This window comes from Myotis lucifugus, unplaced genomic scaffold (genome assembly GCF_000147115.1).
Source record: "Myotis lucifugus unplaced genomic scaffold, Myoluc2.0 scaffold_136, whole genome shotgun sequence".
Classification (NCBI taxonomy): Eukaryota; Metazoa; Chordata; class Mammalia; order Chiroptera; family Vespertilionidae; genus Myotis; species Myotis lucifugus.
In genome coordinates this window covers 187,352-259,440 of record NW_005871184.1, presented here as the reverse complement: position 1 = coordinate 259,440, position 72,089 = coordinate 187,352, and the positions used below count along the sequence as shown (strand labels likewise).

At 42.3% G+C, this 72,089-nt stretch overlaps 1 protein-coding gene and 1 pseudogene across 1 annotated transcript; both read left to right on the top strand.

The window, feature by feature from the left end:
* Positions 1–20,221: 20,221 nt before the first annotated feature.
* PARM1 (prostate androgen-regulated mucin-like protein 1) lies at positions 20,222–58,789 on the top strand. The gene is made up of 3 exons (XM_006094415.3): positions 20,222–20,947; positions 42,637–42,715; positions 54,867–58,789. Exons 1-3 carry the CDS (start codon positions 20,236–20,238, stop codon positions 54,949–54,951), a joined length of 876 nt encoding a protein of 291 aa, XP_006094477.2. The 5' UTR covers positions 20,222–20,235; the 3' UTR covers positions 54,952–58,789.
* Positions 35,924–36,518, top strand: LOC102438529 (annotated as a pseudogene).
* Positions 58,790–72,089: the final 13,300 nt, after the last annotated feature.

Sequence of the window (72,089 nt, the reverse complement as noted above, 5' to 3'; positions counted from 1 at the left end):
CCTTTCATCTGCAAACTGGCTTCCCCTTCTTTTTTACGCACATGGGAAGATGCCCTCCCAATGGAACCATTAATTCTACCTGGTGTCTCAGTCCCAAATACAGTTTCCTGGAGGAAGGTATCTGATTGGGCCAGCTTTGAGGTCAATGGGTGAAGTGTCTGCCCCAGTCAGCTGTGGCTACAGGGCAGGACCACAATGTTTGGGTGTGACTATAGGGGCCCATTCCTTTGAAGTGACACAGAATTCTTATAACACTTTTGTGTCTACTATAAATATTCATAATTATAAATGGGAGAGTGAATGTTCTAGTAGTCCTATTTATAGACAGTAATTATATTAAGGGAAGATGTGTGTAAATTGAATCCTATTTTGAGTAGATATAAGAAGATCATGAAGTAAAATTATTTGTAGAAACCTCTTAAATTTAAAATAATAGCTACATCTAATATTCATTTTGTACATTAAAAAATAAAATATTTGAGGTGTTATTTAAGCCAGGTTATGTCAAGGTCAGGAGATAAAATTGTGCAGTTTTAAAGTCTGCTGCTCACTTAGGTTGATTACTTTTTGAAGAAACTAAACTTGACAGATTTTGTGTTGTTTTGGTGTTCTCTTGTGGTTGATCGATAAGAACAGAGTTCTGTTCTGTTTTGAAAGGGATTGCAGTCAGATACAAAGAAGCAAGTGAGCACCTACTTCCTCCAGGGATATTAAAAGATCTTTGTCCTTTCAATCGTTTGAGACATAAACAGATTGTCAGGATCCTGACTCTTGTCTGAACTGCGTTTATTTCATTAATTCTGAAAAGAATCCATTTCTATTCAATTCAGCATTTACTGGGTGCCATGCAAGGCCCTATGCTAGGCTCCATGAGTGAAGCCCGAAGGCGTAAGATGTGGTCTGTTCCCTTGGAAACGTCACGGTGGGAGGAAACAGCCATGCATGCAGTGGACACATCCACACTGCCATGGGAGAGATGACCACTATTCAGTTAACTCCGTAGCATGGAACCTTTGCACATCATGGGTACTCAGTCACTACTTGTTGAATTAATTAACTAATTGGTGCACCAAGGCAGGATGACAAAAGTACTATTGAACATGTACCAAATGTTATGAAAGTCTAAAAGAGAAAGAGTCATTCATTCATCAAATAAATACTTCTTGTCTGCCAGGCACTGTTCTAAGCATAAGCATATGGCTATTACTTCTGGCTGGAAACTTTGAGAAAATGACATGAAGGAGTTGGAATATGTACTGGACCTTACAGATCAGATTCATAGGTATACACAGGCATAAATGGGCCTGAGAGAATTCCAGGAGAAGCTAGACGTTCAGTTTGGCTGGAGATGACAGGTGTGGGGTGAGGTAAATGGCTAAGATTACAAAGGTAGTAGAAGCCAAAATCACTAAAGAAAGGGCCTTCAGTGTTGGAGGTTTGGCTTGGATTGAGTTTTGTAGACAGTGGGGAGCTACTGAAACTTTGGGAGAGGGAACTCATATAAGCAGGCCATCCTTGAGGGAGTTTTACCTGGAAACACTGTGTGGGATGGATTGGTATCAAGAGGCAAGGAGATCAGGGATGAGGCCTTCCAGGAAAGGAGTGATCATGGGAAGCTAGAGGGGGGAAATGAATGAGAACCATTGGAGTGTCAGAATTCATTGACATATAGGAAACATCATAAACATAAAACTGTTGAGACTAGAAAACAGATCAGGTGAAAATAGTAAGAAACCAAGGTTTTAGAGATGACTCTGGAGCTTTAAGCTTATCTAATCAGGAGATTGATGCCACCACTAGTGAAAATAGGGACCCACAGGGGAAGGATCAGATTGGCATGGAAAGTGAGAAGGTAAATCTACTGGACTTGAGGTAAGAGCAGAGTATCTGCATGAAAATTAGTAGCACATCCATTGACAAGGTTTTTCATTCAAGCTAGCAAAACCTGGGAGCCACAGCCATTGGTCTTGAAGGAACTGCCTTTCACTTTTATTGATATCTTTATCTATAAAACCATTTTTCCAACTGGAAGAGAAATAATTTTGCAACTATAATGTAAATAGGGTTTGGTGAGTTCCTCCAGAATACTGTTGACCTCAGCCCAACACAGATCTAGCCAGAGAAGAAACTTACATATGTAGGAACAGCACCAGAAACAGTAAGTGGACCTCAGGCTCTGTCTGTGACCCAAGGGACAGGGACATAAGACCATCCAACGAAAGCCTTGGACAATCATAAGTTGTTACCAGCTGAGTTGAGAAGACAATGAAAATCACAGCAGAGAATGGGAGTTTAGCATCAGAAGGTAGAGAGATAGCCAAAATAATGGTTGTCAATCAAGTATGGTAATTAGGATAATGAGACTAATTTTTGCCAGATGACAGGCAAAAATATTTGGCACATAAATTCCATTTTGAGGCCCTCTGGTGCTATCAATTTGCCACTAAGTATTTGACAAAGATAACAGTTAAAGCCATCAGATTAGGTGATACTGTGAAGAGCTCCTATATTTATAGACTGGGAAGAAGAACTAAAAATGGAGGATACAGAGATAAGAGAAGGTTCAAAAGGATGCACTATCATGGAAGCAAAGGGAAGACACTTCACTGCCAACCCACTGAAACTGTGGAATAATACATGTTGTTTTAAACTGTTCAGTTCTGGGGTGATTTGTTATGCAGCAATATATAACTGATAAACAAGGAGAAGGGAAATGGAATGTATGTGGGGATAAATATAAAATACTTTAACCCTTACTTTTTACATATCCTTACAAGATAATTGAGTGTTTAAGACAAAAATAATTTTATATCAAATGAAGAATAGAAATGAATGACAATTTTTATTTTTGGTGACAGAAAGCACATCAGTGGTTGTCTGTGAATAGGGCTGGGTGTAAGGAAGGGTGAATAACGAAGGGGTACAAGGAAACTTTGGGGGATTATGGATATGTTCACTCTCTTAATTGTGGTGATGGTTTCAGAGGTGTGTACTTATGTCAGATCATATTAGTTTTGTATACTTTAAATATGTGCTATTTATTGTACCTTATTTTTAAAGTCAGGAAAAGATACAAATAAAAGAAAAAGGAACAGGCAATAGAAGATTAAAGAAGGGAAATGTCAAAGTGGGTTGTAATTATTATAAAAAACTTTACAGAGGACAGAAGTCCTAGCAATAGAGTCGGGCTTTGGCAAATGCTACAAGTGGACAGAGTATCATCGAGACCAAGAAGCAGGAATTGGTATGGTGTGTGGAGGAGAAAAAAAGCTGATGCCCAGCATTGAGCACAGTATGCCTTTGGGAGACAACAGTCTTCCTCAGTCTTTTAAGGGTAATGTCTTCCTGAAAACCTCCAAATTTCTATAAATCTAAAACACAATTACTATTAATTTCAAGAGACGGTGATGCTTATTGAGCCCTGGAATTAAGCCACTTATATCAAAACACCACCAAATCCCCTTCCCAACGGACACTATCACCTCAGTGAATAACATTAGATGTCAATGCATGGCCTCCAAGGCAATTTCCCTTCATTAATTACTCTGAGATAAAGCTAAATGCCTCTGTTCAGCTCATTTATGGCTATTGAATCACATACATTTAAACCTTTACTGTCCTTTCCTTTTTCAGCCCACAAAAGACAAACTAAATCAATAAAAGCAAAGCAAATGGTGCATAAGATTGTCACTTTTATAGACTTGCAAACCAAAAATACTGGGAATACTTCACCACTGGGAAGATGACCTCATAGGGGCTCTTCCTGGCATTCAGCTACTTGGGAGATACACACCTTCCAAAACAGTTCTCATAAATGTGAATAAATGCATCAGCATAAGCCAAAGTGGATATTACATGAAACTCCTTGCAAATTCAAATTCTTGTAAACCAAAAGGGCATTCTCTGGGGTATAAGTATAATAGAAATAAGCTTAGAGGAGAGTAAACAAGACCAGGTTAAGGAAGGGTTATAGTTGTTAGAGTAAGGATTTTGGACTTAATTGGGAGGCATGTGAGATCTGGAAAAGGGGAGACATGATGAAAGATGTCTTGAAGGTTAATCTAGAAGTCATGTGCAGATAGGATTAGGCAAGGAAATAATAAGGTGGGAAGGTTGTTTAAGATGCCATCATGGGGCCGATGAGTGAGGTGTAATGAGACTGTGAGTAAAGAAAATGGCAATGCAATGCCAAACACATTTAATAATAATCATTTGCATTTACTGAGTGCTTCTTATGTGCCTGGCACTGTTCTCAGTGCTTACATATATTAGCTATGCATGTACTGTGTATTTACTGTGGGGTATATCCTATTATTATCCCTATTTAACATTTGAGAAAACTAAGGCACCAAGAGATTAAATAACTTACTCCTGGTCACAGAGCTAATGAGGAGCCGAGTCAGGGTTTGAACAGTGCACCCTGACTCCTGAATTCCATGTGTGCTCTGCACACCCTCGGGTATCCACTGTGTGCAGGCCCATGCTAGGTACTAAGAAAGCCCTTAAAGGAGTCCAGTCCAAGAGAGGTCTGGACACACTCACTTCTCTCATATCCACAGCCACTACCTTCATCCAGGACAGTGGCTTCTCTTCTCTGAAACAGCCTCTAGCAGCTTTCCAGGCTCCGGACTTCCCACCCTCCCTGTTCTTTCCCAACCAACTTCTTCTCATCCTCCACATCCAATCTGAGAGGTCACTTCCCTCAGAACGTCTGCTGGAACACCCTGACCCACATGTGCCTTAGGCCCTTCAGTGTGTTCGAGCAGTACCCATTGCTATCACTAATTATACAACATCCTAACCTCATGCTTAATCAGTGGCTCACTCCACTGAATTCTAAGCTCTGTGAGGACAATGACCTGGTTCATTATTTATACCAAGAAATCGCAGGGTACCTACTACATAGTGAGCTCTAAATATTTTTAATTGAAGGATAAAAGCGCATTGATTTTGACAGGGCATAGGAAACAAAAGTGAGAAAGACATCAAACCTTCTTCTAATACATTAAACCTAACTCGTGCCATTGGCAGCACTAAGGAAGTGTTTTGGAGAACTGTTTTGGAATTGCTCAGTTTAGATTGAGACCTAATGAATACGGTGATACAGTGCCTTCCTTCCAAGAAGAAATGTCCCGTGTGCAGCTGAAACAATAGAATAGCAGCTCATTTGGGAGGTTGGAGATTCAGAGTTGCCAGTTTCTGGAGAATTGACCACTTTTGTAAAAGAGAATTTTGCTTTCCTCCATTTTTCCTAGTATTGCTTACCTAGACTGGTGGTGGCTTTGTAACAGTAAAACATAAATCAAAATTATTACCAAGTAATTAATTTAATTACCATTAATTTTATTACCAAAAATAATCAGTAATTATCGTCATAATTATCATTATACATAGAAAGGAGAATTAATTTTCTCTATGGTTCAGAAAGTTTTCTCATATTTTTTGCTGTTGCTTGCTTAGGTCGTGAATGAAAGGATGGATTTCAGAGAGAGAAGCCTAAGCTGAAATGGTCTTGATTCAATTACGCAGCAAATAGAAATGCTATTTCTGATCTTGCAAAGAATAATTTTGGCTTTCCCATATATCATTATTTGATAAGGACTTAGTGAAAGGTGGATTTTCTGGATGAAGACTTGTGAATGCAATTACAGCCCCATAGCCAGAAGCAGTGCTTCTGCTTCAATCCACAGAGACTAACAATTGATAAGTGCTTTTAGGGTGAGATGTGAGTCTGTCATGCTAAAAGCAGCCTCGGAGCTAGAGAGAAGGTGTGTCAGTAGTCTGGCTGTCACATAGCTCCTGCCAAAGGACATGTGGGCATCTATACTAAGGCCTGAAGAATGACCCACCCATTTCCTTCTGGCTAGCTTTATGGGGAACTTAACAAAGTAGATAACTTTTGAATATATCAAATCATATATTCTACACCTTAAATATATACAATTTTATTTATTTTTGTTATTATGTAAGTTTCAGGTTTACAACATTATAATTCGATGTCTGTATATACTGCAAAGTGATTACCCCCAAAATTCTAGTTACTGTATCCATCACCATACAATTGACTCTCCTGCCCCCTTTTGCCCACTCCCAATCCTTTCCCCCTTTAGTAACCACCTATATGTTCTCTGTATCTATGATCTGTTTGGTTATTTTTTGTTTTAGATCACACATATGTGTAAAATCATATGCTATTTTTCTTTCTCTTTCTGATTTATTTCATTTAACATTATCCCCTCAAGGTCCACCCATGTTGTTGCAAATGGCAAGGTTTGATTTTTTTTATAACTGAGTAGTATTCCATTGTATATAGCATATACTACATCTTCTTTAATCATCCATCCATTGATGGACATTAGTTATTTCCATATATTGGGTGTGGTAAATAATGCTGCAATGAACATAAAAGTGCATACATCATTTCAAATGAGTGTTTTTGTATTCTTCAGATACATACACAGGTATGGAATAGCTGGGTCATAAGGTAGTTCTATTTTTTATTTGTTCAATAATCTCTATACTGTTTCCCACAGTGATTGCATCAATTACAGTCCCACCAACAGAGTATGAGGGTTTCCTCTTTTCCACATCTTCTCTAACACTTATTATTTATTGTCTTTTTTATCATAGCCATTGAACAGGTGTGAGGTGATATCTCATTGTGGTTTTGATTTTCATTTCCCTTATAATATTTTCATGTATCTGAAAATATTATATTTTCATGTATCTGTTGGCTATCTGTATGTCTTCTTTGGAAAAATATATATTTAGATCCTCTGCCCATTTTTTATTGTGTTTTGTTGTTGAACTGTATGAATTCTTTATATTTTTATATTAACCCCTATTGGATGTATGATTTGCAAATTCTTCTCTCATTCTGTGAGTTGCCTTTTTATTTTAATGATGGTTTCCCTTGCATTTGGAGTCAGATCCACAAACACATTGCTAAGACCAATGTCAAGGAGCTTAGTGCCTATGCTTTTTCTAGAAATTCTGTGGTTTCAGGTCTTATATCCAAATCTTTATTCCATTTTGAGTTGAATTTTGTGCATGATGTAAGATTGTGGTTTAGTTTCATTTTTTTGAATCCATTTTTATTTTTTTTTAAATAAAATAAAAAACTTGGATAAGGATGAGAGTGATGACAGAAGTAGGGGAAGCTCAAGGAGCTGGCTTGATGGAGAAAGATAAACCAGTTGCTAGACCTAATGACCTTTTGAGTGCAAAGCCCAAAAGGCATTGGGAGAAAGAAGACTGGGACACCGGAGATGACACAAGGCTAGATATAGAAACCTTGGAACCACATTTAAAATAAAGCCATGAGGTAGAGCTGCCTTTGCCTCAAATTAAGTATGTGTGCTTTTAGGGTGTCACTGTATAATCCCAACATTGCCAGAGAGAACATGGAACATTTTTAAGAAGTGGTCCATGAGGTATAGAATGGGCACAGTTACTTTTTGAATAATTTCTTTCTAAGTAGCAACACTCCTAAAGCTATTCTAAATTATTCTTTAAGTTGAGCTGCCAGCAGAGCCAATTTTTATACAGCCTCCATAATTCACCCAAGTTAGCTAGCATCGCCAGGTTCTGTCCTTTCAGATTGATGTGTTTAATAGCATCTGCCAGCAGTGGCTGTGGAGCGGCATTTTAATGGATCCCAAAGATTTTTATCAGATTATGCTGTTCTCCAGTAATAGCGCCAGTGGTCCCTCCCCAGTTGGTGTTGCTGACACTTCCCTTAGCTGAGGTGGCCCTGCTGCAGGCATTAAGAGATACTGAGAGTAACAGCAGTTGGAGGTTGGTTAACAAATGAAACCCTGAAGGCCAACTAGTGATTTATGTTATTTTAAGCCGAGATGCAAACTCCTTGAGTAAGAAGAGCAAGCAGCTTCTTTCTGGAGTAGGGAATGTGTTAGGAAAGAAGAGCATGAAAGAGTCCTGACTTGTAAGCAAATTAAAAATCAGAAAGCTTCTTATACAAGTGACAAATTAGGAGGTAATTAATCACATTAAATAAGGATTCGCTATGGAATTTCTTCAAACAGCTAGTTCCCCTCATCATGTAAAGTATTTGATTGAAATTCATTACCCACAACATCTTTTACATAAAGCATGGTTCCTCATATTGATTTCACTCATTATGGGGAACATTTCTGCAGAGGGGATTCACTCCCATGAAATTAAAATTTACTCTAATAACATGTAAATTGGAAATAAGATTTGTCCCCACTTAGCTTATGTTCTTCAAACCCTTGTGTGAGCTCCAAGCTTGCACACGAAAGTAGAGCCTCCTAATTACTGAGCTCCCATGCATTCTCCAGTCTCCTTCTCCTTATTCAGGGAGAGAATGGGCGCATGGTTCCCTTTTTCCATAGGATGGTCTGCCTATCTTTGACAATATGTCAGGACTTGGACCACATTCCATGAGAAAACAGAACGCAAAGTCCTTTCCTGGGGTCCCTGCTCTGCATATGGCTCCATCCACAGCCTCCAGCCTCCACCCAGTCCTACTTCTGAAAATAACCCCCCTCAGCAGAGAGGCCAAGCACAGCATTGAGGGTCTCTTGTGGGAAAAAGGGTTAATAATCAGGGAAGCTGTGTCTCAAAGAGGAGAAGCAGCCTGTTGGAGAAATTATGGCCTTGACATCCACAAAACCAGATAGAGACATCAGGGTTCCACATTCTGCCTCTGCACTTCCAGCCTGAAACACTCAAATAAAGAATAAAACTCACTTAGATGTCTATAGAGGACAAAAAGGGCTAAAGAGCAGGAATTATAATCAATCAACACCTTACTTTAGTGTGTTAGTTAATAGCCTACCAATCCCCTTCACCTACTCATTTATCCCCTTCTGTCTTAGCTTGGGCTGCTGTAACAAAATTCCACAGACTGAGTGGTTTATAAACAATGGAAATTTATTTCTCACAGTTCTGGAGACTGGGAAGTCCAAGATCAAGGCCCCAGCATGGTCTCATTCTGCTGAAGGCCAGTGCCTCTCTCTGTGCCCTCACCAGGAGGAAGTTTGCTAGGGAGTTGGGTGGAGTCTCTAATCCCATTCACAAGGGCTCTACTTTCATGCCCTAATCATCTCCAAAGGCCCTTCTTCAAATACCATCACACGGGGGATTAGGTTTCAACATATGAATTGGGTGGGGAGAGGGCACACAAGCATTCAGACCATACTAGATACAACAGACAATCTGTGTAAAGAAAAGGTGGTAGAGAAGGAACTATGACTGTGCCAATATCAGAGGTCATTATTTCGAAAGGTCAAGTACAGAGACATTAAATATCACCATAAAGGAGGGGGAAAATAAAGCCAAATTGCAGCCATCAATGAAAAGGCTACATGAAATATAAAACAAATTTCTTTCTCTTCCGGTATGCCTTCTTGCCCATCACTTAGATACCTGGATGCCTCGGTCATAGCTGGCACTCAATATGTAATGGTTGAATTGGACCTAAACAAAAGTCTAATCGAATTCTTTAAATGTAAACTACTAAGTGATGCTTAAAATTAAAAAAATAATAGTAGGATGCCATTCTAGTGAGTGTGTTCTTGCTTGTACCTCATAGCACTGATAAAGCAGGCCAGCTTGTCTAATAATGACAAGGTAGCCCTACCAGTTTGGCTTAGTGGATAGAGTGTCAGCCTGCAGACTGAAGGGTCCCAGGTTCGATTCCGGCCAAGGACACATGCCTGGGTTGTGGGCTCAATCCCCAGTAGCGGGTGTGCCTCTGATCAATGATTCTCTCTCATCATTGATGTTTCTATCTCTCTCTTCCTCTCCCTTCCTCTCTGAAATCAATAAAAATATATTTAAAAAATAAAATAAAAAATAATGACAAGGTACAGGTCCTTGGTTGTTGCTGGGTGCTATTTCCTCTGCTTCCTCAGCCTCCTGAAGCCATTCAGTCTCATGCACGTCATACGAAGACTCACGGTGAAAATTTTCCCAGAAGTTCCTGAACATCCTATATAATAAAAGGCTAATATGCAAATCGACCGAATGGCGGAACAACCGGTCTCTATGACGTGCACTGACCACCAGGGGGCAGACACTCAATGCAGGAGCTGCCCCCTGGTGGTCAGTGCACTCCCACAGGGGGAGCGCCGCTCAGCCAGAAGCCCTGACCCAGGCTCATGGCTGGTGAGCTCAGTGGCAGTGGTGGGAGCCTCTCCTGCCCCTGCGGAAGTGCTAAGGATGTCCCACTGACGGCTTAGGCCCCTTCCCCGTGGGGAGCGGGGCCTAAGCCGTCAGTCAGACATCCCCTGAGGGCTCCCAGACTGCGAGAGGGCGTAGGCCAGGCTGAGGGACCACCTCCCCCCCCAAGTGTACAAATGTCGTGCACTGGGCCTCTAGTGTTTAAATAAAGTGGAAAAATAAAAATCTTATTTAGCTTGCTTTTTTTTCCTCCTTTCTGATGCAATCTGTGGGTTTGTGAGGCAGCTCAGCTTTCATAAGCATCAACCTAGAGAATACCTCCAGATACACTGATAGGTCCAGCTGCCTATTGCTTTGTTGAATGAAGGATGTCAGGAGCACTCTATCCCTGTGGCTCATAGGTGGTGCCATAGTCTCCCCCTGATGGTGCCTAAAAAGTGCCTTTTGAAAATCATTAGCAGATTAAAGGTGCTTAGAGGTTAAAATAATATCCTAATATTTACTGAACACTTGCTTTGTGCCACATACTAAGCTTTTACATGGTCTATCATCTATACTGTAAGAAAAACTGACCAACATGCCTTAATCCCCAAAGGCATTTATTGTTTACTTAGCAGCAAGTCTGAGACAGGCATCTAAGGCGTAGGTTGGCAAAATCAACAATATCATCAAGGTGAACGCTCTTTCTTTTTTTACTTTCATGATCTTTAGTGGGTTGACTTTCATCCTTGGCTTCACAATATGACTGCCACTGTGCCAGACATCACATCTACATTAAAGACAGGGAGGAGGGTGAAAGAGTAGGCACCAAGAGAATTTCACTTTCTTCTATATTCCTCAAATAGAGAAGCAAAATCTTTTCAGAAGTCCCTTAGCTTTTATCCCATCAGTCTCAGCTATATATATAGAAAGATGATTAAGAAGGCAAGTCATTAAAATAGACTGCCTTTCATGAGTTTGAATCTAGGCTATACTACTTTCTAACTATATGTCTTGATAAATTATTTAACCTCTTTCTGCTTCAGTTTGCTTACTTTTAAAATGAGGACTAGATATAGTAATATTATCCTAGGTTGATTGTGGAGGTTGACTGAATACTTATAGAGTACCCAGAATTTGGCATTAGAAATGTGTTAACTAAAACGCTGTGAAGCAAACAGCTTTATTTATCTGATGGCATTTCATGGGCATTATCCTGTGATTAGTCAAACTGCCTACGAATTCTTCAATAAGAATGCCAGGATGGATCAGCCTGGGGGGGCCCTAAGAACGTCCTTCCAGAGGCAGATTGCCATGGAGCTGAGCACATAAACATCCACAGCTTTTTGTAGAACAAGGAGTCATGGACAGGGCACTTAGCTGAGCTGGAGACACAGTAGGGCAAGAAGTGGACAGGTGCATTTGGGCTGAGAAGGCAGTGGTACAATTATACCAGGTCTTCCTCTGCCATTTCGGCAACTCTAAGTCTAGAAAAAGGTCCTCTGAAGTAAGAGGTTCAGAATCAAAGCAGGCCAATATGATGGGCTTTCTTAAGTTCTCATAGTCCCCAGGGATTGCAGTGTATAAGAAATGACCTGATTGTGTGATTGGGGCTATAGGAGGTGGAGTGGAAGGAAGGCTATGCCTCCTCCCCTCAACCAGGCAAGAGACTGTTGCATTTTATAAACACCCATGCACAGAGTGTGTGTGTTTTCTTTTCAACCCCCCAAGAAAATTTTTGAAATTTCAGTAACTCAGTGAACAAAAAGGAGAGTCCACTGGAGCTGAATTGGGCTCCCAGGCCAGAGGGTGTGGCCAATGAGCACATGAGTATAGGGAGGAGAGAGTCACAGCCTCAGTTGGTCACTAGAAGTCACCCAAGGTGCTACCTGCACTCCCTCCCTGCTTAGGAATGCCTGAAAAAGTGAGGCCTAGGGAAGGGGAGTCTGCCCACCAAAGCTGCCAGGGAAATGTGTCCAGGTCAGTCTCCATCCTGGGTTCAGGCGGACTCAGGCCCAGCTTTGGCCTGTACTGCCCTGGTAGTTCCCTGATTCTGTCCATCTTGAGGGGTCCCTGGGAGTGGGCTGCAGGCCCTGGATGGAGCACAGGCTGGGTCACAGACACATCTTGACTCATAACAGTTTCATAGTTAGACATTCTCTTGCACTGGGCCCCATACATGTTGGAACTGGGCCCATGGAAGGGAACCTGAGATCCTGACTTTGTTATTCAGAAGTGTCCTGCTACCTGAAGGAGGTGTGCGGTCTTCTCACCCCATTCCACTACCCATTGCACTCACCCATATCCACCTTCATCCACAATGCAGTTGAAGAAAAGGTACTAGACCTCTCTAGGTGGTCTCTCTTTCTCTCCACTGCCCACCCTGAGAACCACTAATGTGGTACCTTCAGAATTTCAGGCATCTGTTGGCATCCTTGCTCAGCATAGCCTCCTCCTGAGGACAGGTAACACAGTCCTCCCAGGCTAATGATAATGAGTTGGGGTGGGCCAGGGGTGTGTGGATTTGACTGACAAAGACAGATGTTGCTTCCAGAGAAAAGAAAGAAAATGGTATATTTTTTCCCAGGAAGTGCACCATTCTTCACAAATGTTTTTTCTCTCAGCATTTGCCGCACCCACAGGAGCCTGATGAGACCACTAGTGCTTGTTTTATGGATGGAGAAACTGAGTCATACACCAGGTCTGCAGTTTCTGACTTGGCAGCTGGATCTCAGAGGACTTTTTTCTCTTTTTGGACTAGAATTGTATCTCATTTCCATCAGGAGAATATGGCTTTTCTGCTTCAAACAAGTATCTTCTTAAGCACAGTTTGATGGCTTGGGGCATACACATCTGTCTAGACATATGATAGCTTTCAAACTCCATATGGTTGGACCAGATTGATTGGTAATGGTTTTGCAGATGTTAGATGAATCTTCTGGAGTGTTGGGGCCCTAAGCAGCCCTAGCCCAACCTAAAGCAACATGAGTTTTTATAAGTGTGGGGGTCCAAACAGCGTCTTCACTCAACCTAAAGAATACTAAGACCTAGCTTGCATATATAACATTTTAAGATTATTTTTTACTCTATCTCTCTTTCTCGTAAATGCTTGCTGAAGTTAGTTCATTCAGTGCAGGGATAGTAAGTCCAGCCTCTGTGTGAGCCAACTGATTGATAGTCAGCATTTCAAGAGCTGGTGACTCTGGTCTATGTCATGTGCACAGAGAAGAAATCCCTGAGGTTTCCAAAGTAGAACTGAGCAAGCAAACATAGCAAAAGACTGTTTAGAGATCCATCCAAAATCTCATTAGCTGGTGGTTTTGATGGAACTTACCGACAAGGAAAGGGAGGATGCTCTTCTGCTATCCTGGCCCAGCATATAAGCCAGAGAACATTCCTGTTTTCCAAAGGGCAGAAAAATCCATGTTTTTACTCAATGAATATTTATTGGGTACCTTCTCTGTTCCAGGCATGAAGACACAAAAAACAACACACAGTCCCTATTATTAGGGCTCCCAGCCAGATGGGAGACAAGCATGGAGGGAAAGTATGGCTCAGTATAATGTGTGCTACAGTTAAAGTTTGTATGAAATGCCATGGCCACACAAAGGAGAAGGTCTCTGTGTGGCCACAGAGGAGTTAAGGCTCTACAGTTCTCATAATTGAGGTGGCGAGAGAGGAGTTAGGGTGGCAAGAACAGCAGATGCAAAGACAGGGTGGCAGACAGTGGGTATATTAGTATATAGACAGACAGGAACACACTGTGACTCCAATCCCTACGATTACAGGGCTCATGAGGGGGTGGGGTCAGGGGATCATTAACGGTGCTATGTGCTATGCCACAGAGCTCAGGATTTATCCATAGGACAATGGGGAGCCTGTTATAGGATTAAAGGGAGTTTGAAGGATTTAATATGGTCAGATAAGTTTTTTAAAAATCACTCTAGTTGCCTATACTAAAGAATTTATTAGTGGAAATGGAGAAAAAATTGGGGCCCAGACTTCAAAAACACCCTTGCATTTCCCAGTACAATATAGTAGAGTGGTTAAAAGGTTAGCCTGGAGCCAGACAGTTTCAGGTTCAAGGTTCAGCTATGCCATATAGTAGCTGTGTGACCTTGGGGAAGTTACTTAACTTTTCTGAGCCTATTTCATCATCTGTGAAATCAAGATAATAATGGTTATTATGATCAAATAAGATGATGCACTGGTTCTGCTCAGTAGTTAGAGTGTCAGCCTGCGGACAGAAGGGTTGAGGTTTTGATTCCCAGTCAAGAGCATGTACCTCGGTTGCAGGTTCGCCAGTCGAGGCGCATGCAAGAGGCAACCAATTAATGTGTCTCTCACATCAATGTTTTTCTATCTATCTATCTATCTATATCTATCTATCTATCTATCCATATATCATCTATCCATCTAGCTAGCTAGCTAGCTATCTGTCTTCTCCTCCTCCCTACCTTCTTCTCTCTCTAAAAATCAAGGGGAAAAATCCTCGGGTGAAGATAATAAAAAATAATAATAATAAAAATTAAAATAAGATGATGCATGTAAGGTGCTCAGCACAGTGCCCTGTATAGAGCACATAGCTCATTCCCTCTCTCTCTTTCTCTCTCTCTCTCTCACACACACACACACACACACACACACAGACACACACAGTCTATAGGGGGAATTACACAGTTACATGCCAATTTCAGCGCTGTGGAGTTACAGAACGTGCTTTGAGCACATGAGGAGTTGAGGGCAGGAGGGGCGGATTTAGCAAGAGAATCAGCAAAGGCCCTTAAGCTAACACTAGAAGGATAAATAGGAATAACTCGGGCAGAGAGAAGAGGGAGAGTTGTTTAGGCAGAAGGAATAAAGTGAAGAGCCTGGTATGTTTGAGGATCTGGTGGGGAGCAAGGCTGGAGAGGCAGACTGGGGTGGGATCACAGCGAGCCTTCTCGGCCTCAGTGAGGATTTGAAGTTTTATCCTCAATGCAGGGAGAAGCGTGCAGCCTCTTTTTCTCCCCTCAGCCCTCACCAGAGGGTGATACGGTCCAGTTGGCCCTTCAAGAAGCTCACGAGGTGGGGGCGGGGGGAGGCAGCTGTGTGGAGTAACCATTAGTAATTACTTAGCGTGTGGACCTTCCGCAGCCCTGGGGCCTCTGCCAGGCTGGCCTGGCATGATCCACTGAGACCACAGGCAACACTCGGCTGACTTGGCAGCAACAGGAGAGGCCTTGACTGCGATTTGATCGAGTTTCACTGAATTTGCCAAAGCTTTGTCACATGTTTTCTCAGGTACTTGACAAGCCAAGGACAGGAAAGGACATGTTGGGGGTGGCGGGTGGGGAGAGAGAGAACAGATGAGAGCAACACAGGTAATCAGGGTGCCTGGGACTCTGGCGCTGACCCAGGTTGTTGCTCATGAAACCCCCAGGAAAGGGTGACAGTTCAGGGCACTCACTGTCCGCCAGCATCTGTATCACAGACTCATATTCCTAACAACCAGTCGAGCCAGGAACACATGTGCCAAACACAGACTCACTACCCTAGAATGTCCTATAACTCCTCTCAGCACTGGGAGAACTCACCTACCTGTTTCAGCCCTCAGCCCCCAAATCCCTCCTCCTAGAAAGGCAAGAAACCAGGGATCAAGCCAGGCACAGTTCTTTCATATATCAAAGAGACGTAAACTGTGATATTGGTCTCCCCCATAAAGGGCAATATACATGGAAATGAATCATTTTCTATACAACTACCAATCTGCTTTTCTTCTGAACAACAAATAATCTGTCAGCTATTCTGACAACATGAAAGCTGACCACACTTCAGGGAAAACTGTCATCTGTAAGCTTACAGGGAGGAATTTCAGATTTTGTTGGCCATCATTCCCCTTGACCCCACGTTTGGGTCAAGTCTAAGAGATGTCCTTCCTCGCATCAGTCTGTCTCGGGCATGCAGGTCTGTCACTGCCCAGGCAGCATACACCATATCTGGCAAGGTCTCTCCGTTTTGGAACAATGCTCATTCACTTCTAATTTAGAGATGAATGGGTTCAATTTCTTCATTTTATTTATTATACCATTTTCTCAAGGAAATATTAGAACTAATTCCTTTTTTTCAAAGGAAAGTGACTCTACCTTGGGTTGGGAGATGTAGGGGGTACTACATTATTTTAACTTATTTGGTGGCCCAGTCTCACGTGGGCTCCTCCTTGCTCACTCTGTAATGATAGCTGCTATAGTGTATTCTACCTGTCTTTGTGAGGCCAGGGCACAGTGTGGTGGTCAGAGGGTGGGAGTTCTAGTTCTGACTTTGTCCCTACACAATTTTTTCCAGATAACACTGCCCAATTCAGAATTAAATAAGAAAATGAGTGTCTTGTGCAATAAAACCAATTCCTGAAGAATGTCATTATTAGCACTGTAATAATTTCCATGGTACAGCTCTTAGCTCCATTGGAAATGACAATGCAAGTGTCACTCTGAACATCATATATCTTAAGTAGCATATTGTGTGTTCTCATCCTTTCAGAACCAACTGAAATGTCTTCTCTTCTGTGACTTCTCTAAATGTCATTTGAAAATGACATTTGTATTTTTTACATTCCATGGTCCCTATACAAAATTTATTTATCTTTCCTCAAGGCTTCCATTGCAACTTGCTTTGATTTCATAAGACATTTTTCATATCATATTATGGTGTCCTTTCTGTCCTGCTAGATAGTGAACTCTCTAAGGGCAAGGCCATGGACATGGAATCTACTCAATAAAAGCTTGAATGAATGAATGAATGAATGAATGCTCCTTTGTATATGACTCATTTCTCATTTACCCCAGACTTCCAAAGACTCTGATTCAGTTACCAGACTGAGGCTCTCTCTGCCTCCATCTGCCCATCTATTATATGATACTATGAACAATAGTAAACATTGTCATTTTTGTTTTTCTGGTCCCAGAATCTTTAATAAGTCACGAGAGCTACTGAGATGCAGAGCCAGTAAGATATATATGACCTTATTATTTAATACTATTTGTCCCAACTGTCGTTTTGTCCACATTTCAAAGATCTCTTGATCTGTATTCATCCTGAGATTGTTGACACTTCACAGTTGCCAAAAGTCCTCCAGCACAAAATGGACTATTATGTAGCTTAATCTGAGAGATCCATCCTCATGTTTACTAGAGAATGACTCTTGTGGTTTATGGTCTTGACCAACCTTTTTTAAATAACATAAAACCAATTATTTTATAACAATCCAAATGTTAAATTCAGTTAAATAATGAACAAACTATGTTTTCAGAATAGGGATTCTATAGCAGAACTTTCCATCAGCTACTGAATCTATTGTGTGCAAGAATGAAGAAGGAAGCAGTTTTATCCCAAGTACCCAAATGCCCCTGATGCATCTTTTCTCCCTTCTTCTGTGCTAGAATCTGGCCTATGTTTTATTCCTTATGAATCTTGATCATGGTTGGCTATGTCCTATATGCTATCCCCAAGGAATCTCTTCAGAGATTAAATAATCAAAGACCTACCAAGACAGCAGGCATAGGGATATATCACATTAGAATGACGTAGAGTGAAGTTGACTTTTAAACAAGATTTCTGACCTCATATAACACTAGGTAGGTAGCCATCCCTGAAGCAGCTATGATAGATGTGGCCATACTAAGTGGTATGTAGTTCTTAAGTTAAATTATTTTTTCTACCTCCCTCCTTTCTTTTCTTCTCTCCTTCCTTCCTCCCTTCCTCCCATCCTTCCTATTTTCTTTCCTTCTACTTTCCTATCTACCTTCCTTCCTTCCTTTCTTCTTTTGTTCCTTCTACAAGTACTTAATTGAGTACTTAATATGACCTAGGCACTGTCCTAGGTTTGGAGGAAATAGCAGTGAATTAAGACCAGGTCCCTGCACCCTATGGAGCTTACATTCTGATAGAAAAGATAATAAATAAGTAAATAAATAATTTGCAATTCAAGGGATAAACTAGTTTATGAAAAACAAAAATGAACAAAGAGTATGGCAGTTTCTGATAATATTAACCATAGAATTACCATATGATCCACCACTTCCACTTCTGGATATATACCTAAGAGAATAAAGTAGGGTCTCAAACAGATATTTGTACACTCAGATTCATAACAGCATTATTCATAATATCCCAAAGGTGAAAGCAACCCATCAAAGTCCATCAGTGAATCAACAGATAAACAAAAAGTGGCCTATAATACAATAGATTATTCAACTTTATAAAGGAAGGAAATTCTGACATGCTATAACATGGATGAACCTTGAAGACATTAGGCTAAGTGAGATAAGCCAGTCACTAAAGGACAAATACTGTATGATTCTACTTACATAGGGTTCTTAGAGCTGTCAAAGTCATAGAGACAGAAAGTGGAATAGTGGTTTCCAGGAGCTGTGGAGAAGGAAAGGGTGGAAAGTTTTGTTTAATGGGTACAGAGCATATTAAGTAAGATGAAGAGGTTCTAGGAATGGATGGTGGGGATGATTGAACAATAATGTGAATATACTTATGCCACTGAACTATACACTTGAAAATGGTTAAAATGGTCAATGTTATGGTATGTATATTTTAACATGGGACGTCATAAGGATTTTATAACTTTGGGATTTCGTTCTAACTGCAGCAGAATGCCTTTGAAGGATATTGATCAGTTAAAGAACATGATCTTATTTACCAGTTTGAAAGATCATACTGGCTGCTGTGTGAAAAGTAGACTGAAAGGAGGAACCTGGAACCTTAGACAATTAAGAGACTATGTCAGTTGTCTAAGTGAGTAACTGGTGGCTCAGGTGGTGAGATAATGGGACAGGTTTGAAAGGTGGTTGGGTTGGGATATATTTTCAAGGTAGAATGATCATGACTTGCCGGTGGATTTGATGTGGGGTATGAGGAGTGATGTCTCAGTTTTTAACTGAGCAACAGAGTGAAAGGGGCGCCATCCACTGAGATAGAAATGACTGGGGAAAGCTTTTTAGCGAATGGCAAGGGGCATGGGAGGCAATTAAAAGATGTTTTACATAAAAATGAAATCACAAGCCCAGATTCTAGCAGGGTGCTAGCACATACAAGCCATTTATTAAATACTTGAATGAAAGAATGAATTAATTAATTAATTAAATTGCATGGATAAATGGAGGGAAGGAGGAAGAAAGAAAACTAATTCTACACTTTACAAAATATGAAGAACATTTTGTAAAATGATATGATCCTAAAGACCCCAGGCTAAAATTCAGAAGTCCTGAGTTCCAGTTTCAGAAAATATATTTAACCTCCCATCCTCCTCTCAGCTTTTATTCTTGGACCTCCTGCCTTTCCTCCTCTGCAGGGAATGTGCTCAGACTTTTATTAATCTCAGCCAACAATCTCATAGCCCTTGCATCCCGGGCATAAACACAGAGCTCACAACCCTGGGGCAGGGAAAAGTCAATCAGTAAGCTTTCCACTCACCAACCATGCCTTCCCCACCCCACACAAACCATAGGCATCCCCACAGGCATGTGGAGCAGGGCCCTCAGCAGTCCAGACCAATTCCCATACAGCCAGTCCCCCAGAGAGTCTCACTTTTTAAGGGCTAGGTTTGAAGCAAGCAGGAGACAAGATTAGATTGTTCCATGAATTGGCTGGACTTGCTTTGACTGACCCACTAAATGCTCTTACTGAGCCTCCAGGCCGGTTTCTCCTGATAGCCACATAGAAGAGGAGACAATTAGCGGGAAGATAATATTTTTAATAGATTTTTATTGATTTCAGAGAAGAAGGGAGAGATAGAAACATCAATGATGAGAGAGAATTACTGATCGGCTGTCTCCTGCACGCCCCCTACTGGAGATCGAGCCCACAACCCGGGCATGTGCCTTTGACCGGAATTGAACCAGGGACCTTTCAGTCCGCAATCCAAAGCTCTATCCACTGAGACAAACCAGCTAGGGCAGTGGGAAGAAAATATTTAAAAGTCACTTTCACAGTTGGGGATGCACAATGCAAAATGAGAACTGCAAAACAACCTTGCCTCTCAGGTTTTCACACGTTAACCGCTTTTGTACTGGCTCTTCCACAGGACTGAGAGTGCAGAGCATGCCTACATCAGCCCCCCTGCCTGTTTCTGTTCCGGAAAAGATTATCTCACCAACGCCAACGACCTTCTGGACAAGCTCTCCACAGAGCCCTCCTGCCTCCCCCACCAGCGGCACACCCAGCAGCTCAGTGCTCCCCGTTACAGTGTCATCAGTGCAGACATCTCTAACCCCCAAGAATGTTGTCACGGAGCCCACAGGACAGGAGACCACCTTGACTTGGGAAGACCCAAACACAGACACCTTATCAACAAGCAGTGTGGTCCCCTTAACACCCATGCCCACGGAGCACAGTTCAGGCACTCCAGAGGCAAATGTGTCAGCCACAGGGTCGAGGTCCCTGGCTGAGTCTCCTTCACCCACCTCCGCTCAGACGCCAGCCTCATCACCCCCAGCCCTATCCACCTCACCACCGCCAATTCTATCAACCTCACCCCCAGAGGTTTCTTCTTCTGTCTCTGACAATACCAACCACAGCTCCACTGAGACCAGCACCAAGACCACAGGAGCCCCAACCACACGAGAGTCCCCAGCACAGGAGCACAGCTCTGGCCACACCCCCACTTCACATGCCACGTCGGAGCTGGTGCCCACGGAGAAAACGCCCCAAACAACTGTGCCAGCCAAAGTGACCTGTATTCTGGTAGATGTTGAGACCACCACCGCCTCCCCCAGGGTGATCATGCAGGAAGTGGAACATGCACTAAGTTCAGGTGAGTCTCATTTGAGAGCCCTACTACCATTCTTGACCACATGGAGATGTTAAGAAAGCAATTCAGTTAACCAAACACAACTTGTCAACTTTGAATTTTGGAGTGTAACACATGAACTGAAGTATAATTCCCAAGAATTTCCACATGATATCTCATTGTGGCCAATTGCCAACTTTACGATTTGTCTTTACATTTGTCACAGAGAATGTAAATGAATGAAAATATGTAAGTAAAGGGATTAATAGCACGGCATTTGGTCAAGCTTCCCAGATTTCAATTCTGGCTCTTGACCTTAGGCAAGTTAATTCATCACTTTGTGGCCTTCTTCATCCTCATCTGTAAAATGGGAATAAAAGAGGTTCTATGGCATATGGTTCTTGTGGAGATTAAATGAGATGATATATAAAGTGCTTAGAACAGTTACTGACAGGGATTAAGTACGCAGGAGATATCAGTTGTTATTATAATTTTGCTCTGTACTAACAAAGTGTTTATGAAAACCAGTCTAAAAAAGTAAGGTAGATGTGTAGAGAATTTTTTTATTCTTTGTAGTCATTGATATATTTTATGAGAAACACAGTAAATTTTACAGGATGTCACATTTGCTTTTTTCCCCAGCAACCCTGTGAAGTTAGTATCATTTTATCTTGATTTTGCAATCTTGGAAATTATAATGGAGAGAGGTTTAGGGTCTTTTCTGAGGTCACAAGCATCTGGCATTGGCATGGAAACTGTAAACTTTAGGGAACTGAGCAGGAAAATAATTTAGTGGGAACATTTGGAATCTTGATTAAGAAACAGTGAAGTGAGAACAGTCAGGTGAAGGGGGAACACAGGGCTGCAGTTCTTTCTCTGGGTAGGTCTGCTTAGGGGTGGACTGAGAGGGGAATATTCCAGACAGACCACCTGAGATAAAAAGGAATGGCTGTGAGGAGAAATTAACATTTTTGGAAAAAAGATAAGCAATCACTATGAATAGAAACTCTATTAGACAGTGAAGGTGGGGAGAGATACAGCTAAGATGAACAAGATTCGATTCCTCATGGAAGAGCTCATAGTTTATTAGGGAATAAAGCCCCAAAGAATTACAAATGCTTATTTCAAAATCCCAGTAGATCAGTGAAAGTCCCAAGAAGAAAGGGAGGTTCAATTAAACCAGCATAAAGGAATTCATTACAAAGGTTTGGCTAGCATACAGGGGAACCACAGGGGACCATAATGGCAGAGTTGCTATGAGTCAGGCCTAGGAGGAAAGACACGTAACCAGAACCCAGAGGAGAAAGTCTTGTAGAATAGACCACCTTGAGAGCAGCAGTGACTCTTGGTTGAGAGACACAACTAGCCCAAGGTTAACCTCCTGAGAGTGAAGGGAATCAGTACTCTGCCCTCACTCTCCCCCTTCCCTCTGATATGCGGAAGCCAAGGACAAGGAAACCCATTGATGTGGTCCATACAGGTCAGCCTCCTGGAGGCCTGGGCAGAGAGTAAAGTGGAGGAGTGTGGGAGTGGATTTGGAGAGGCAAAAGGAAGAAATCTAGCACATCAGATTCAAACGTAGATTCCTCTGTGCAGCTCCCATCCCCATTGGCACCCCTGTTTATACCTCCAGCCAGCACGTATCACACTGCATTCAGATGTGCGCTTCTGTCTCTGTCTCTGCCCCACTTCCCACCCCACACCTTGCCTGATACTTTCCAGGTTGCCAACATGCAGGTAATGTCTCTAGCATAGTCTAGGAACCTGGAGCAGGGTGGGTGTTGACTTGACTCGGTGTCTAAAGGACTGTCTCTAACCAAGGTGCCTCAAAGGGCAGCTTGCAGGCGGTGGCCCCATCTCTTCTCTCTGTCCTGGTTCAGGCCCTCATCGCCACCTGTGCACTGCTGCTTCAGTTTTCTCACTGATCTCCCTTTCGCTGCTCTCTACCCACGCCAGGGTACTCCAAACATGGTGGATCCACACATTCTGAGCTGGGCATGTAAGAATCTCCATAATCTGATGGTCTTACTACTTTCCACAAGTGCCCTAGGTTCATGGGCTAGAGCAGCGGTCGGCAAACTGCAGCTCGCGAGCCACATGCGGCTCTTTGGCCCCTTGAGTGTGGCTCTTCCACAAAATACCGACTTCTGCGCATGGGCCACAAAGTTTCAATCGCACTGTACATGCGCGCCCGCACGTGGTATTTTGTGGAAGAGCCACACTCAAGGGGCAAAAGAGCAGCGTGAGGCTCGCGAGCCGCAGTTTGCCGACCACTGGGCTAGAGTATCTAAAACAGTCCTGTTCCAATATTCTGGCTCATGTGTTAGACCATGTATCTTAATTTCCTCAACTCTAAGCCAGCAAGGTCAAGAGACACAAAATTAACGTCAGAGCTGGTCACGACCCTATAAAGTTCTAGGGAATATTGCAGCCAGTAGGAACTCCTGAGTAAATGAAGGAAGGAAGGATTGAACGACTGGACAAAAAATAAATGTGGCAGGTTAGAGGGAGATCACTGAGCAAGGACCAGACTCCATTTCACAGCCCAAAGAGGATTTATCCCCTACTAAAGAAGGAACTATGTAGTGCGCCTTTCCTAGGACCCTGTGCTTGATGCCAAGAAGCGCAAGGAGTATAAGACCTGTGCTTTTGGGTTTCATAGTTTAAGAAGAGAGAAGGAGCCAAGTCACTCTTAATATGAATGAGAACGAACAAGGTGGATGGAGGAACCCTTGAGCAGATGTGACACAATCTGTTCATTTCAAAGGTGAAGAAATTATGTCCCAGAACTTTGGAGTGCCTCACACAAGGTTACACCACTTAGTGGCGGAGCTGGGCTCAGAGCCCAGATCCTCAAAACCACAGTCAAGTCTTCTTTCAGCGCCCATCACTGTTGCACTGCTCCTCTCTCAGCCCCACACGCCAAGCAGCACCCTGAGACTGTGCTCACGGGTTACTATTTAGGGATGTTTTTGTTTAGAGATTTTTGTGCTGCCTTCATAGTGTCTATAATATAGTAATAATATCACACTGTTATTTAGCATCTTGTCTTACTCTGTGTAGGTTCACATAGCATATTTCTATTAATCCAAGAATTCAACCATTCGTAGTCACCAATAAGTAATTCTAAACCAAGGTTAATGCTATTGGAGTTCAATTTCACTAGAGGAATTAAGGAAGATCCCATGATGGTGCCAAGTTGTAGGAGATGAAGAAAATTTAGGCCCGGGGAGGCAATTGGGGCACTTGTGTGCAAAAGTGGTAGTTAATGCTGCACTCACCTGACTTCAGAATGCACTAGGAAGTTGTAAGCACCAAAATTGCTCTTGTCAAGGTATCCAGTGCCCTCCACTTTGCCAAGTCTGACGTTAATCCTTAGGCCTGGCTTGACCTGACCTATCAGCAGCATTTGACACAGGTGGTCACTGCCCTCATCTTTATAACACTGTCCACTTGGCCTCCAGGACACTCTCCCTATCGGTTCTTCACCTACCTGGCTGGCTGCTCCTTCTTAGTCTCTGTTGCCTTACTTCACCCCTCATCTTCCTACACTGGAGCACCCCAGGGCCAGTACTGCCCTCCTCTCTCCCTGACCTCTCTGCACTCACACTCTCTCCTCTCACACTCACTCCTGAGATGACCTCATCCTGTCTCATGACTTAAAATGCCATCCATGTGCTGATAACCCTGACATGTAAAATCCCATGCCTGTTTTGCTTCATTGAACTAAAGACATGTAAATCCAGCTGTCAGCTAACTCACACCCCCCACATGGATGGCTCATAGGCCTCGCACACTTAATATGTGAATTACTGATTTCCTCAACCCTCAGTCTGCTCCTCCCTCAGCCTTTCCTTCTCTTCTTTCAGCTCTTGAGGCTAAAAACGTCGGACTAATTCTAGACTCCTTTCTTTCTCACATATTCCAGTCCATCAGAACCTAGTCTCCTCTCACCCCCGTCGTCTCTCACACGTGTGACTTTAATATTCCTGCAACTGCTCTCACTACTCATCACCCTTGCCAGAGAGATCCTTTTGAAACCGAGGACAGATCTGTCACTGCTCAGCTCTAACATTCCCATGGCTTCCCCTGAGTCTGAGCAAAGCCCACGTCTGTGTCATGCCTACAGTGCTCAGCATGATCTGAACCCACACAGCCTCCCTGCTCTCACTGCCTTTTCTCCTTTACCAGCAGACACACTGGCAGTCTTACTATTCTCAAACAGACCAAGGACACTCTTACCTCAGGGGCTGTGTACTTACTACTTCCTGTGCCTAATACAGTCTCCTGCCAGGTCTTTCAGGGCTCACTCCTTGTCAGAGATGACAGCTAACCAAGTCTTGACTCATGAAAAGGAAGCCTTTACTCACTCTCCTGTCTGAAAAAATAAACTCATCACCATTGAACCCTTCAGGCTGCTCTATTTTCCACTTGATCACTTAACACTTTCTGACTTTATCTCACTTATTTGGTGAGTAGGTGTCTGTTTTCTGCCCCTAGACTGTCAGCTCCATGAAAGCAAGGAACCTTGTTTACAAACAGGAAGATGTATGTTACACCCAACCCCTAGAACTGAGCCTTAATAACCAGCCAGTTCCAGGGAAGCTATTCCATCTCTCTGAGCCTCGGCCTTCTCATCAGTAAGATGGGAAAAGGATATTCACATGACGGGGTTATTGTTAGGTTTAGTTGAGATAATAAATTTGCATCATACTAGCTGCTGAGTAATGGCTCTGTCGATGACTATGATTATTTTCCTGTGACTTACCATTTTATGATTTATCATTATTGCTACCATTTTGCTATTGTCCTTCTTATTGTTGTTGTTATAGTTATCATAAAGAATGCCCACCATCTTCAACAAAGGTTTATTGAGCTTTTACAATGAGTTAGGCGTCTGGCTAGGTACTGGGGATTCAGCAATGAATAAAACAGTCACTCCCTCATGCAGTTTACAATTTATCATGTACACAACATGGCAAATAACCTAGCTTGGTGGATCCCAGACTGTGTGGAGGGGAACACTGCAGGAAAGCAGGAAGGAAGGTTTCAGGACAAGTGTTAGAGGACTCTAAATAGCAGGATGAGATGACTTACTTTACTTACCAGGCCATTGATAGTAACCAAAGGCTTTTCATCAGGGGAAGGAAATGGTAAGAATTACATTTTAAGAGGTTTCAACTGGGAGAAATATATGTGGTAAGTTTCATGGCATTGAGGCCTGGAAACAGGTAGACCAGTTTATACTTGGTCTGTGGCTTGCCATTGTCACTGATAGACCACGTCCCTTAACTACTCTGACTTTAAGAGCTCTTAGCTATAAACCAGGTACAAGAGAGATCATCTTTCAGGGTCCTTTTGGCTTATTATACTATTCAAATTGCTTATTTAAATTATCCTGTGCCAAAGGAATGAGGTTCATACTCACATGAAGTTTGCTGAGTATATGCATGTTCCAAGGATGGAGCTAGTGACTGAGGTGTGCTTGAGGCTATCCATTCTACAGGTGAGGAAATTGGCCCAGAGAGATTAAGTGACTTACTCCAATTCTCACCTGAGTGACCCAGCCAAAACTCAAATTCAGTTCTCCTGACTGACCTTGAGTCAAGTGTTCCTTTCACTACACCCATCCTACCTGAATTCACAGAAAAGAAAAGCTGGGGAAGGACCAATGGCCTCCAGAACTTCTGTGGAAATGAATGACATGGAATATTGCCACACGCCGAGTGCCGGCCGCTGGGTCTCAGGGAGGGGCTGCCCTATGGGAGGAGCAGCAGGTGCTAGGAGCAGGCATTCCAAGGTGGCTGTCCAGAAAAACGAGTTTTAACTTTTGTTTTTCAGTTTTTGTCTTGCTTTTAAAGGAAGAGAGACAACTGTGATGTGTTAGGTTTGGGTCGCCTTATGTTATTAAATCAGAGCTCTTCACGGGTGGAAACTATGACTACGGAGTATTTCTGACTCCCTGAGCTAAACTGAATGGTGCTGTGCACAATTAGTTGCTCAGCATATGCTTCAGGGATTAACTGATGTTGCACATCAAGCTAGATTCAAGACATCATCAATTCTTGCATAGGCAAACTTTAGAATTAGACTCACTCCACTTGTTGCAAAGTGAATATCCTCTTTCTTCTGTAAAATCCAAGTGCCCGCTGGTCTTATACTCTCTTATACTTTCCATTACAAAAAGAAGGACGCATAATTATGAAAATTGGTAAAAGCCTTTGAACTTTAAATTGCTAGTCTGAACCCCAGTATTTGTTCAGCATGAGCTGTTCTAATAAAACCATTAAATAAAGGGCTCTAAGCAGGCACAGACATCTAGACACCCATGTGCCCATATCTGCAAGGGACTTTCAGCTCCACATGACATCTGCTTATTCCAGATTAACTCTTAAAATGAACATAAATTTGAAAAAAGGAATTAACTCCAAAAAAAGTGAAAATAACTTTTAAAGTAGTCACAAAAAATTTAGGAGTAAAAAAATTGTATGTTATAGTAAGTTGATGACCATCATATTTAGATGATGTATTAAATATATGTTAAAGGTGAAAATGATAATTTAATAAAAAAATCATAAGTGAGAAGACCATTAAAAGAATATTCATAAACATTTATTCATCAAATTCTTTTGGAATGCCCAGGATATATCAGGAAGCAATAGTCCTAAAAAGTATTATACCTATGTTAGGCTCAGCTTTACAAATATTATATCATTGTACATGCCCAGGCCCAGTGTCCTATAGTAAATGGTGCTACTATCTTTTCAGTTCACTGTCCTTCACTGCCTGGGTCCTCTCCACCACTGAATACTATTGATTTTGAACTCTTAGTAGCTCTCAATTCATCTATTTTCAGTTTTACCCTCATGTCAAAACTCCCATAACCCCATAATTCCACCATGATCGCTTCCTAACTGGCCTTTCATTTCCTCTCCTGTACCCATCTCACATCTTGCCCATTCTCCACATAGCAGCCAGAATGACAATTAAACACAGATCTGATTGGGTCACACACAACCTCACTACCACCAGCCCTTCTGGGCATCCCCTGCTCTTAAGCCCACAGGGTGGAGCCTCTGCCTGCCTTTCCGCCTCATCTCACCCCCTGTACCCCCATGTTGGCTATCTCTCAGTTCCATGAATCTGCTGAGCTCCTTCTTAAGACAGAGCCTTTCCTTATTCAGATCCTTCTACATAGAACCCACAACACATTACTTAGCTGGTTAATTCCAACTCATTCCTTAGGCTTCAGCTCAAACATTATCTGTTCAGGAAGGCTCTGTTGGGGCCCCAGTCCAGCTGTGGTTTCCCAGTTACAACCTGTCACAATTCAGTTGTCTCTCTTCTCCACAGTGTATGATTACTCATGTGCTTGTGTGGCAGCATTGCTCATTGCTTACCTTGCCTTTCCAGGTACCTGAACTGGGGCCTTGTCTATTTGGGCTTACAAATAGATCCCTAGTAACTAACAGTGTCTAACTCAGTGTAGGTGCTCAATAAATGTTTGATGAATTCATGAATGAATGACTTCTAATGACTAAATATCAAGCTTTAGACCATAGATTCACATATTTTCTGAACTTCATAAATCCTGACCTTAATCTGTTCAGGCTTTTATAATAAAAACTAGAGGCTCGGTGCATGAAAATTCGTGCACTAAAGGGGGATCCCTCAGCCTGGCCTGCCCCCTCTCACAGTCCAGGAGCCCTCAAGGGATGTCCTACTGACTTTGGCCTGCTCCCCAGGCCTAAGCCACAGTCTGGCCTCCCTCTGTGAGAGGCTACCGGGCTGATCAGAGGAAGGCGTCACCCCCATCACTCCACTGCTGCTGCCACTGCTGGCCATCACGGCTGCCTGCCTGCCACAGCTGCCTGCCCTCCTCAGCCCTCACAGCCGCTGTGGCCTTCTCTGGAAGGACGTCCGGAAGACGTCTGGTCTATCTGGTCTAATCAGCATATTACCCTTTTATTAGTATAAATACCATAGATGGAGTGACTTAAACAACAGAAAATTATTTCTCAGGGTTCTGAGGGCTGGGGAGTCTAGATTCAGTGTTTGGTGAGGGCTGAGATCTTGGTTTATACAAGTCCATATTTTCTCTGTGTTCTCACTCAGTGAAAGGGGAAAGGGAGTTCACTGGGATTTCCTCTATAAGGGCACTAATCCCATTCACAAGGGCTCCACCCTCATGACATCACCTCCCAAAGGCCCCACCTCCTCATACTATCACATTTGTGGTTATAATTTAAACCTATGAGTTTGGGAGGACACGGGCATTTAGTCCATAATAATACCTGTGCATGCAAAGACACTCCTCTAATACCCCGCCATCATTAGACTGTCTAAAGCAGCGGTTCTCAACCTGTGGGTCGCGAGCAATGAAAATACATCCTGCATATCAGATATTTACATTACGATTCATAACAGTAGCAAAATTACAGTTATGAAGTAGCAACGAAAATAATTTTATGGTTGGGGGTCACCACAACATGAGGAACTGTATTAAAGGGTCGCAGCATTAGGAAGGTTGAGAACCACTGGAAAGAGCTTGCTGCTCCACTCAGGGTTCTGCCCACCCCTATTCCCGCCACCGCTCCTCTCTTTTCCCACCATGCTGACTCTTATCTTTGGTCTCCAAGGACTTAAGGGCTGACAAGTTATAAATTGTTATAAACTCTCACTCGGATTTTTCCTTTTTTTTTCTTTTGTGCTCAATTGTGCTCAATTCTTTAAACTTGACTAAACCTTAAAGCTTGCTAATGCCAAGTAAACTCCCATAAGGAGCTCCAACGGTCAGATTTTATTTTAGGTAATATTATTCTGAATTCTTTTCTCCATTGCTTTTATTTCTCCTTCGATTTGCTTTTACTACTTAAATCTTAATCTGATTTTGAAAAAGTTAAAAACTATTCTTTGAAAAATATATGTCAAGGTAATAAAATCAGCTAGTTACCATTTAAATTATCTACCAGAACACAACTCCCTACAACACATTTACAACATAAATGTGACGAAGTTTAATCGTTTTAATGTCACCTTTCATTACATTTGGAGAGTTTCTGCCTCCATGGGACAATTTCTTCTTTCTGCTTCAAATGCTCTCACCAGATATATATGACTAAAATGATTTTGGAAGTGCTTCACTGAGAAAGCAGGTTAGCTTAAAGCACATCTGATAGCATTAATGAATCTATGGCTTGCTGGCTCACTGAGAAAACTGATTGGAAAATGCCTGATTCCATATCCAAAATGAATTCTCACTGTAATCTTCTGACTCAAGAGCATGTATTTTCAGTTACAAAATAATATCAGGAAAGTGAGAATGGATCAGCACAGGCCCACTGTCTTTATCAGAAAAGGATCTAAAAATCCCACCCCAGTCAGGAGCACTGTATTCAGAGAACATATAATGGATACTACATTGATAGTTTCCTCAGCATGACTTGTTTCTCAGTTCTCAGAAAAGAAAAATATTGGCCAATAAGAGACAAAATTTTATTTAACAGTATCTTGCTTTTATCATTGGGCTTATGGCCTTCAGGGGTGGACGACAGGCTCAAAAATGAAGGTAAATTTAGCTTAAAATTATATAATTTCAATAAATCCATGGAAGTGGACCATCAAAAACCATTTGCCATATTTCTGCTTGGAGAAATTAGGGGGTCATTTCAAAGCCAGGCTCCAGGAAGGCAAGAATATTGCTAATGGTACAAACTCAGGCATCAGACTGCCTGGCTCAGATCCCACTGATGCCATTTGCTAGATGGGAGACTTGGGCCATTGTATTCATCACTGGGTGTCACATTTTCCTCATCTGTACGATGAGGGTAATAATAGTACGGACTTGCCCTCTAGGATTCCTATGAGGATTAAATGAGACAAGTTTATAAAGTGTCTCACACAGCACTAAATAAATGTTAGCTGTTATTATTACTACATTTGGGTCCCTAATTCTCAGTGTGAATACCAACAACAGTTGACTCTTCTAGACTTTGATTTTCTTAACTTGAAAAGAAATAGAATGTTTGTAAACACTTTAAGACTCCCAAAAGGATTATTACTATAAGTATTCTATAATAAAGATACATTTAAGCACCTGCCTAGGACACAATACAAAAAAAGGATAACCCAAAAAGTATGGAAGAGAAAAATAACTATGTTCACAATTGTAGTATTAATGCTTTCATGAAACTTGTGAAATCCAAAGCAAAGTGTTAAAGAGTGCAAACAACTAGAGATTTCCAGCTGGGAGAAAGGAGTCTTAGGGGAGGGAGGAGACAAAGGTTCAGCCATAGAACTTTGCCGAGGCCCCACTGGCCCCTAAGAGGTTGCCCTCTCCCCTTATCCGGCATCAAAGTTTGGAAATTATTTTCTTTTCAGAGTTTTTAACTTAGTCTGGAAGAAATTAAAACTGGGTAAAATACAGTATCCAAAAGCAGGTTCCTGCCTGGCCTTGGTGATTAATGGAGCAAAGCTAAATGAACTAATAGTTCCCAGAGATCCCTGAGTCAGTCCTTGGGTTGCAGTTATTATACTGATGTGACTGCTCTTGGCCAAGGTGTTGGGACAGGTGATCTGAAACTGTGACTCTGCTCCACACACAGATTCCATAATTAATATGACAGATTTCACACTGCTTAGCAAACAGCATTAGGACTCTGTCTTGGGCTCTGAGAAGTACCCCCTTCCTTCTCGCTTATGTTCTCTGAACCAAGAAAATGCCAGTGTGGAACACCTTACCTGCTAAGACTGGTGAACCCTGAAGAAATCTGAGCCTTCACCTGCAGACTGGATGAGTCTCAAAAAGGGCACATGCCAGCTTTCCCCCTCAGTATTGTTTGATCTGTGGTCATGCCTCATTTTCATCTTTGAAATACGAAAGGGATAGAGAAGGAAGTAACAACAAAAACCAAAACCTCTTTCTGTGCTCATGCAGATGAATGGCAGCTCTTAAGCAGGACAGCGGCATGCTTCTTGTGGTACATTATTGGCCCCTCACTGTGTCAGTCACAAAGAGTTGACTTCAGAGTTGCGATCCCCAATCTGGACCTTCAGGCTGACTTCTCTACCTACACACACTCCTCCTGCCCAGTGCCGTGCAGCTAGTTGCTCCAAACTGAAAATATCCAAGGGAATTTTTTTTTAATCATTTCAATACTAATTGCCTCTAGGATACTCAGATAGCAGAGAGATGTAGGGATCTTTTCCCCTCTTTCTGACTTGACTTCTGAATAGAAATATCTATGTCCTCCAGTCAAGGAGTGTAGGTGGCCTAACTTGACACAGCCGACCCACTGGCGCTATAGGTAAGAATTTTCAGAAGAGCAGAGAGTTCTCCTCATCCAGGACAAACAATAGAGGGGATCCTCTGTCCTTCTTTTTTTTTTTCTTCAATTATTCTCCAGAAATCTCTCCAACCCCACCCTCCTCTCCATCCCAGGAGATCTGGAATGGGGCTGATACAGAGTTCGGATTCCCACCCATGTCACTTAGCCCAGTAGAAATGATAATTCAGCGCAGGCTGAATTATATTCATTATATAAAGTAGTTGTGAAATACTTATGAATCTGTCCTGCAGGAGATATGAGAAGGGCAGAAACTGACATGGAGCATGTTAAGGAACAGACTTAACATCATGGACTTAGAAGTGAAGTCTTTGTTCATGTCTGCACTGCTGCTCCTGGGAGTGGCCGAGTCAGGACAGTTGTCCCTCCTGTGCCACGTTTCCTCCACTTTGGGCCTCCACCGAGAAGCAGTCTTCATGAAGCTGCCATGTTCCCTGGAGCAGTCCCACTGCTGGTCCCAGCTCCTGCCCTCTGTTCTTCCTGGCCTCTCCCGTGGGCTCTGAGGGCAGCCAATTTACCCCCAGCCCAGTTTCTCTCTCTCACACACACACCCTCCACCCCGCCCAGCCTCTTTGTGAGTCTGGTTTTCCTGGGAGCAGTATTCTCAGAAGTATGGCTTCAGTCCCTACATGAGTAGTATGCAAGATGATGAACCTTGTTTATTCTAATAAGAACTGCTTTGTTTTCATGTGAATTTGAGAAAAGAATAAAACAACACATTGAATCATGATTGCACAGCTTTATTGCTTAGGGTGTGGCTATATGTAGCAAGTATCTAAGGAAAAATTATGACTTGATTTAAAGACATACATTTAGAAAATAATAGTATAGGTATGTGGACATGGCAAAAACATGAGAGTGATATGGAGGTGTTGGAATTTTGGAAACACAGCACTGAAGTTGAGGCTGGCGTCTTGTCCTTGTTTATTGTCTCAGCTAACAGTGCTTTAAGGTTTTACTTGGGATGAGGCCAAGGAATAGAGAATTTAAAAGGACACAAACCAGATATCAAAATGTGAGTTCTCGTCCCAGCTCTGTCACTAACGGACTCTAATCACAATCTAATCACAATCAAATCTCTTAATTTCCATAGACTTCCATTTTATCATCTGTAAAATGAAGGGGTTAGAGTCAATGAAACTTCTTAGAATTTTTTTCAACAATAAAATTACATTATTCCATTGGTCATGATCTTGCTGAAAGCAAAACTTGAACTTGAGATTCTCACTCATTTCTAATACCCAAGGTAGCTCAAATCTCCTCTGGATCAAGGTTCTTTTCTGGCTCAGAGTTTTTATGGATAAGAAGTGCCCTGAGGTTAAATGGGACCTTTGTATTGCATTCATGATGCACAAAGCATTTTAAATATGCTAACTTGTGAAAGCATTCTATGAGGAAGCAAGCATTTCATCAAGTCCACAGTAAACATCAGCTGCATGAATGATTGAATGACTCCCCACTTACAGGTGGAGATAGGGACCAAAGGAGGCATGGAGGCTGGGAGGAGTAAAGTGACTTGCCCAAGACTCTTCAGCTGCTGTGTTTATGAAGCCCATCTCCATGCCAGGTCTTCTCATCACAGAGTGGGAAAGCATAGGTTTGGGGAATGTAGTCCCCATGGTTGAATCCCATTTATGCCTGCTATGCAGGTGGGCAGAACTTTTTTAACTGCATTATTTCCGAAACTCCAAACTGCAGATTCCTAACCAGCTCTGCCTAGCTTAATGCCTGGCATAGGGTAGCCGCAGTAATGGTGGTTTCTATGACTTTTATGACCGGATTGTTTCTCTTGATGCTTCCATTAGTGTTCTTGGCACAGTACTACAGATGTCCCCTGGGAACTGTTGTTAAGCCAAGGCTGGATTTGGAGCAGTCTTCGAGGAGAGTCTGTTAACAGCATTCACATAGAAGGGTCACCCATACTTCAGGAGGAATTCTCATTCCCTGCAGGCTCCGTTTGGTCTGGGCAGCGCCTTTAGGCCAACTGAATGAGGGGAATGCTCCCTGACATTGACCTGGGACTGCTGTGCGGCCATGGACGTGTCCTCGTGCTATGGGAAAAGGGATGAGGTGGGCGTCCCCTTTGCTATTCTTAGAAATCCAGTCTAGTTCACACATTACAGGAGTCAAAGGAGAGCTGGGACTGGGTGACCTAAACAGGTAGTGATAATAAATTCCAGTGGGAAAGAAGCCTCATTTGTGTTGGGAAAGATTGTAATTGTAAGTGAAGTGAAGAAACTTTTAAATGTTGATAACTAGGGACTGTGCTGGCTTATGTGCCCCGGGTTGCATTAATTGCAAACCTGAGCTCCCTGTGTCCTTCATATGAGATGTGAACGCATAAGAGAGAAATGCAGGGAGCGGGAACAGCCACTTGCCTGGCCAAGTACAAATCTTTTGTTTTCTCCACAGAGATTTATATTTCTGTATACATTTTTAACTATATGCAACCTATGTGGGTCAAATGCTCTTAGAGAAAAAAAGTAAAACCAGGTCTCCTGATGACAGGAAGTAGAAAGTATAGATATTGGAGATCCTGCCCCAAAGTTTGAATCCAGCCCCAAGGCAGGCCTGATTCCTGGATGCCAATAGAAAGCAGACAGACGCACTGGAGGGGCAGGTTTTACCACAAGCAGATGCAGAGCTATCACTAGAGCCCAGGATGACAGGAGAGCCTCTGGGTACCAGCATGGAGCCTGCTCTGTGTCCCAGTTCTTCTCCTTACCATGTGGTTCTGGGCCCTTAGTGTCTCTGTGCCTTGGTTTCCTCATTTGTAGAATGGATATAATAAGCATAGCTACCTTATGGAGAATTACATTAATTGAAATAACTGAAGCATAGAATAATCCCTGACACAGGATAAATAACAAGGAAGTGTGCATGGCTATCACTTTTTTCTGTTGTTGACTGTTACTTCTATTATCATTGCTGTTCGAAGGAAGGAGTTGCAATGAGAGACTATTGCTATAAAGAGGGAGGAGCCTTTTCCTAGGGTAATAAAGAGAAATCCACACTCACACAGACCTCAAACCTTCAGGCCCTTTCTTCATCAGGCCCACTTCCTTCCTCCAGCACAGACATGTGCTTTCACAGAGAAAGAATCCCTTTGAGATGAGATGTTCCTTTCCGCTGGGTGACCTTGACTGGAGGAGCCTCCACACACTCTAAAACGGCCATCTGCTTCTATTCTCCATTTCTTACCTACTCCCTGGACCAGGAAGAGGAAAGAAAAGTGCAAAAATATTGAAAAACAGTCAAAGAGGTTGTCAAAGATGCTTCTCAAAATAGATCAGATGCTCACAGACCCAGGAACTTGGTCAAAGTATGGACAGGGGCGTTCTAAGTAAGCTGGCTGTTGAATTTCCAAGGACCATGTGGTTCAGGAGTCATCCACAGAGAGGAGAAAGACACTCACCTTTTTGTCACCCCTGGAAACATCCCACCATCAACCCTCTGCCTCCCGCTCTCTCAGAGCAGTAACAACCTTTAAAAGAGCTGTGACCGGGCAGGACATCAGGCTGCACTAGGGTGGGGTTTGCACTCTCCAGAGCTGGACTTTATTTTTCCCAGCAAGCCCCAGTTCTATTGTTTTTGTTTGTTGTGTTATTAGGTTGTTGTTGTTGTTGTTGTTGTTGTGTGTGTGTGTTTTCATAATATGGCAAAGGTTCAGGTAAACAGTGTAGTGGTTTTGGATAACGCTTCTCCTTTCTATGAATCATTCCAGTGTAAGATCACCTTCCAGTCTGAAGACTTGGAGTGGAAAATTATCTATGTGGGCTATGCAGAAAGTGAAGAATACGATCAAGGTTTAGACTCTGTTAGTGGGCCCTGTGCCTGCAGGAAGGCATATGTTGGTATTTCAGGCTGATGCACCTCATCCAGGGCTCGTTCCAGGTGCAGATGCAGTAGGTGTAACAGTTGTGCTAATCACATGCACCTATTGAGGTCAAGAATTTATTAGAGTTGCTATTGTGTAAATAATGAATACACTGAGACAGAATTAAGGGGAAATCCACCAGTAAAACCACTTTTCTAAGCTTCAAAGGGACATTTTGGCATCTAATCCCAGAGTCACAAGATTCTACATTATTTGAGAAGATCACACAGAAAAGCTGGAAGATGCAGCGAGCAGTAATCCAAATCTACAGTAACATCTTTCAACAGATGCACTACCTGCAGCATCAAAGGGATGATCCACGTCAGAAAATGCACTCAATGTCACGTTTGAATCCCACATGGACTGCACGTGACCACCTGCCACCCTTCAGTACAAAGCTGTAAAAACTCACAGAACTAGTTCCCTGAAATTCCATGATCAGTTAGTCACTAAGACACAACGGGAAGAATTTATTTTAGAAAATCTTGTCAAGCCTTAGCCAAAGTTGTTCAATGGTTAGAGTGTTTGCCCACACACTGAAGAGTTGAGGGTTCAGATCCTGGTCAAGGGCACATACCTGAGTTGCAGATTTGATTCTAGCCCTGGTCAGGATACTCTCATGTGGGAGGCAACTGATCAATGTATCTCACATTGATGTGTGTCTCTCACCTCTCTCTCTCTCTCTCTCCCTCTCCCTCTCCCTCTCCCTCTCCCTCCCTCCCTCCCTTTCACTCTCTTTAAAAATCAATGGAAAAAATATCCTCAGGTTAGGATTAACAACAGCAACAACAAAAAATCGTATAGCAAGAAAGGAAACCAGTATTTGAGCAAATGTGGAATATAAGTACAATTATTTTTAAATAATTTTTCTCTAAGGTGTTATTTTATTTGTTCTGAAACTTCTCTGATAATATATATATAATGTTTTTTCTCCTCTATATGTAATTAAAGCACTTGTAAAAACATATGACTCATAAAGCCAGGTTATAAGGATATTTTAGCCTCCTGGACAATAATCTTTGGACCTTCAAAAGAACAAAGTTCACTTCAACTAAAATGCTTCTTCCTGTAATAACAAATAGTTTGGTTTAATTTAATGGGTGAATTTCCATTATTTTTTGGAATGCCCTCAAAAAAGGAATTTGAAGTCAACTATATGCTACCAAGAACTATAGGATCACCCAGCTGGTGTGGCTCAGTGGTTGAGCATTGACCTATGAACCATGAAATCACAGTCTGATTCCGGTCATGGCAAAATGCCTGGGTTGTGGGTTCCATCCCTAATGTGGGCATGCAGGAGACAGCCAATCAATGATTCTCTCTCATCATTGATGTTTCTATCTCTCTTTCCCTCTCTCTTCCTCTCTGAAATCAATAAAAAATATATTTTAAAAAAATAACTGTAGGATCTGAATTCCCAGGCCATCTTGAAGCCTCGTATGGCTACTATTACAGTTCACTTAATGTTAGATAGCATTGAATTTGGTTCCTAAAATAATAACAAATGTGGTTAATTGTCCTCTGGCTATGGTTTTTGTTTTTATAACGATTTAGGACATCAGAACACTCCCTGAATCATATAAATCATTATTACCCAGTGCAATCAACATGTCAAGAGCAGATAAAAATTCCCTGAGTTTAAAAATAGGAAAGTATAATGACTTCGATCTGTTCATTAGATTTATAAAAATACTATAAACTTAACTCTTTAAAATTGTTTTCATAGATCATATGTTGGCAGCATTTATATAAAAACAGTGGATTTGGAAAGGTATATTTAGCTTTATTATAACAGATAAATTACTATTTTGGAAATATATATATTTCCACACATGTAGTACTCTTCTCACATCCCCTGACACTCATGCAGAATAAGATGAGGCATATTTGTAGTAGACATATTCTAGATAGCTTTTCCAGATAAGCCTTTTAAAAGCAATCTTGGAAAGGAATTCATTAACTAAATGAGCCAAAAAGTTCTTTTTTTCTTTGAGGAGAGCTAGGTCCTTCCTCAAAAAGTTTCCTATGCTCCATTAAATGAAGTGTAGAATATTCTCATTACTCTTGCGGCTAAAGCAAGACACCAGCCACGTGATACAGAGTTATGCAGTGCCTAGCTATCTAAAACTTTTATACTGTGCTTCTTAAAGCTTTTATTTTGAGGAAGGGAAAAAGGCATTTGTCTGAATATGGAGTCTAAGTTGTACATAGTCCCTGTCATTCTAAAAGTGAATTTGTGAAGCAAAATTTTGCTAAATGTTAAAACTTTGAAACTTAATGTACCAGATTATTAAAATACTGTCCATTGATTAGTTCACAGATTTTAAAAAATAAAATACATCCTACTGTTAACAATAAATAAATAAATAACCTCCGAGAGCCTAGGAAAGCTCTTTCTTTAGAGGCGGTTCAGGGTCACCCCATCACAGCCTAATATTGTCATGTTGGATGTAATTGGCAAGTATCCTGTCAAAGAGGTCAGATACAACATTTCTTTCATGTTTAAAGGGAGGAAAAGAGAAAATGCCTCTATGAGAAGAGTCCCCAGAGGAACAGTTGAAGAACTTGGCATATTGCTAAGCCCAGGAAAACAGGAGGGCACCTTCAAGTGGGGGGGGGGTGCAGTTTGGACAGAAAAGTCCCTTCTGAGTGTGGAAGACTTCCTATGTCCGTAAAGGTCCAATGGGAGTGTGACAAAGAGACAGGGATGTCTGTGGTGGGAGAGGCAGATATGGGGAGAAAGACCCCTGAAGACGACGCCTCCGTTTATTCCAGGACTGCACAGGGCCTAGAGCAGAGTCAAAGCAGGTCAAGTGATGACCTCCAGGGCAGCTTCCTTCCTGAGAAGTCTGACCAGGTCAGACTAGAAGCATGGTCTCCTGAGAGTTGGCTCTGGCTCCTTCAAGGAAATGATCTGACCCTATTCAGACAGTTATTCCTAAAATAACCCTCCTCCAGCTCCATCGTCCCCTGGACCATAGCTATAGAATCATAGGAATAGATACTCAGGTAAGAGCTGGAGCAGGGGACTCCATATTGGACAGGTGGGGAGCCTGCTGCTTTGGGAACTTTTTTGGCACAGTGACTGAGCTCAAAAACTGCCAGTTAATTTTTTTGCCAGTATGACATTTATTCATTCGACATTAAATGCATGAGTTAAGTACCCACTGTGGCCTACAGACTGTGGCTGGGGCTAAGGGTGTGGTAGGAAGGTGGTAAGAAGGGGAAAGAGATGCAAGATGAATAGGATTAGAACCTGCCTGGGGAAGCTCACCACGGAGTGCTTGAAAGAAGCAGGTATGAGAAGCTAACACACAACAACACTGTAATTCACTTGGGGTGTCGGAAAAGCTTCTCAGAGGGGTTTATATTAATTGTCATGAAGAAAGAGTAGGAGTTGGCCACGCTGAGAAAAGGGCCAGGGACGCAATCAGTATACCAATGCTTACAAATGCCAACCCTAGAATAAAATAGTCCTGGGTTCAAATGTTAGCTTAATCATTTAGCAGATCATAAAACCCGAATCAAGCCCTTAAGCTTTCTGAGCTTTAACTTTCTCATCCATAAAATGGGAATCATTGCACTCTGCTCCCAGAGAGAATGAAATGAGATGACAGCTGTAAAGTTCTCGGCCCAATGCCAGCCCAGAGTAACCACCTGCAAATGTAGAGTAGGTTGTTCTTCAGCCTGTTCTGGTTTTTTGGTTCTGGGTTCTTATGAAAGTGGTAAAATGGCACCCTGAGAAATCCGAGCTCTCAGAGAGGCCCAAAAGTCAAGAAGGCTTTGGCTCCCGGATCTCCAAACCCCTCTGGTCAGGCAGAACACATTGGCATGGTGGAATGTGCTAGCACAGTGGAATATTCTTGTATCTTGGCTTATGAAATATACAGATAAGTTTATTCCCATTCTCTCTGAATTCGTCTGGCTCCCAGGCTTTGCAGTGTGAGTCACACCTAATCCGTAACTTCAGATCCCGGTGAGGAAGGACTGTAACGCCATCCCACCCCAGTCCCAGGGCGCTGCCCACCAACTGTCCACACCTTCCTTCACAGGGCAAAGCCGCCCCTGCCCCACCGCACCTTCCTCGTATTCCCTTTCCCTGCCCCACCTTGAAAAAAGAAACAAGAGGAGGAGAAGGGGAATTCCAGTTCAGTTTAAACAGAACTCAGTAGGAAATGACATTTGTTTTCACAAGGAGGAAATTAAGCCTTTTCTGTTAGCATTTAAAGCTGTGCTAATGTTGGCTCAGCCACCCCCTCATATGTTCAAATCTAATGCCCTGAGGTGTGGAACTTCCCAGGGGGAGGTTCCCCACTGCTTCTGAAAGTGGCAGGTGCTGTGGAGGTGACAGGGAGCTCAGGACACAAGACATCCTAAGTGAGGGGCCTGATAAAGGTCTTCCGGTTCCAGAGGACCTTTGCTACCAAGGCTGGCAGCCTCTGAGGAAAGCTGGTGGGTGGCAGAATAGTTAACAGGATGGTCCAAAGTATAATCCATTTTACCTGACCTGTTTGGGTCTCATGTTGGCCAGCACCAACCCTCAGAAGTGCCCCTTTGCTCGGCTTCCCTCCAGGACCCGTCAGGTAGAAAATCACCTGCTAATTACATGTAGCTCTGGTCACACGGGCTATCCCTGAACAAGAAAAGGTGGCCTTAAAGAACCCCATCTGAAGACCACGGTTACACTAGGCAGCTACCAGTCACATCGAGGAGAAGCAGGTCACTCTATCACTTGCTGTTTTCTAAAAGAAAGAACTGCACTTGAGTTGGGAAACTGCCTGGTTTATCTTTAGAAACAGGTGGTATATAAATAAATTCAGTAAATCACAGCGTTGGAGGAAATCCAACTGCTCAGAGTTAGGGAAGAGAGTTTGAGAAAGGTCAAACCTACAAGTTCCTATATTAAACTATTCCTGGGGCAAGAAAGAAGAGTTATGGGGAAATCAACCATATCCCACTTTTTTAAAGGGGGTAAATTAAAAGGTCTATTTTTAAAATTTCTCTTAATTGCAATCACTGTATCTTTTTGAAACTTGAAATACTCCCAACACCTTACCTTGTAGTAATACTCCCTCTCATAAGCTCTTAAAAATGCTGTCAATAGGCTTCCATGACCATGGAATTGTTCTCATTTCAGTACAGTTTGGAGGCCCAGAAGCTAAGTATAGCCTTTCAAAGTAGGAGTGGAGGCTTCTCATAAGGAGATCTGACCTTGAACTTTATTTGATCTGGTCCGCACATTTGGGCATTTAGTGCCATAATTCTATCTTTACAATTGTTAAAAAAAAAAAGGGGGGGGGAAGAGAAATGTATTGATGGTTATGCTAATCATGCTTTAAAGATTCTGGGAACAAGGAAATGGGCATGTAAGTGAGTGTCCAGAGTGCGGAAGTTCTGAAATGGTGCAATACAGTCTATCTGTGTGGACACACCCAGCTCTGGTCTTAGTCTCTGTGTTAGCAATGAGCAACCTTGGCTCTCAGAGTCCTATTCATTTGCTGAAGTAGTGAATAATTTCCCAGTGGCCTGAAAGAGTAAGTGGGGTCCCTAATACCAGCATTCATGCCAGAAAGTCAATATAACTATAGGGGACAAGAGCTCAATTGATTCTTGGCACTTCTAAGGTGAAGTATATACATTATTAGTCCAAAGCTCACACAAAAAGAGTGTTGTGCTTCAAAGTAGTAATCTTTGGAAGCAGTATGGTTATTCTTCCAAGGCTACATGCTCGAAGGGGTGGGTGGTGTGGTGGTGTTTTTTTTTTAACTGCTCATTAATGGTTGCCTTTGGAACCAGATTTCAAACTACACAATAAAACATTCATGTTACATTGTAATTGCACCAGATTAATTCTACAAACAAAAAGTACTGTTACCTACCAGACTTGACCTTGTTTTTATACCAAGCTTGACTTTTTTCTCTACAAAATCAAATTCACCTTCCAGGATGAAAACAGGACATACTTCCCAAAGAGGAATTTTTTGAAAGGCTTTGATTAGATGGCATCATTAAGATCTGTGCCTCTCCTACCAAGGCAACCCTTTTGAAGCGGACACTACTAATACAACTGTGTGATTCTGGTTTATTTAAAAACCAACCCCATTACTTTGTAGTAACCCTTCAACAAGACATCCCAAGCCTCCCAATATTTTGCCAATGATAGAAAGAGGAGCCAGAGCTTATCAAAGAACAAAGTAAGATTTCAGGGTATTTTAAATCCCCTACCTCTGTAAACAGCAGCTGCAGCAACAACAGATTAGTGTCCTTCTTAAAAAGATAATCAAGTATTACTGTGGGCTGTTCTCTGATCTCCAGGCCTGCGAAAAGGTTTTACTAAATACTGACCATTTCCCAAAATCTCACATAGCTTGAAAAGCATTCTGGAAATAGAATTAAGACCCTGGAATTTGCTCCAGCTCTGACTTCTCTGCGAAAGGATCTGGAGTGAACCCCCTTCCTCATCATCTCTCTGTGCCTTTCCTCCTTCACAGGCAGCATCGCCGCCATCACAGTGACCGTCATCGCCGTGGTATTGCTGGTGTTTGGAGTTGCAGCTTATCTGAAGATCAGGTGAGAGGCACCTCACTGTCCTTCTTTTTCTAAATTTATTTTTATTGTTGAAAGTTTTACAGATGTCCCCCTCCCCCCCCCATTAACTCCTTCCTCCCCACTTCTGCCCCCTTCCCCAGGCCTTCACTGCACTAATGTCTGTGTCCATGGATTATGTATATATGTATATAAATTCTTTGGTTAATCCTGCCCCCCCACCACCACCACCCACACCCTCTTCCCTCTGAGAATCATCAGTCTGTTGCGTGCTTCCATGTCTCTGGCTCTATTTTGTTTGTCAGTTTATTTCGTTCATTAGATTCCACATGAGTGAGATCATGTGCTACTTGTCTTTCTCTGACTGGCTTAGTTCACTTTGCATAATACCCGCCAGGTCACTCCATGTTGTCACCTACGTTACTCTTCTTTATGAAGAAAGGGATCCCATGTTGTTTGGCTCCAGGCAGAGGGTTGTTTTGCTAAATGCTTGTTTCTTAATAAGTGTCTTAGCTCTCAGATATATTGGCAGGGAAGTGAAAATGGCCAGTATACTCCACAGTGGACAGGAATAGATGGGACAGTATCTGAATCTTGGCAAAGCAGAAGAAATCAGCTGAAATACACAGCATGATGATGTAATGGAACAAGAATGAGCCTGGAATCAGGAGATGGAGGCCTCGCCTCTCTGCCCTTAACTCACCTCCTGACCCTGAGGGAAGAGCCACATGACCCCTGACCCTCAAGTTGTCTCACCTAGAAATGGGGCACAGCGGTGGGCTCAATGGTTCCCAACTTCTGAAGTTCTGAACACTGGATGCATGCCCAGTCTGTAAGGAAGTTTTCACTGTCCTAAAGCAAAATGCTGAAAATACAAGGAAAATGTGGCATTTTCTATAAAAATTGTCCCCCCCCCCCCCCCGAGATTATGTCCTTATGTTTTTGGTTTTAAAATATCTTTTGTTATGAAATGAAGGTGATCACAGATGGTAGCTGAGTTTTTACTCTTTTTAGCTAAATAGAAAGTTACAAAACTGTGAGCCCCCACTTTTGTGGTCTATTGCTCTGTGAAATCCCAAAATCTCAAAACCACATTGCTCTCACTGAATGTCCTTGCAGCTGCCCAATGCCCAAGGCAAGTGCCAGTCTTATTTGCCAGTCTGTGCAGTGCCCATCAAAAGGCACAGAAGGACACGGCCGCCATGTGAACACAGCCACTCCTCGACAACAGCCAGAGCCATCTTTCCCGGAGCCCCTCTGGCCCCGTCACTCCCTCCCCTAAAAGCCCCCAGGGGCTTCCCGGCCACTTAGAATTCAATCCGAGCCCCTCAGGTTGGCCCTCGAGCTCATTCATGGACCACTGCTGCCTCCCTCTTCTCTCTCAGCACATCTGTCTCTCCTTTTTGATCTCTGAGCTGCAGTCACACTGGCTTTCTGTCCAATGCTTACGGCGTGCCAGGTTCTTTTTCTCTCCGGGCCCTTGACGCCCCCTGGTCTCTCTCCCTGAAATCCTTGTCCCCCAGCTCTTCCTCATGTGCAGCTTTCATGTCACCTTCCCCAGCAGACTCCCCTTCCAGTTTGGTTCCTGCTATTCATTCTCTTCTTTTCATCTGGCTGTTATCACTGCCTGTAATTTCATTTGCTTTTTATATATTTCTTTGTTTATTGTCTCCTTTTCCTGGCAAAAATGAAAGCTCCACAAGGACCCAGATTTTATCTGGGAGCTAGCGCTGGGCACAAAGAAGATGCCCAATAAACTGAAAAAGTGAACGAATGAGAATACACAGTCAGTCGGGCACTGTCGTGTGCACACGCCCGACTGACTTCTCTTCCCCGAAGCCATGCTTCCTCCTTAGAGGCCTGTGCACACCCCGTCCTTCCCTCCTGTCCTGGTTCCCCAGGTGGAGCTCACATATTTAATTCCGCATCCCTCTGCACACATCACCTTTGCTGCCTTCTCTCCTGGCCCTCTCTCATCACCTCTAGTCACCCTGCCCTAACCAAAGGGAACTCTCCCCTCCTCCTTCCCTTTTATCTCCCTCCACTTCTTGTTTTAAATGTGCACCAAATCAGTGTAATGATGGAATCAAGTATAAGAGTGTCCTGTAATATCACCTGTATCTAAGGTACAAAGAACAGGAAAGCCAGGTCTGGAAGAGAAATTGGAATCAAGGCCAGCATTACCTGTGTTTAAAAGCCTTTATAAAGGCATCCTTAAGTCTCCTTCATATTAAAAAAAGAAAAATTTTCTCTTCATTAACTCTGTATTTCCTTGAGCAGCAAACTTAATTTTATGAATTATATCTTACTGAATGGCACTCTTTTTCACTGGTTTAATTACTAGTTTATTACTGCAGATACACTATATTTTAATTATAAGTTAAATTGGCTTTATGAACTAGTCTAGGCACCTTATTCCCACTTTATGGCAAAGTTTCTCTATGTGTTGGGGGTGCTCATAAAAAGGGACCCGCGGATTGATTTAGAGTCGTTCTGGAATCACCATTGGTGAGTGTCCGAAGGGCTATGTCACCTGGAATAGGACCTCCACTGGAGTGTGGCTTGAAATAGAAATTCTTCCCTCTTGCCACACACTTGCCAAAAAATGATGTTGAAATAACCCAAGGAAGGACTCTTCTTCTTGAATTCAGGCAAGAATTCAAATTGACCATCTCAAACCTCCCACCGACTACAGACAGGTAGCCTAGAACAGTGATGAAGAATTCAAACTCCACAGCAGGGAGAGCTCGCTTTGAATCCCAGCTCTACCATTTTGGAGCAGGTTTTAGTGCAGGGGTGGGCAAACTTTTTGACTCGAGGGCCACAATGGGTTCTTAAATTGGACCGGAGGGCCGGAACAAAAGCATGGATGGAGTGTTTGTGTGAACTAATATAAATTCAAAGTAAACATCATTACATAAAAGGGTACGGTCTTTTTTTTTTTTTTAGTTTTATTCATTTCAAACGGGCCGGATCCGGCCCGCGGGCCGTAGTTTGTTCTAGTGTGACCTGAGCGTGTTATGGAGCTTCACTCACCCTCACTTCCCTCCCATGTAAAACAAGGGCCTTAATTTTAACTCCTTGCTAGCATTGCTGGGAGAATTATTGGCTAATGCTTCCCAAGGACATAGCCCTGCCACCACCACCACCACCATCATCATCATCACTAAGTGATCAACTGGAAGGGACCCCAACACTAGGACAGTTGCTCGATGATAGTTCTGAGTATTAGCCATGTGCCAGGCACCCTTCTGAGCCTGGGAGCGGGGAATCACATCCGTGATGAAACACAGTCCTGCCACCACAGAAATTACTGTGTTTGGAACATTTTTGTTAGCAGGCCATTAAACGGGTTCTAATGAGCACTCGTTAAAATTGTATAACATTTTATTTTAAAGATTTAAATATTTTCTCAAGACATTCTCAGCACTAGACAAATGTGGTGAGTGGTTACATTGAATCAGTCATGGTTGCTCTCCCCAAGATAGATCCTCCCAAATGTAGAAAGGCCCCCAGTGGCAGAAGGTTGCTGTTTATCTTTGGCACTGCAAACTTCAGGATGAATAAAGTGATCCGATCTCTGCTTAGAAACCCCCTAAGGAAAACCCCATTCTGCTGCTCTGTTAATTATTTGGGCAAAATAACATAAGGAGGTTAATAACTGTCATGAATCTTGAGGCTGTGCTAAAACCCCTTCAAGTGTTGTTTTGCCAGATTCTTGGAAAGACCTTCTAATCATTCATCAAAAATACATTTGGCTCAATTGACAAACGTGTGTGCGCGTGCATGCGTACATGTGTCTACCTAAGGCTGGGTTTTTCTTTGGCTGGAAATTTATTTTATTTTTATCATCCCAGATATCTGAGAACAATAACATGGCAAGAAGTCTGCTGTCTGTGGTCGTTTAGCTCACTTGGCTGGAGTAGCAAGTGACTGAAATATCAACCCATGAGGGAACCATTAGCTTCTGGCCTGAAATGCAGGCTATGTCCCTGCAAATGCAAAAGAAGAGTCTACTTGAGAGAGAAGCAGCCTCACAACCAGAAAAAGGGCGCTCCCTGCAAGCTCTGGTACCAGAATCTTAGTAGTTTCGCCTTTCTCCCAAGTTCTACTTGCCTCTGAAGGCATCAGTAAACTCATTAGCCATCTGTTTTCTCACTCCAATTCTTTGGGGACCGTAATCCCTAGTTTTGTCACAGTGTGCCCTGCTGGAGAGCCACATATCTCTGAGACTTAAGTCACTTTTGGATGCGGCTCCTAGAAATGAACTGCCCTGCACCTTCCAGGGCTCTTCTCCATTATCTCCCCCCGCCCCCTGCCCCGTTGTAGCCAGCAGCAGTGTGGTATCTATGAAAGGAGAAATGTGGGCTTGGTGGTCAGGTTCTATTACCATTTAAGCAAATTATAATCTCCCTGATCTTTAATATTTTCATCTGTAAAAATAGAGGTAATATCTATCTTTCAAGCTTGTTTTGAAGATGAAGTAATAAATGGAGAGTACTGGGAGAGACCAGATAGCATGGTGGTTAAGGATATGCACCCCAGGGCATATCCTTTGTAAAATGGAACTATACTAATACCTAACTCAGGCTTGTTAAAGATTAAATTGGGATACAGATAAACATACAGTGCCCGGGTATGAGATGAGAGCGATGGGAGGACTAACCACTGTCGTTGCCATTGTTGTTAAAACAATGCTTACTCGGGAGCTTAGAAAAATGGTAACTTCCAGCAGTCCCATTTGGTAGGCATCAGGGAACCAAAGGAGAAGGGGGTGCTAGGAGGAGGAGATGGCCCAGGAGCTCTGTTTTCTAATATTCCATTTTGGCAGTTTCAATTGTGCTCCTTCTAAATGCCCGTGAAGTTGCATCCGTGTCATATGTTCACAAATAGAAACTACCTCGGAGCACTCTTTATTCCAGGGCTTGTTTGCAACTTTAAAAGAAAGCAGAGGCCTTGCCTGCCTCTTGCAGAAGGGTGTCTTTAATTAGTGATGATTGAAGAATGAAGTAAGTCGGTTTTGTTTAGTTTAAATTGGCTCAAAACCGCTCGGCCACGAGATAATCCCCTTCGCAAGAGACCGTATCTGCTATCGCCAGCGACGTGGATGCTGCTATAATTAGGTGTGCTGGCAACCCGGACAGACAAGACGGCTGTTCCCTTCACAAAAATAAATGTGGTATTGATTTATAGACACAACAGGGCCTCGCTCTGAAGGCATCTTGTTAGAAGTCACCTGTTTTGCTTTAAGTCTCCTGGTGATTATATTTTATAGAACTGGATTCTTTCTGGTTGTTGTTAGGTTTAAAGAGGTAGGCCTAGCCAGTCACAAAGGCTAGGCTCTTCTAGAATGTGTGATCTACAGGTTGCCTTTTCCAGTTCAGCTTTGGCATTCTGAACGTCTAGGTGACTTGATTCTCTACCTCAGCCTTTAATGTGCATAGGAATCAATGGGAAAGTTTATTAAAAACAGTTTCCCGAGTCTCAGCCCCACAGGGTCTACTTCAGCAGGTTGGGGTGGGGCCCGTGCACTGGCCTTTCTCACCAGCTCACAGGGGGTGCTAAATGCTGCTGGTCTGGTGTCTGCATTTTAACTAAGCCTGCTCTACCTTCATCTCCCAGCACTCCAAACACACACTTTGCTCTAGAGCAGCGGTTCTCAACCTGTGGGTCGCGACCCCTTTCACAGGGGTCGCCTAAGACCATCGGAAAACACATATATAATTACATATTGTTTTTGTGATTAATCACTATGCTTTAATTATGTTCAATTTGTAACAATGAAATTGGGGGTCACCACAACATGAGGAACTGTATCAAAGGGTCGCGGCATTAGGAAGGTTGAGAACCACTGCTCTAGAGTTTCCCAAATGAATTGCCCTGCTGTTTCATGCCCCTGCTACTTAGAACATGCTGAGCCCTCTGTTGGAGGTATTTGGTCCACCTTTTTCTTATCTGGCTGATTCCAAGTTGTCTAGCTCTAAAGGGACCCCCTCCAGGAACCTCATCCCCACCTCTCCACGGGAAGTTCCTTGCTGCATGCACCTCCTTCGTACCATGCAGGTCCCTGTACTGGAATCTGTCTCCGCCAGTCTCCTCCAGCAGAAGGATCTAAAGGCCCCGGCAGTACCTGGCATATAATAGTTGCTTTATAAACATTGTTGCCTGAGTGAATGACTCTGGGCAGGAAAGTTTAGGGGAAGCAGGATTTGTTTCCTTCAAGTCAGGAGAAATGAGATTTAGAGGAGGGGAAACCGTGGGAACCTGTTAAACCTCACACTTGCACTAGTTACCCGTGACTCTGAACTTGTTTACAGATGGACAGGTGTTCTAATGTGCAGGCCTTTTTTTAATGAGTGTCTGCCAGCATGATATCTGCAGATAATTTTAAAAAATAAAAGAGACAAATTTTATCTGTCCCTTCAAAGTAAATGTGGCTATTTAAAGATTAGTTTGAAAGTAACTGCTTTTTAAGAGAAATCCAGACTATGTAGAGAGCACTTTGAAAATGATATTTAGAAATGTTTCTATTATTGAGATTTTGATAATAAGAAGATGAAACTGATAGAATTCCTGAATTATGATACTCATTCTGCCATCAACTTGCTTTGGTAACTGTGGGCTAATAAAATCACCTCTAATGGTTACAGTTTTCTTGGCTTCAAAATCGTAGCTCACAATTCTTAGTTTTGACAAATGTGCCACGGTTATGTAAGATGTTACCATCAAGGGAAGCTGGGTGAAAGGCATATGGGACTTTATCTTTGTAATTTTTCTATAAATCTAACATCATTCCAATATAACAAGTTTATTTCTTTAATTATAGTCCAGTAGCTCCCTCACAGATGTGTTGTCTGCTCCTGCCCCAGAGCCTTTGCACTTGCTGTTCTCTCTGCCTGTAGGGTATATCTCAGGCATCTGTGTGGCTCATCCACATCTCCTTTATATGTCTGCTCAAATGTCATCTTAGTGAGACTTTCTCTGATCACCATATTCAAAATTATAATCCCCACCTCCCATTTGGAATTCCTCACTTCCCCTTCCCTGATTTTCCTCCATTGCATTTATTACCATCCACCTTCTTATTTTTCATGTCTCATTTTATTGTGTCTGCCCCGCTAGAATGTAAGCTCCCTTGGGACAGGGAGTTTGGTCTTTTAATTCACTAAAGGATCCCCCAGACCTCATACTAGAGGCTGATAGATGGTAGGTTGTCATTGAATAGTTAACTGAAAGGAGCCAGGCAGAAAAATGACAGAGAATGAAAGCCACCAATGGAAACAAAAAGGGGAGACAGTGACAGCTGCACCAATCTCGCTTTGCTAATGAATGATAAGAATCTCCGGCTTAATTACTAATGACTAATGAGATGCAAGTTCAGCTATGTTTTCACAGCATTGAGCCATGTCTTCTTCATCTATATATCTCTCCTTCTCAGCACATAATAAGCACTAATTATTGAATGGCAAGACTCGCTTGACTAAAGAGGAGAGGAAAGGTAATAAAGTTGGAGCCTTGATGAGGAACTGGGGTTGACTTTTATAAAAGAGAAGGTGTTTTCTAAAATATGTTTGTTTCAGCACAAAGAAAGTAAAACCTCATTCATCTTCTAAGACAAATGAGCTCCATTAAGTATTGAGGCTACAGCTGTCTTACAATAGGTTCCGTTGGTATGTGTGGAGAAGGCCTCAAACCACAGTGTCACTATCACATGTACCAGTTGTCATCAACAGGGACTCACTGATTGGGAGGAGGGCGTTTGGGGAGGACTGCTTTCTCTTGGAGCAAAGCCACTTGAGAAGGAAGCAACCAGGCCAGGACTTAGCACAAATCATGCCCTGTTTTGTCCCCTCGGGTTCTGCTCTGAGCTAACAAAACCATAATACGGTAGAATAACACTGCCAGTAAGCACAGCACCATGGATTAGCCGGACTATGAGCCCCGTGCGGAGTGCTTTAAAGCCATGTCATTGCATGGGAGAAATTTAGCTATAATTCTCTTTCCTCTTCCTATTTTTAAGGTCAAAATGGTGGCTTTCACCCTTTATTAAATTCTTTAATCAGAGGTTTTTACTTTGCCACAGTTATATTGCGCAATGAATTGCCACAGGCCATACAACTCCCTGCCGGCATGGACCAGGCAACCTCCATATATACTATTTATGTGCCACTGCATGTATGCAGTTCTCATCAAATATTTATAAAAGAACCACTGCATCAAGAGCAACATATTGGATGTTCAGAAAATAAGAAGAAATACAAGACACAGTCTGCCCCCAAGAGGTTTATCATTTAAGGGGAGCCAAGGCACAGCTAATGGAAACAGCTCTGCTGGGCTGGTGCCAGCCTTCACGGAGAGATTAAGTAAACAAAACCACTTGGACCTGGCGATGATGTCATTCGTTCAGGTTGCTATTCAGATTGAAATTAGATGAGGCAGTGTTGTGTTAACAGAAGGAACAAGGAGACCTAGGTTTTAGTACCAGCTCTGCCATTAAATCAAGTGGACAAAGTTGTCTAGATTCCCTGAGCACCGCGTTCCTAAATTTGGGAATTGGGAGTATTTTCACCTCTAGGCTCCGTAAATGAAAACCTCCTCCATTACCATCTAAAACAGGCCATGATTTAAGAAGTTTTGACCTAGAGAGATCGTTTAAAGTGATCATGAATTATTCTCCCCTTATCACACACACATACACATGTGTTTGTCTATCTCTATATATAGTAGGATTTCAACAAACCTGGCTTGAATCCCAGCACACCCAATTCTTCTTGCTTAGCTCATTAATATATTAAATAAGCCTTATGAGTTCAGTACATTCCCAAATATGGTTTATCTAATCTCTTGCTTTACCACCATCATTTATCAGTATTTTTCTCAACACACTATTCAACCCAATGAGAAGGCTAAGAAAAATGAAGGCTATCTATTCCTTTATTTTGCTACTGTATTGTGTGTGCAGTAAATTCTCTTTTAACACAGCAGATTCAGGTGCAGTTCTGATCAAATAGTCTTACCTAAAATAGCCATTATCAGTAAAACCTGATAACCAGAAGGTTTTTAATCCTCTAACCTCACTCTAGCATGATAATAATTTTTTAAAATTCAAATAATAATATAAGAAGCTGGTTTTATAACTGTGCCTGGGGCGTAGTTTCAAGAGTTCCTGGTGGGAGGGAGGCTCCCTTTTCACTCAATGTCTTTTATTTATTTATTTTTTTACTTTTTACAGATTTGCCATGGGCTTGTGTAACTTTCATTATAATAAAAATTAAAAAGCGATATTGGCCAACACTTATTATGTATTTACTATGTGCCAGGCCTTTTATATGCATTACCTCATTTAGTCCTCCCAACAACTCTAACACAAATTTTTTTAAGTTTTTCCATTTTATGGATGGACAAACAGGGGGTTAAAAACACATTCAAGAACATACATCCATTGGCCCTACTGACATCTTAAGGGAATAAAATTATATGATAGAAATAAAAATGGTGTGAGAAGTTAATTTACCATACAAAGGTGAGACAGGAATGCCCTATCAATAAAGGAGCATGTTTAGTAGGTAGATGTTGGCCAGCCTTGCAACACCAAGTCATGCTGAAATTTAGGCTCGGCTCCAATCTTATAATCCCCAGGTTTCCACTTGTCCATTCTACAGCTTCCATTTCTCAACCATCTTGTTAAAAAGTATTTGATTGGAATTGGAGGTTTCAAATGTGGGGGGAATGTTGGGGATGGATGCTCATTCATTCAGTCAAATGAGAAGATCCGTGGTGTGTTATTTGTGATCTCTTTCTTTCTCACACCCACAGAAATGAATGTGGACCTTTAGAGAAACCAGCACGTCAGGGTGTGGTTCTTTACAACAGATCAACTCTTTTCAAATACCTGGCAGATGGAAGTAGGCTGCAGAAAGTAACAACAATTATTTTAGCAACAAATAAAAGTATAGCACATTCTTTTTGTGCTTCTCAGACTGTATTTTCATTTTGTTTAACTTTTATATCTAGCTCAGACTGGGCATGTTTATCCGTACTATATATAGCATAGCTGATTTCCAATGGCAAGGTGTAATAATTCACACGCTAGCACAAACCTCAGAGGCACCACCTGCTCATTTTGTAATATTTTCCCAATCCTGTCATTAGTTTTAGTCTTAAAATTACCATAATTCTTTCCAGGAAGCTCCCAATTTGTGAGATTGGCCTTGCAGGATGTATTTTTTCCCAATCACTATTTCTTCCACCAGCATTTATTAAGGACCTACTATGAGCCAGATATTCTTCTGGAAATAGAGCTAAGAACAAAGAAAATGGGCAAATAATCCATACTGATAGTCTAGTTAAGGGAGAGAGGCAACAACAAAATAGGTAAGTAAATTATGTAGTATGTTAGATGGTGAGGAGATCTATGAGAAAAATGAAGTAGGGAGTGGGGGGATGGGGGGTGGGAGAGAGTTGCAAGTTTAAATGGAGTTATTAAGGAAGGCCTCACTGAGAAGGTGACTTTTGTACAAAGACTTGAAGAAGATGAGGGAAAGAGCCTGTGGAGATCTGGAGGACAACTGTTCCAAGCTGAGGGAACAGTAAGTGCAAAGGCCCTGAGGCAAGAGTATGCCAGGCATGAAGGGGAAGAGCAAGGAGACCAGCATGTTGGAGGAGAGGAAGCAAGAAAAACTGGAATAGTAGCTGATGTGCTCAGAAAAGTAACAAGAGCCAGATCTTGTAGGGCTTTGCAAACCATCATAGGTGTTTCGTTTTGTTTTTAATATATTTTTATTGATTTCATAGAGAGGAAGGGAGAGGGAGAGAGAGATAGAAACATCAATGATGAGAGAGAATCATGGATTGGCTGCCTCCTGTTAGTCAAACCCACAACATGGGCATGTGCCCTGACCGGGAATCGAATTGTGACCTCTTGGTTCATAGGTTGATGCTCAACCACCAAGCCACACCAGCCAGACTGCAAACCTTTCCAATGACTTTAACTGACTTCAGTTTCTCATAGAAATAATATTAACTGTGGGACATGTTCCCAGAATGACCCACCAGAGCCTGTTAAACCCATACTGCCATTGAACTAAGGTGCTAATCAGATTCTGGGAAGCTGAGCTCAAAGCACTATACTTAGATCCAGGAGGTAGGGGTTTGACTCATAGCTCAGTTGGGTGACTGAACATGTCAGTTAACATCTCTGAGCCCCATTTTTCTCCTTGGAGAAATAAGGATAACCAATATCTACCCCATGGCTTTATTCTGGGGATGAAGTAGAAACAAAACATAGACGTACTTTGTAGACTGTAAAAATGCTATATAAATGTCAGGAGGGGTGGGAACATTCTTATTTCAGGGAAAATTAAGTCCAGGACCTAAGTCAAAATGCCAGGAATGCAACCTTCCCTTTTTCTCATTACTTCTTTTTAAATAGCCATGGGAATGGACCTCTCCTTCTCAGCACTGGAGGTCAAGGAGAGAGTCAGGACCCTGCTGATCTCAACAGAAGGCGCCATCTGGGCTCCCAGTGGATCAGTCGTAACTCACAGGGTGTCTATAGACTGGGACCTCCATGGTTGTTAGGTCTGTTGCCAAGGGGTCATCCTAGCGAAGAACCATGGCTTCCCTCCAGCGGCCCTGTGAGCCTCCCAGCTCAGGCTGCCAGGCATTAGGCTGTGGGGCGCGGTTACGGTGTTTTGGCCAGGTTCAAGCCTCGGACTAATGAAAGGACAGGGTCCTCTCATTGACACGTGCAAGTCCCAGCTGGAGGGGACTTGCATGTGTCCCTCCCAGCACAATTCTAGCCAATGGCTGTGGTTGTAAGCTTGAACCTATGGTCCGAACACGTAGCCCCACGTGCCTTGTGATAGAGTTCGGGTGCATGTAGTTGAGTGAGGTTGAAACTCACGAGAATGCTGTAAACAACGTGATCACGCCCCTACTTTGCCTCGTGGCATCTGCTATAAAATAAAGACATGGCTTGTGGGCGCTGTCGCTGTCTCCTCATCAGGGAGGCAGCGTTCCACCGAGACCCAGCTGTCATTCTCTTGTTTGTCTTTCCTTAATCCTTTCACCCCCCCACTCGGGATCACCCTTGGTCGTGCTGGTGTGGCACATTAGGCTGTCCTCAGATGGGCAACTTCTCCCAATAACCACAACCTCTTCTCCTTCCCACCAGGCATTCCTCCTACGGAAGGCTTCTGGATGACCACGACTACGGGTCCTGGGGAAACTACAACAACCCTCTGTACGACGACTCCTAACAGAGGAACATGGCCTGGGAAGAGGGATAACTCTTTATTTATAAGTGCTTATCCAGTAGAATTGATAACAAGTACCTGACGCGCATTGAGCGACAATCTTAAGCCCTGTCTTATTGGTTTGGTTGTTTCCTTTTCCTCCCTCTCCTTTGGCTGCTACAACTTCCCCTTTTTGGTACCCAAAGAACCATTATTTAATAGTGTGTGGAGGCTGATTTGCAGCTGAAATGGGCCAACCTTCAACGCGGGGCCAGACCACCACGATGGAAGCTCCTGCACCCGCCACCACTGACCCACTGTGAGGACTGGGGACGAGGAATCCAAGCATTTTGTTGGGAGTTACTTTTAGGGGAGCTTTTGTTTATGGTATTTCTTAAACTTTTATTTAGAAAAATGACATGAAATCTCAATCAGTGAAAAAGAAATGAGTAGTGGGAGGATCTGACCCTGCAGGTGAGAAAGCAGGGATTTCTCAGATTCCTTCTTAATCTCTGTTTATCTGGCTGTATCTGACAGGACCCCTGCTGGGCTCTACTGGCTGCATCCCAGCTTCTTACTAGTAGCTGCCTAAATAATGAAAGGAAACTAGAAAGTGCCCCAAGGAGGCCAGCAGGCAGAGGGGCAGAGTGGCAAGTTGCTGTCAGATCTCAGCACACCTTCTTCCTGTTCTCCCCTCCAGGCCACCATCATCTCTGCTAAGGATGCCTGTCCTAGTCATCAGCAGCCAGGGTCACAGCCCAGGAGCTTTTATGGAGCTGTGTTTCCCCAGGAGCTGAGCTTAGTTAGAGAAGAGAAAGGGAGAGGCGTGTGGAGGGAGTGTACAGTGGAGGCAGCGGCGGAGGGAGGGAGCCGACATGCACTGAGTACCTCATTAGGTAAAGTGGGAATCAGCTCTCAATAACGGTCAGAGGCATCCACTGCTTGGAGGAGCCCAGAGATTCCTTGCTTTATGCCCATCAAGCAGCTGGTTCACTGCTAACTGTCTGTTGGATAATGACTGTAAACTGTTCAAGAAAAAGAATTTTAAGACACTGTCTGCAATTGCCCCGTGAGGCATTTTCATTGGAAACAGATACGGTGATTAATCCATTTATTATTCCCATACACTTACCTTACTAATTCTGCCCTCTAATAAATCAAGACCCTGGGTAGATAGTCTTAAAATCCTGCATAATAAATGTTGAGAAAGAACGGATCGTTTTTGCAGGTATCCATTTATTGCAGTGGTTCTCAACCAGCAAGACAGTTTTGCACCACCACGCCCCAGGAGGTTGGTGGGGGGACATATGAAGATGTCTGGTGACAGTTTTGATTATCACAATGTAGGGGTGCTAATTAGTCAGGAGAGCCATGGGTGCGCTAAACATCCTAAGATGCACAGAAGAGCCTACCACGACAAAGAATTATTTGGCCCAAAGTGTCAACAGTGCTGAGTTCGAGAATCCCGAATTTATTGCAGTGCCCAGCGTAACAGAACAGGGCACTCGCAGATTTTTAATTAAATAAAATGATTTGTTAAATTTTTATCTCAAAAGTGTTTCATTTGCTAGCTGATGGGTTGTTTTGAGCATGCCAGTTGCCTCTATTTGTTTGTGTGTTCTTGATAGCTTTATTTCATGGCTATAACTGCCCTCCTACAACACATATTAGCAACCGGCATCTGAGGTCCTGATTTCATGGAGGAGAAAATATACATTGGGTCCCATTTCAAAATGTGTTATATTGTCTAGCAATGTCATAAAGAGCTTGACACTGGTTGATTTTTATTTCTAAACTTGGACCTGCTGCCATGACTCTGTTAGTTTCCAGAAACTTGACCCTCAGCTCATCCTGTCACTTGTTGTGACCAGTGAAGTACTGGCCTATAAACCACCATTGCCAGTTGGTCCTAAATCCCTCTGGTGTCGCAGACACCGGGAGCCGGGCCATGTCCACAAACCTGCCATCCCACACCCTAAAAAGAATTTATTCCTAAACTCCTTAGGCACCAAAGGAGAATGAGCAACCTCCAGGGGAATTTTTAAAAAGGAGTGGGTAATGAGGAGTGGAATTCTGATATCTCAGATTATTTAAAGCAAAAGAAAAATTGTTTAAAGTGGACATTCTCAGAAAAATGGGCAGGAATGGCCAACCACGACCCCTCCAGCAACACTTGGCCTGAACAACTGTCCCTCTTCCCCACCCTCACTCCTTGCCTAGGCTTTCATTTTGGCAAAAGACGATTCAATGAAATCAGAACATTCCATTTTTTCCCCCCTCAGTCAAAAGCATTCTGACAGAGTGTTCAGGAAACACCTTGTAGAGGTGCACTTCTGGGCACTGCTTTCGTCATAGACACTGGATCAGAGGAGCCAGCCTCTTGCCAAGGAATTCTGACCAATATAAGCCATGGACTCAGCCAGCATCTTTCCTTACCGAGGCTGTGATTGTGCAAGAGCAGCTGATGCGTTTGTTGTTCTTATTAACTTCCAAACCCTTACAGAGAAGAGAGGGCCGGGGACTTAAAGCAGATCTCAACCAGCAGGCAGTTTCACACCTCCCGCAAGGTGACAGCTTCCCATACAAACTCACTCCTGGTGATGTTAGTTTAAAATACCAATGAGACAAACCTTATTTTGCCAAATGCATTTTTTTTCTATTTTTGAGTTGGCCAAAGGATTTTAGCAACTGAATTCAACAAACTTGCTACACACACACACACACACACACACACACACACACACGAAATATATGGATAATTGACGACCTTTACCTCAGGGAGAGTCTGTCCAGCTCTACCCAAGGGAAATGGCTCCATCGGATCTAAACAACCACATACCATCGAGGGACAGGAATAGTCCAAGCATTAGAGGAATGTCAGAGCAGGAGGGAGGCAAGCAGCCTCTTCTAGACTGCAGATTGTAAATGATGGAATGATGAGAGCCAACGTTGTTTTCTTTACTCGTGGCCCCAGTGAAGTCTCCTGCTCTCTTTGGATGTCTGTGTCGTCATTTCTTAAATGGGGGTGATGCTTTCACGTTGACCTCACCCCCTGCTACCTCACAAATGTGTTGTGAGGACTAATGAAATCATGTCTACAGTGTTTTCAGTTTCTGCAGAGGAATATTTATAGACATTTTAAGTATTATATAGACATATAAGTGATCTCAGTTCCTTGTTTGTTGTTATACTGGTGTGTTGTTTTACTTAAATCTTTTACTTATAACATGACAGCTGTATTGTAGCCATCAGACAGCTCTTACAGCTTCAGGCTACCGCCCAGTGCAGCAACTGACTGAGGGTTAACCGCGCCTGGAACCACAAAGGTTAGTTTCCATCTGAAGGTGAAGAATGGTTGAGACATATTCTCACAGACTGTTGAGTTAGGATCCAGGAGGTTAGGGTAGCACAATATGGATACCTGAGCACTAACAGCAATAGACCTCTAGCCTTTGCCATGCTGGGGTCGTCTGGGTTCTTTGTGGAGTTGATTTTGGTTTGATAACATCTGTTTTCCCTTCATCTTGCTTGCAAGGGTGCATGGTTCAAACCCTTGCATCTGAGAAATGAATTTTTGCAACTGGGCTAGATGCTAATTTGCACGTTGATTCACCTTCTTTGCCTTTAACCTTTTTTTGGCAAATGAATGTACCATTTCAACTTTGATTTTGAAGTGCTAGTTGATATTGGTAATAAGTGCTAACCAAGAGACCAATGCCAGATTGCTTTCTTAGGGTGAGTTAGCCAACATCATTTAAAGATGGAAAGACCTGCAACTTCTTTGATATTGGATGTAATTGTATCTACATTTGTTGTAAGACTTATTGTATACCAATTATATAAATTAAAGGTGTTAAAAGCTTGTGTCTGACAATGGTGATTCACATTTTGATATGTTTTATTACTCAAGCAATTCAGTTGATATGCCCAATATTGCTTATATTAAGTAGCTCTTGCTTGCTCTTATAGAAAATTTATTCCACATCAATAAATACTATTTTCTACAGTGCAGAGAGGTATCTTTGATTTTGAAAAAGAATTGAAGAATGTCCGTAATAAAGCAATTTTCCAAGCAGTAATTTTACTATTAACTATATACCAGGCCTTATACTAAAACAGATGTAAAAAAAACCAACTTTGATTCAATAAATAGATGGTGATGCATAATCAAGTCACATAAAAGCATATTGGCAGCAGTAGTACATTTGATAATACTTGGTTCATTCTCTTTCAAAAAATTACATTTAGCGTACCCATCTTTATCGGAAAGTTAAATGCAAGTAATAGCAATCATCCAAAACATAATTTCAACCCTAAGAAGCTAAGCAAAGATTATTCTGGTTCTAAAGAAAAGAGCAACACCAAACCTGTAAGAGGTCTCATCTCTTCTCTTAAAGTACCTAACCTTTGGCAAATGCAGAATGGACTACATTTACTGCACTAAAGCAGCATTAATCAATTTGAGCAAACAAATAATTGCATTTCTATTTTAAGCAAGACACTGAGTATTTGCTATTTTAAAAAATGATTCTAATTAATATTCATTATGGACTTTAGGTGCCTGTGGGCATTGTCTAATGTAACCTTTGCATCAGCTATAGTGGCCATGGATTTTGCAACATAAGAGAAGAATGGAACCATCTACAAACTAGAGCTCATTGGTTTCACAATGCATGTAAACTTCACATCACATTTATAAGTTTAGATACCTGGATTCCAGGGCACAGCATGGGAAAAGCCAAGTCAGGAAGTGGGAAGAAAGCATGGAACAGGCCCTTTCCGACTGGTTATTTGGTATTTCTGGAGGACCTATTATTGGCATGAAAACAAGTAAAGACTCCATTATTCAAAGCTTCCCTGAACAGAATTGGTCAGAAAACATTTTAAATGCACATAGAAAGAAATGGCTTAATAATAATATGTAATGTTTATATAGTATGCGCTTTTGGGTTCAAAGCCAGTATTTTCCCAAGAATTATAGCTTTTTCAAGTCAGATCATAATCTGTTTTGATTGTTTAGCAACCTATCTACAATCTTTTACTCTCCTGAAATTCAGTAGGACTGATCAAATGCTAGCCATATTTTGATTGTTGTCAGAAAGCATTGAATCATAAATGACACTTGAAAAGCACTGATCAAATTGGGAGAGAAAACCTGTAAGAGGTCTCATCTCTTCTCTTAAAGTACCTAACCTTTGGCAAATGCAGAATGGACTACATTTACTGCACTAAAGCAGCATTAATCAATTTGAGCAAACAAATGATTGCAGTTCTATTTTAAGCAAGACACTGAGTATTTGCTATTTTAAAAAATGATTCTAATTAATATTCATTATGGACTTTAGGTGCCTGTGAGCAATGTCTAATGTAATCTTTGCATCAGCTATAGTGGCCATTATACTCTCCCCATCTTACAGATGAGAAAGCTGAGGTTCCAGTATATTAAATCATGCATGCCTGTACTGAATTCTATGTACTCCATAGTAAATCAGATGGCTCCTGCTCTCCACATATTTACAGTGTAGTGAGAGTCAGAGTTGGGGTCCAAACCAGGTTCTTCAGCCACCAGAGTCCTTTGTCTTTTTCTACCTAAGGGATTGGTATCTGATGTAAATATGACCCAGTTCTTACACCTTTTGCTAAAGTGGGACCTTCTACCCTTTACAAAGTCCTCCTAAGCTATTTTGGGCAGTTTTGAAGGCATCTGGCATGCAGCCCATAGCAAGCCCAGTCAGCTCCCAAGCACATGTCTGCTGACTCCTGCTGCCCTCCTGGGCTGTGTTCTCTGCCATGGGGGAGGCGGCCTCCCCAGACCCCGATCAGGTAGGACACCAACACAGGGTGCTTCTGTCTCCCAGAGTTTTAGTGACTACCTCTCTCTTAGTTTCTACTTGAGTCCTCCCTGTTCTCCCATAGTTATGTGTGAGTCCACAGCAGCCTGGTCTAAGGATGCTGCCCTTGGAATCACTCATGCTCTTACTCAAAGTCTCCATCCTCGCCAACTTGTCTGTCCTTGGTGTCATAATAATAATGATAGCTTTCTCTCACATGGCACTTACTATGAGCCAGATCCTGTCCTAAGCACTTTATATGAATTATCTCCCTATGAGGTAGATGTTATTAATATCCTCAGTATACAGATGAGAAAACTAAAGGCCAAAAAGGTATAGAATCTTGCCCAAGGTCACATAACTAGTAAGTGATAGGGCAGAATTCAAATGGCAACGGTTGGCCTCCAGGGTCCATGCTCCTGACCACTTCTACAAAGCCCTCACTCTATGCTGGAGGTTCCTGACACACACGCTCACCAGTCATCAGACAGGCCATCTGTGTCTAAAGCCAGTGTGGGACAACCTGAGGCCACCTGAAAGAAGGTTTCTAGAGTGACCAAAGTGGGTGGGGACGTACACCCAGCCTGGCAGACTCTGAGCTGCCTCTATCTAGAGTCTGGCACTTCCATCCAAGGTCATCCACTCGACATCCACCAACTCAACAGTAGGGCCCTCCAGGATGACCCTCCCTTGTCATCAGATCCACACAGCGGCTGTGGTGAGACCATCCAGACCGCTGTCTTGCTCTCCCACTAGCCATTTCTCCCTTGGCAGCTGGACAGAACTCACTGCCATAAACATGGCTGGGCAGTGTTGAAAAGTTCAGGTCGGTCAGAAGCCAGGTGTTATCGGGTGGTGTGAGAAACAAATGGCCACTCAGCTCCTGGGCCAGGACATTCAGCTCTGTAACAGCACTTCATCAGGGAAAAGAAACACACACACACACACACACACACACACACACACACACACACCATTCCTCCACAGATTCCTGGGGTAGGTATTAAGGGCTTCATACAAAGTTAAGGATTTTGTATAGAGATGAGAGTCTCACACAAACTTTGCAAGAGTATGAAGAGAAAGGGTGAGGGAGGCCACTAGCTGGTGACTGCTGAAAGGCCGCAGCAGTGAGGTGGGTGGCCTTTGAGAGTGCACTGGGAAGTCACAGCTGCCTCCACACCTGTTTCTGGAAAATGGTTTTGCCTTTTTCTTATCTCATCTGAGAAGCTCTCGTGGGCAAGTTCTAGCCAGAATCATACAGGAAAAGGGATTGCAGGAAATGTGGTTCCTGGCTCCTCCCCTGCATTGCACGGGAGATGTTAGAAAAGGGTGGCAACGATGCTGAGCTGAAAATAAGCACCGAGCACGCGCCACATGTCTTACTGCAGATGAGAACTTCCAAAAATGGACAATAAGGACATCATGTTCTCCCTAACGTGGTGCAATTGTCTTTTACACAACCGAGAGTTCACTCCCGGGCCCCCTAAAAAGAAAGTGTCCCGTATGTTGCTTTAGCTCTGAAAATATTCACTCCTAGTTCAGATGCAATCTTCCTTTGATAGTCTATGATTTAAATGCCACATTATAAGGTTAATCACTTTATATTGGAATTGATAGGGAATGAGAAAGGAGAGAAAAAGAACTGAGAAATATATATATATATTAATATATATAACAAAGCAAAAATGAGAATAAGTAGTTACAAAAGACTTCCTTTCTGCAACTAGTCATTGACCATATTGGTGTTTATAGCATTCTTCTTCCACTAGCCATTGCATGTTCCCTTTGCCCTTGGCCAACATCTCACCTGGCCATGGCTCTGTATGTGGCCCATGACTTAACCTTCTGTAGAAATGCAAAACTTAGGGACTAAAATAGAGAAAGGGAGCTACTGACCTGGATACTCACCCATTTCCAAATTTTAAAAGAAGGAGAGAGGGAGGGCGAGAGGGAGGGAGGGAGGAGACTCACATTGTATATAATGGACCAAATACTCCCCCCTCCCTACTTTCATTGCTCTATCCTCTTTCCTCCCACATCCTTCCAGCCCACTTCATCCACCCCCAACAAATAGGAGAAAAAGGTGGGAGGGAGATACTAGAGAAGGAGTTCAAAATCTTTCTCAGCACTTAGCTTACTGCATGCAGAACCCTGGGTCATTCCACACTTCTATCTACCCATCAAGTCCTCCCAACTCCCCCATTTCTACTTGGGGTCTCCTCAGAAGAATGATACATTCTTCAGAAAGCCAGAATTTAATAAAAGATCTACTAGGACAAGTGATGGAGAATAAGAGCAGGGTTTCTTTAGTTTATTCTCTTTCAACATAGCAGTTCCACAGACCATTCCTCCATTCATATCCTCCAAAGCCCCCATCCCACCCCTTGTGAGGGAAGTCCAGTCTGCAGATGGTTTTCTGAGCCATGAAAGCAAGCTCTTGAGATCATAGGCAATGAAATGAAATACATTTAACTGTCACAGGATAAGTAACCCTCGATGGGAATTAATCTCAGGACCTGAGACCCAAGGGTTGTTGGAGGGGTTATGCCCTGTGCTCCTGAACAGCCATTTCTGGAAAGCAGCCAAACTCACTATGCAGCCCTGTTCAAGGGGGCATGACCTTGAGGCCTTTGCCTGTCCCCTTCCAAGAGTTCCCAGCATAACCTATAGAGTGGAGAGGCTGTATATGTCTGTCTCCCATGGGCCAGTTTTAATGCTCACACGAGTTCAGGTAAATCTCTGAGCTAGCTTCTTGGGGACTGATCTCATGAGTCAGCCAGGGGACTGACATGTGGGTCTTCAATAAAGAAAGCCACAATCATTCTTTCCTACCATCCCTGAGATCCTGGAAACCGAGGCAGCTTGTTCCCTGCAAATTAACAGGCTCTCAATCCAACCACAGTCAAGAGCATAAGCAAAGGAGAACTGGTAGGCCAGAGATTCTGCCAGCTTTCTATTGTTCCCCATTGGCTCCTTCTCTATACCTAGGACACTAGCTATAAGACAAAAGGGGGCAGTGGGAAACCCAGCTGCTACCTGATAGAGGCTAGTGGGATTGGAGGCCAACACGGACTCATGTGCTCAGGAAGAGCCTTGATGTTTGCTGTATTAAAGGCCCCACAAATTCTCCTAAGAAATGGACTATGATGGAATTGTAGCATTGAAAACAAAACTTACATTCACTCAGCATTCAAAAAACAGTATTCATTATGCATTCTATAGGTGTATAAACAAGTGAAACAAAACACAATCCCCAAGATAATATTCATCCCCAAAATACTTTCAATCTTATACTAAAACAGTCAATCTGTGCTTGCATACACAGTGATGGGTACCAAGGTAGAGTAATGTGCAGGGGACACTGGGAGCACAGAGAAGGATGTTTTGAGAGGATCTGGAAGTGCTCTGACAAGTTTATTTTCATCTTCCTTATTCCAGAGGCTTCTCTGAATTTCATTCCTCCACTGTCTTCCTTATCAACTTCCTGGATGTGAACTAGCCCTCCCCACCCCAGACTCTTCCTTTGAAGTTTCATCCTTTGCCATTGGTCAGAGATTTTATCTTAAAATTTTAATTTGTTTCTCCTAACTGACCCTTTGGAACTAGGAGGACTGGCCTCTCCCAACCCTGGTCACATTCAGATCCTCCCTCTCTTCCAGTGCTTGTCATGCCCCAGCAACGTCCCAGCTAGAACTTGATAAATATTGTGTCTCCGATTTCAGTAAGAAAACAGGAGAGTCAAGAGAGAGGTGAGAGGAGAGAGGAGAGGAGAGGAGAGGAGAGGAGAGGAGAGGAGAGGAGAGGAGAGGAGAGGAGAGGAGTGGAGTCATCCTTTCTTCATCTTGCTATGATTTCCTAATGGTCACCAAAGAGTCCATCTGGTTTTCCTGACTGTGTCCGTTAATGGAAGGGAGAAGAGAAATGACATTTATTGAATGCCTGTTATGTGTCTACACTGTAATGATGGTACTAAGATCTTTTAGAGATCAGGAAACTAAGGCTGGAAAGGTTAAGTGACCTTCACGTGGTCACATAGCTAGTAAGAGGCAGAGTTTCTATTTCAATTGTGGACCTTTTTACTCCAAAGCCCATATTCCAGTGATGGCGAACCTTTTGAGCTCGGCATGTCAGCATTTTGAAAAACCCTAACTTAACTCTGGTGCCACGTCACATATAGAAATTTTTTGATATTTGCAACCATAGTAAAACAAAGACTTATATTTTTGATATTTATTTTATATATTTAAATGCCATTTAACAAAGAAAAATCAACCAAAAAAATGAGTTCATGTGTCACCTCTGACATGCGTGTCATAGGTTCGCCATCACTGCCATATTCTATCTAATATGGCACTGCTTCTCAAACATTAATGTGCATGCAAACCACTGGAGATCTTATTAAAATGCAGATTCTGCCCTGGCCAGTGTGGTTCAGTTGGTTGGGCATCATCCCATGCACTGAAAGGTTGCCAGTACAATTCCTGGTCAGGGCACATGCCTGGGTTTCGGGGCTCAATCTCCAGTGGGAGACGTGCAGGAGGCAGCTGATGGATGTTTCACTCTCACACCTATGTTTCTCTCTCTTTACCTCTCCTTTCCTAATTCTCTAAATGTCCATAAAAATATTTTTAAAAAAATGCAGATTCTGATTCATAGATCTGAAGTGGAGCCTGAGATTCTGCATTTGTAATCATTTCCCACATGGTGTGGATGCTAGAGGTTCCTGGCTGCCCCGATTTTGAGCAGTGAGATGATATAAGATGCAGCCTTCTTATAATCCCAGGTAAACCCAAGGGCCTCACAGGGAGCAGTTTTCCATAGGGGTGATAATACCATCTTTTACCCCAAGGCAGCATATTTTGAGTTTGTTTTTAGTTGTCACTGTGACTGGTAGAATTCTGGCATTTAGTATCTGGGGGTTAAGAATGCTACATACCTTCTATGTATGATAATACAGGTTGATTTTCTCAGAATAGTCCTACACAGCACAGAATTGTCCCACCTAAAATTCTTTTAGCCTTCTCATGAAGGAAGCCTGAACAGCAGCATGAGGTGGTGCGAATTGCTATCAGTGATCCCTTCACTGGCTATCTCCATTCCTTGTTCTCAGTCATTAGAAACATCAGCTAGCTCTGCCCTCCAGCTGTTCTGCTCCAAACTGTCATCACTAGCAGCTGCTCTCCAGGATATCACTGCTCACAGGAGTGCATTCTAATGTCTTGCTTCCTGGAACTCCAATGTGTCAACAGACAAGATGATCCAAGATGGGCCTAATCCGAGATCACATGTTTCTGGGTGCCCCCAAAATGCACAGAGATGCTGCTATTACACAAACTTGGACATTTAGGAAAACATGTAGACCAGCTGATAAGTTCACATGGTCTTGCATTCCACAAGAATTTCAAAATGTATTTATTAAGAAGATGGCAGAGAAGCTGACATCTACTAAGCTACTGCTATGTGTCAGGAATGGACAGGTGCTTTGTAAATATCATTTTACCATATCTGTAGCATGGGATAGTCATTACAAATTCAGACTCTGGAGCTAGCAGGTCTGAATTCCACTTCAGGTAATTACTAGTTGTATTACCTTGAATAATATTTAACCTCTCAGTTCCTCAGTTTTTTCATCTGTAAAATGGGGATCAAAATGGTACCTGCCCCCTTAGGCTGCTATGAAAGTTAATACCTGTAGAATGCATAGAACAGTATCTAGCACAGGCCACGCTTGCTAAATAAAATAGCCATGCAAAAGAAATTATTTTTCCATATTTTACAGATGAGCAAACTGAGGCTTACCCAAGTTCACACAGCTATAATGTGGTAGAATATGTCTGACTAACCATAATAAAAACTAATATTCACTCAGAACTTCTATATCTGAGACTTTATTCTAAGTGATTTTCTATCATCAGTTCAATTACTCCTCACAACCACCCTGAAAGATAGGTCTCATTATTCCAATTTTACCAAATAAGAAGAGTGAATTGCCTGAGAGAGCGTATTTGGTTAATAGTGACTCCAGGAGCTGAGACTGTGTGTGGGGTGGAGAGGGAGGCTCTGTGAGTCTGGGTAATAGTTCCCAATTTCATGCTTTATCCATCTCCCACCTACCCCTGTGGGTCATCTCCTGTGTGTCCAGCACTGAGCTAGGCATATTTTGAAGTAAAAAGAAGTAAAGTCACAATGGTTACTGCTTTAAAGTTAATAATTTAATGCCATATTTTTTCTCTTCTTGTAGGATAGCTTATTGGCAAAGCAGCATGTGAGAATAAACCTGCATTAAGTCTCAATTCTGCTAATTACTAACTTTAATGACTCTGGGCACATTACTTAATCTCTCTACATCTCAGAAGATGTGGATGATAATACTCAACAATGACAGTTATAAAAACTAAATAAGATCCTTTGTGCATAGTACTCAGTAACTGTTAATCCCATCTCTTCTTTGCCTTTCTCTGTACCTCAGAAGAAATGACAAACTGGAATAAGAAATTCAGATATTGTTGACAGATGGTTTACAGTAAAGTTTCTGGATGACAGCTAAAAAAGAGTCCCTGTTGACGCTTGAATTGGAATTTGTTCCTGAAAATCCACATCATATCATTAAAATGCCAAATAACCATGAAAAGAAAAAAAACTTGCTTTGGATACACATTGAAAAACATATATTTAATATGTAAAAGCAAACACATAGTATAAATCTATATTTGAAAGTATGAGGGTGGGGGTGAGGTTGGGCTAATTGGTTCCTAAAAAAAGTGAGCCCAATGAAATGTGGGCTGAAAATGCCTTCTCTTCTTTATTGTCAGAATCAACAGTTTTCATTGGCCTGAGGCCCCTGGAAATGCTGGATATTTGGATCACTGGGGGGAAAATTTTTCATTGATGAGGTAATGAGTGTGAATGGTCAATTCTATGGGAGGAATTTTGAAGGTGACATCTCTTACAGTGATCTCACTCACCCTTTTCAAAAATTTGAAACACCTATCTTGAACAGTAGCCTTCATCTTTGAAGATGTCAGCCAACTTGTCAAGAAGAGCTATCCATGTCTTTATATCAGCCCTTTTAGCTTCCCTGAAATCTGAGAATTTTCCAGCTAGTTCTCTTTCTGAATGATTAAACCATTCTTTAGTACCCTTATCACCTGCTCTTGATTGTTTCCCACGCTCTGTGCATACACGTGATAATCAATGTGCCTTTGCCAGAAAGAGGCATGCATCTCAGCCAATCCTGAATACACATCATCAAATTGTTTTCACCTCTCAAATCATCACACCACATAGTCTGACCACTAATTATTTGCATTGACTTTATTCTAAGAGCACATGACTTCAGCTCTTAGCTAATCATGAATACAAGTTTGTTCATTACAGTTAAAGTACTATTTATGATAGCACTTAAGACAACTTCTCAAGTTAAGCCATCCTAAATCAAGAGGTGCCTATTTCCAAATATTCCATTAATCACATATGACGTCTTTGCTCAAAATGAGGATTCTGGTCCATTAACTAATCCTACTAACATCACTTCTCTCAGAGCTAGATAAAGATTCCAGGTCTCAGTTGAGTTATTTTTGGCAGTAGGTAATTCCATGTTCCAGAGACAAACATTTTTGCATGATCAAGTTTTAAAATGTCAGTAGCAGTTTGAAGGGCATGAAAGTATTTCTAACTTTTGAAAAAGCTTCCAAATATCCTTAAGTGTGTTTAACTAACCTAATGAAATCAGATAAAAGCTGAAGTTTTTGTCAGTCTGAAGGGGGTTCCAATACAGGGCCATGGATGCTGAGAGCTAAGTCTGCACATTTAGTCCTAAAATATGTAGCCCTTCATCCAGAAAAAATAGCCCAGCCTTGGAAAAATTGAAGTCACAAGCTTGAAAAGCTTAAACAAACAAAGAAAAGTCATGAAGTATGTTTATAGTGTCTTAATAAAAAACCTATTTATATTTAGCATACTTTCAACCCAATTCTCCACCCCATTTCATTAATTGACCCTTCTAGGAATATGGGAGACTGGAGGACAGAATAGTGTCCTATTTTTGGTTAGCAAGACTAGCAAACTTCAAAATCTTCTGCTGTGCACCATGGGAAACAAGTCGGAAAAGTTAAAAAGAAATGGCTATTGGTCTGGAGGACATATAAAAACCAGGTCCAACAATGTTCAAGCCCACAGACATTTTACAAATGTATATGTAAGAATATTTTCAACCTTGCTAGTGATTTTTAAAATTCTAAATAAAACAAATGCACTATTTTGTCTAACACATTTATACAACAGAAAATAAATCTCCAACTTTAAAAGCCAAGGGAGGGGAGTGTGTGTGTGGAAGTGGAAGAGGATACAGGGAAGATAAATGATGATGGGGAAAAATAAAATAAAGAGGAAAGAAATAAAAGCCAAAATATACAATGCCAGGAATTCGGTGATGAAACTATTATTTCATATATTCCTAATGAGATATAATGTGACACAATCCTTCTGTCACAGCTCAGAAACCACACAAAGCTGTCCATCTTATGTGTCACTAAGTAAATGAATTAAGTCAATATTCCCAAATGTGCAGTAGGTAGGCTGCCTCCAGAAACCAAAGATATCTATCAGCAACTGTGTTCCTTCCTGGCGATAGGAAAGATGCAAAAAAAAATGCAAAAATCTGGCCCTAACTTCAGAGAACGCTCCAGCGTGTCTCAGACCGTTAGCCTAAAAATTGCATTAATGCTTTGGGCCCCCAAATCATCTTAGAATGCATTGTATTGATTTTCTGTTGTTGCAACAAAAAATTACCACAAGCAACAGCTTAAAACAACACCCAGAAGACAGGGCAGACTCAACTGGATTCCCTGCTAGGGTTTCACAAGGCCATAGTCAAGGTGTTGCTGCATACCATCTCAGTTCACCACTTGAAATGCTTACCATTTGCAAGACCACCACAGCTACCTGTGTTCTAACTACCATCAGCAGATTTTACTTGCTGCCCAATGTTTTGCATAATACAATCAATGTAATGCACTGAGTAGCCATTATTTGTATTTATAACTTTCACTATTCCCTCTAAAATTAAAGCCTGTGGCCTACTTCACCACTCAACCATTCATTCCATGTGGATAAAACTGTGAGTGATTTCACATTTCAACAAAATCTCCTTCGGAACTAATTCTCAATGTTTGTTTTCCTAGCTACATCATGACTTACAATGTTATTATTATTTTTAAAAAATATATTTCTTTATTGATTTTAGAGAGGAAGGGAGAGGGAGAGAGAGATAGAAACATTAATGATGAGAATCATTGATTGGCTGCCTCCTGCACGCCCCCGACTGAGGATCGAGTCCGCAACCCAGGCATGTGCCCTTGGCCAGAATCAAACCTGGGACCCTTCAGTTCACAGGCCGACACTCTATCCACTGAGCCAAACTGACTAGGGCTACAATGTTATTATTAATGAAATGAACAAAATCTCCTATATCATGGGTTTTCAGGAATAAGTAGAACAAAAAATTGTGAAGCAATTTCCTCTCAGATATAATGTAACAAATGTCACCAGCTATTTGAAACTCTGAAATTGTGGTTTGATAGAACTACAAAGCAAAGTACTTACTATTACCAGGTACTTATAATAGTAATTGACCCTTCACATTTTATTTCATTGACATTGAGCAATACACAAGAGCCATTTCATAAAAGAATTTTACTAATAATCCTCAAACATTATATTTATCATCAATTCTTATTATTTGTGTGATAAGTACTCATTTTTGTCATGAGTTTTACAACTTTACATTTTATTTCATTGACATTGAGCAATACACAAGAGCCATTTCATAAAAGAATTTTACTAATAATCCTCAAACATTATATTTATCATCAATTCTTATTATTTGTGTGATAAGTACTCATTTTTGTCATGAGTTGTACAATTTTAAATAATTTGTCTTCCATTTTGGTCTCTTCTTTGCTTTTAGCAACAAAATATTTTAATATTGTACTAGAAAGCATTATTTTGTGCTTATTCTGGGAAAACTGATTAGTTTGATTTGGAGGTCATTTGTGAAAGAAACTGCTATACAATCAACGTCTAGTCTCCCCTTCCCTTAGTATCAGAACCTCAAATGTTAGAGGGACATTGTTGCTCAGATACAGGACTACCTACCCACCTCCCTTGCAGTTAGTATGATCATGTGGCTAGTGGATACATAAATAGATATGTCTGTGTAGGAATCTTGGGAAATCTCCCTGAGAGGGAATATGTGTGCCTATCTTTACTTCCAGATATCACAATCCCACTGCTGGTTACAGTTATCTTTGACCATGAAGTAACTGAAAGAGCAGAAGCCACACATTAATATGGTAGAATAAAGAGAAAAGAGTCTGTGGCTTGGATGGCACTATGGGCCTACTATACCAACCCTAGACTGCCTGCCCCAAGACTTCTTTAAGAAAAAGGAATTAATCTCTCCCTATTCAAGTCATCATTATTTTATTTTTAAATCATATATTATTTTTCAAATATACTTGACATGTATAAGGGTCATGTTTCAGGTGTATAACTCCATGATTAGACATTTATATATCCTACAAAGTGATCACCCTGATAAATCCAGCACCCATCAAACACCATACATAGTTATTACAACATTATTAATTATACTAGAGGCCCAGTGCATGGAATTCATATACAGGATGGGGGGGAGGGGTTCCCTCAGCCCAGCCTGCACCCTCTCTAATCTGGGACCCCTCGAGGGATGTCCAACTGCCCGTTTAGGCCCAATCCCGGGAGTCGGACATCCCTCTCACAATCCAGGACTGCTGGCTCTCAACCACTCTCCTGCCTGCCTGCCTGATTACCCCTAACAGCTTCTGCCTGCCAGCCTGATCACCCCCTAACCACTCCCCTGCCAGCCTGATTGCCCCTAACTTCCCTCACCTTCCAGCCCAGTCACCCCCAACTGCCCTCCCCTGCAGGCCTGTTTCCCCCCAACTGCCCTCTCCTGTTGGCCTGTTTCCCCCCAACTTCCCTCCTCTGCCAGCCCAGTCACCCCTAAATGCTCTCCCCTGCAGGCCTGATTGCCCCCAACTGCCCTCCCCTGCAGGCTTGTTTCCCCCCAACTGCCCTCCTCTGCCAGCTCGGTCACCCCTAACTGCCCTCCCCTGCTGGCCTGATCACCCACAATGGCCCTCCCCTGCGGGCCATCTTGTGGTGGCCATCTTTGACCACATGGGGGTGGCCATCTTATGTGTTGGGGTGATGGTCAATTTGCATATTACTCTTTTATTAGCTAGGATTCCCTATGTTGTATTTATATCCCCAAGGTTATTCTGTTACTAC

Coding starts and splice junctions, on each gene's coding strand:
- PARM1 (XM_006094415.3), top strand. CDS start 20,236: ATGCCTACATCAGCCCCCCTGCCTGTTTCTGTTCCGGAAAAGATTATC. Junction 20,948..42,636: donor GGAACATGCACTAAGTTCAG/GTGAGTCTCATT, acceptor CCTCCTTCACAG/GCAGCATCGCCGCCATCACA. Junction 42,716..54,866: donor GCAGCTTATCTGAAGATCAG/GTGAGAGGCACC, acceptor CCTTCCCACCAG/GCATTCCTCCTACGGAAGGC.